Source organism: Pseudoliparis swirei, chromosome 24 (genome assembly GCF_029220125.1).
Source record: "Pseudoliparis swirei isolate HS2019 ecotype Mariana Trench chromosome 24, NWPU_hadal_v1, whole genome shotgun sequence".
Lineage (NCBI taxonomy): Eukaryota > Metazoa > Chordata > Actinopteri > Perciformes > Liparidae > Pseudoliparis > Pseudoliparis swirei.
The window spans coordinates 23,748,280-23,820,368 of NC_079411.1; the positions used below are offsets into that span (position 1 = coordinate 23,748,280).

The following is a 72,089-nucleotide window of genomic DNA, read 5'->3' on the forward strand; positions in this document are numbered from 1 at the left end:
TAAAGTGTCAGATATTATTCCCAGGAGTACATATAAGTGTATATGAGCTCCTGGGAATAATATGTATTGGACTCTTCATGGACTTAAAGATTCAACAGCACTGGTGGTAGTGGGGTGTAGTGGGATATCAATACGAACTGTTTGGTTTATGGGACTCACGGGGATATTACTCTGAGGCCGTTCATGGTAAGTGTGACATGTTCCCTTTAAGAGAAGTAGTGTAACCAGGGTAACGCAATGTCATTTAGGGGTTAAAGCTAATGTGATGTCTGTGACAGACCCAGTGTGGATTAAATGGCGAGAGTGGTGCGCAGTTAAAAAAGGGGACGCTTGGTAACTCTGTTAATCCCGGCGCTCCTTTTCTGCCTCTCAAGTGCCCGTTGATCCGGCATTAATGTCGGCCTGGTGGGACCTCTTCCTCTGTCCCGTGGGTTCACACGTCTCCTCACCATGGCTGAGAGAACCACTCTTTGGTCGCACCTGTTGTCGACCACATCCGTCGTGGTTGCACAGGCTTTCATTGCGTCGCCAGGTTTGGTGCCCTAGCTAGCGGACGTTTCCTGGACCGAGACCCCCAGATTACATTTGAGCTCTAGAAAGCAGTTGCAAAAAAGCTATAGGGCTGAAGCTGCACTGTACCACTGCCTGTAACCCACCGGCTCATGGGTTGTGTGGGCTACCATCACTCAATGAAGGCTGCTCTCCGGGCCAGGCTTCCGTTAGTCATGTTGGGGACATGGGACTCACGGGGATATTACTCTGATGTTGCACATGGTAAGCGTGACATGTTCCCTTTAAGAGACGTAGTGTAGCCATGGTAACACAGCATCATTTGAGGGTTAAAGGTCATATGGTGTCAGTGTTTTGGATTAGTGTGGATTAAATTCCAACAGTGTTGTGCAGTAAAAAAAAAGATGCTTGCTGACTTCGTTAATCCCGGCACTTATAATATATATATATATATATATATATATATATATATATTCACTATCAACTTTCAATTGTACAAAAGAATTCTGTGACAAAAGAACTAAATATAATTCTCCAGATCAAACCAATTCTTTCTGCCCCTCTGATGATGTAATCATTGTAGAAGGGAAATGTCCTCAGTATATAAACTGCAGACTTCAATCCAGTCCTTATTTGTGGTTTTCTCCGGGTGCTCCGGTTTCCTCCCACACTTCAAAAACATGCAATATAGTTATTTAGATTTTCATTTGACAGCTTTAGATTACATTTGACAGCTCACTTGGCATTCACTCATTGAAGTTGTTTTTTTAAACATTTGGAGTGGCAGTAGTAATAATTGACTTTGGTCCTTATTGACAATTTCTAAAAGTAAAAAATTAAATTAAAGGTTGAACAAACAAATTTATGCTGAAGCTTGAGTTTATTACACCACGCAGGTAGAGCTGCGATGTTGAAATCTTATTTTTGGAGATAGTGTGTTGTGTGCTCTCGCAGCATTTATGTGAGAAGAATCATTCAAGAAAAAAGAACACATTGAACATTTGAGAATTCAGCAATTTACTCTCTTTTTGTTCTTCCCCACTTGGATATATTGCACCTGTCCATCCTGGAGAGGGATCCTCCTCTGTTGCTCTCCTGAAGGTTTCAAGGTTTTTTTTGCTTTTTGGGAGTTGTTCCTGATCCGATGTGAGGTGTTGGGACAGGGATGTCATATGTGTACAGATCGTAAAGCCCTCTGAGGAAAATGTGTGATATTGGGCTATATAAAATAAACTGAATTGAAACTGAATAAGGCTGGTGCTAATTTTCTTATGGTCCACAAATCCTTGAGAAAAACACAACCAACAATGAACTGAGTATTGAACATATATCATTCCTCTGTGCCATAGAGCTCCATTATTGTTCAAGATCTATTTAAAAACACTGGTGCACTGACTGACATGTTCCTCCATTATGATGAACACAAGCACTCTGGGTTCAGTCCAACCATCCCCCATCAAATGCACTGCTTCCCCCCGTTTGAGTAACAGCAGCTACAATCTACAGTGCTCAGCTGCACCGTCTACTTTTAAAAGTCCTTTGTATCTCTCTGAAGTGGCAAAAGTGGAGAGAGAAAAATCACATTAAAAAAAACAAAGCAAAACATGAATTAGGATTTGCCATCTGTGATTGTGTGTGTTGATCCAGAAGAATAAAGTCCCACCAGGCACAGACCGGGTCTTTTCACATTGTTGGCAGGCGAACAGCCGGTGTTAGGTAATGTTTTGTTCTACCTCCAGAGCTTTTTGTCAGCGATGAGATAAAATATCATAAAGATGAGGAACAAGGCAGCAGTTATTATTCACAGATTTAACTTTAGGAGTTTAGCTAACGCAGCTTGCAGTGAATCTGTCATCTGTTAGAGCATATAGCTGTAGACGCTCTAAACAAATTATACTAAACTGTACCTTCTTGTCTTTGCTTGTGCATGAGCCATTTACATCTTTCTTTACACTTGTTATTCTTTAGCCACTTCTTTCCATTACATTACAATTAAGTTAGTTTCCGCTTTTACCCAAAGCGACTTACAATCATGTCACAGCTACAGGGAGCAATTCAGGGTTAAGTGTCTTACTCAAGGACACATCGACTAGGGCGGGGATTGAATGGCCGATCCCCTGATTAAAAGACGGACCCACAGTCGCCCCTCCACATTTGAGGAACCATACTGACAACAGAAGCAATTTAGGTCCCAGTGGAAGAGATTTGCCATTCCGGGTAGAGAATGTTATAAAACTGCTGCTTTTCTGGAGAATCGAGGTGCATCAAGTGGTCGGCTTTTACTCAGGGACACGATCGCCGTGGGTGTTTGGAGAATGTCCCATACAACATTACCAAAGCACTGCTTTTAATAATTGTTCCCTGGGGCCAACATAGCTAAAGATAGCTTGATTTCAAGCTAACATTCTGTAGCTCGGTAAATCAGAAAACCGTTAGCATAACGAGCACGTGACGTCAAGTGCTGGTGTCACGCAAATGACATATTTTCCCAACCGAAGTTTCACATTTTGCCGAAAAGGAGATGAGTTTGCGCCTAAGTTAGATTCCTGCTAAAATTGTGATGTATCTCCCCTGTGTGACCTCCCATCATCATATCACATGAAACACCTTGACAGTGAACAATACATCACCTCTTGGTGGCCCTGAGAGGAAAAGAGCCGCTGTGACGACCCCCGTCTCTGAGCCGGGTTGTAACACCTCCACCTCTGACTGCCTCTTCCTCATGGCTGTAAACAAACCCATCGCTGATCACAGAATTTCTGCTTTCCCGAAGAAGGAACTCTGCACCATCTGCTGCTGGACTGTGAGTGCAGGTGGGGGATTTCCCAGTAAATGCTCGTCAGTTGGCTGCAGACCTTCTGCGCATTGCCATGTCTTGGTGAAGAGGATTTGGCTGAGTTTTAACCTGCATGTGTATGGTCCTCTGCTGCGAGACTGGACACCATCTGCAGAGTGTCGACTGTGTGTGTGTGTGTGTGTGTGCAGTGATGAGACTATCAAGTTGAGATTTACGTTGGCAGAATTATGGTATTTGAATTCAATGTGTAAAGGTGCGTTCACACCAAAAGCGAAACTATTTTTTCGCGCGACCGAATCCCATGAAAAGTCAACGTACAGACGCTTGTGGCTGCGATAGACGCAATATTTTTCCGATCGGCGCGTTTGGGGCGACGCGATGTGGGCGAAGCGTTTTCAGCGGCGCAATTTCCGCCCCGAGTTGAAATATTTCAACTTTGAGGCGGTCATCTCGCAACTCGGGCCAATCGGCTCTTGAGTTCCGCTCGTAGCGCTGGGCGGAAGTCTTTCAGACGTAACAGTAACTTCATCGGTGAAAGTGACCGAGCTGAGTGAGCCTACGGGTGATGTCATGAACCCAAACACGAGGGCGTTAGTGTGTGGGACGTCCACAACAAGTATAAAGCAGAACTAGTGGTTAGTTATTCTGGTGGATGAAGGAAATGATAACGGTCTCTACGGAGACGAGACACAGAGATAAGCCCCGCCCCTCGCGCAGCGTCTCGACGCTCATGGCGAGAACACGGTGAATGGTCGAGCGAGTAAACTCACGCGTTTTGGGGGACGCGAAAAATAGTTTCGCTTTTGGTGTGAACGCACCTTAAGGCATTCATATCCTCACACTAGCAAAGATTCCGCAAATCAACTTTCAGTTTACAATAATGTCATAAGTCATGAAATAGCTAGGTGAAAGAAAGCCGTTTTGCTGGTGCATGCTTTGCAGTTACATTTCCAAGAGAAGAAGCACTGGCCAAACGTATCCCAATGAATCCTACCGTGTGGTCAAAAAAGTAAAGTGAGTTTTCGGGGAATGACCAGAGTCTCTGGTGAGTTGTGAACCTGTGAGTCCAGAGGATGAGGTGAACATACAATACTACACTACTACACCACACTACCACACATGGCTGGTGCACTAGTTGCTAACTAGCTTTTATTTCTTTACTTGTTTGTTTTTTTGGTCTGTATTTTCTGCACACGGCTTACATCTTTTTGAGAGTATTACACAACTTTGAGGTTATTGTATATGACGTTAGACAGAGGTATTTTCGACACTACGGATTAATGTATGTATAGCATTTCTATTATCTCTCAACAGCTCACAACATGTTGAAGGACATGTTTAATGTTGGGAGAGCTTCTTGATTCTTTGTGCAGGTAGATATTACTCCAATATATCTTTGCTATTTTAATGCCCTGGATATCAAATGTAGCTCCTTTTAACAAGAATGAGTATCATAGGCTATGATTAAAATATGTCAATATCCGTACTCACTTCTCCAATACGCAGAGTTCAGTGCTGCTTACAAACACATACACACACACACACACACACACACACACACCAACGGGTCACAGGTAGCCACTCTGACCCCGAGTACATCTTGCATTAAAAAGTGTCTCTCATCTAAATATATGATTAAACCTGAATACATTTAGACCTGGTATTAATATGTGTGTGTTAACCTTGAGGTCAGATTGAGATCTTATCCCTCTGGCCTCGGAGGCGGCATTAAGCGCAAGCAATGCCAAAAGAGGGACACATGCACGGACACGTCAGCCTCAAAACACTCGTTTAAGGTCAGAGAGCCTGCCAAAGCAACACGGCGTTACACTATATGGTAACTGTGACGACCCTCTCTGCCAACGGCTCGTGTCCCTACAGGTGGGCGTGGCCAAGGGTCATCAGAAGAGTGGAAACACCTGAGGTAATCAGCAGCATTGACAACACCTGGGCCTTGTGTACCAGCGCTGCATTTACAAAGCCCTCTGGTGTCAGAAGCTCTCTCTCGCTCTCCATCCTGAGATCCCGGTTGTTTTTAGGAGAGTATGGGGTTACCCGACACGATACGATATATATCACACACACTTCCCACGCATGCACTCACCTCCACCACTGAAACTACTGACTCCACAAGCCACTGCTTTTTCTACCTAAGTTAAGTTATGCTATTTAAGTTAAATAAAAACCCTTTCTGTTCACTACTACTCGTGTGACAGGGCCAGCCACAATCGCTAGCATTAGCATTAAAGTCGGAGGCTGATTGGTCGTTGTGTCGTGTAGTTAACAGCCCCTTAGACATTCTCCATCTTTATAGGTTTTGAGTGGAGTTAGGCACTTTACTTTGTTTATTAAAGGACTTTCTTTGGTTGATGAAAATAAAATGGAATAAAGCAAAGTGTATAATTCACACTGACCTGGTGTTCATGGTTTTCATGAGGAAAATTCCCATGCTTATTATCGCATCACACAGGTGACAGCTGGAAATGGCTTTTAATTAGCACCTGGTATAACTACACGACAGTGTTACTGATACTGAATATAATTAAAACACTGAGCCCACTGGCATGTTGACTTTTGCTTTAAATACATGTTGCTGAGAATATTGTTTTTTAATGCAAGACTTTTACATGGACACATTGCTACTTTTACTGAATTAAAATGTTTCCACCCCTACCATGATGTTATTGTGTGTTTCTAAATGCATTACATGTTTTATAATGTTTATAGGACCAGGTTATTCTGTGTTAACACGGATCACAGTCAGTCTGTCTCTTTCCATCTCCAGCCCTTTTTGTCCAGATAACAGCTCAAATTCATATGGATGACATGAACCTTGTAATTAACTCCGTAGCTCTGCAGCCTTCCACCAGGAGATTACCGTGATGATTCATGCATGAATCATGCATGAATTATGCAAACTAATGCACATATGAAATGAACAAGTTCATTGTGGATCTCTCACACACTTTAACAATTAAGGCGTACGTCAACCAGAGGAACATTATTAGAAGAAGGTGGAGGAAGGCAGGGAACAGAGGTCATCAGCAAACCCGCTGAGGCTCTGGATCAACCCTCACCCCATTTTACCAATGCGGATAATAGCCATATATAAAAAAAAATACGTCACATCGGTTGAGAGCAGAAACACAGCAGGTAATGGAGGCCACCCATTCTTAACCTCGGCTCCCCATTACGGATCCACTCAGCGGGCTTTTTCAGCAGCTCTGTGTACGAGAACCAACACGAAAACAGAACTTAAAGCGGATATGAGAGGACTAACGAATGTATGATGGCTGGTTGCTGATGGTCTGGGTCCATTATTTCTTCCATCATCTGATGGTGGGTGTTTGTATAACTGTCTCAGTAATGGTGGCTGTTTTTTTATTATTATTTTTGAGCCATTAAGGTACAGTCTGGCCAGGTGAGACGAAACCTCACTTTGTTTATCATCTGGGACTCTCATAGAATATTTGTTGCGTTTTATTTATATACTTTTTTTAATTCGGGTGACGAGTTTTATGAATCATGTTTTAACTGAAGGAGATATCATCACACTTGGATATATGCAGTGTCTTAGATCATATAGTGTGGCTCATCCCTTTCATCAGCTTGTATTTTTGTATACTTCCAGCACCTTTGTTAAGATGTAGCCGGGTGGAGCTGTGGTCTTCCAGCATTATGGTTCATGTTGTAGCCCATAATCCTACAAATGACAGACACTTCACATAATGGGACTTCAGATTAACAAAGTAAAGGTGCGTTCACACCAAAAGTAAAGGTGCGTCGCCCAAAACGCGCGAGTTTACTCGCTCGACCATTTGCCGTGTTGAAATATTTTAACTTTGAGGCGGTCATCTCGCAACTCGGGCCAATCAGCTCTTGAGTTCCGCTCTCGTAGCTGGAAGCGGAAGACTTTCAGACGTAACAGTAACTTCATCTGTGAAAGTGACCGAGCTGAGTGAGCCTACGGGTGATGTCATGAACCCAAACACGAGGGCGTCAGTGTGTGTGAAGTCCACAACTAATATAAAGCAGAACTAGTGGTTAGTTATTCTGGTGGATGAAGGAGATGATAACGGTCTTTACGGAGATAAGCCCCGCCCCTCGCGCAGCGTCTCGACGCTTATAGCTTGAACACGGTGAATGGTCGAGCGAGTAAACTCACGTGTTTTGAGCGACGCGAAAAATAGTTTCGCTTTTGGTGTGAACGCACCTTTACAAGTGGGTTGAGAAAATATATTTTCAAGGCCTTTATTTATCTTTTTTTTAATCCCAAAAACAAAACAAAACTACAGCTTTGGAGCATGTTCAGTGGACATTCATGATTTCTAAGAAATAAGTAATATATGCCAAACATTTCCTTTACGGTGTTCGTATAAGTGCATGATTCCTGACTTTAATTTTTAATGGGAAAGCAAAAATAAATATTTACTGTAAATCATCTTGAGACTGTAAATTATGTCAATTAGAATATACATTTACATATATGAAAAAGTTTTAGATTGCTGCTGTCTAACTTCACTTGGATTCACAGACCTGATGCTTTAATACCTCGTGACATTTTAAAAATCTTCAATTTCAACAGCTGCCATGTTTATTATCACCTAAATCTGTATTGGAATTATAGTTTTTGTATATAGGCTGTGCACTACCCCCAAAAAGTAGCCCATGAAATTAAGTTTAGTAATCTCACATTATTTTGGATCAAATACTATTATCAGGGAGGAAAAACAATCCTGTGTGGTACTTCTCGACAAAGCAATTATGAGTATCTTTCTAATCCTGGGTCGTATTAAAACAGAATCCTCCCACATGAACAAACAAGAACAATCGTGCGTCAACACACACTGTGAGTGCAAATATAAACAGAAACCCAGTGCAGCAGAAACACCAATGCAAACAGGAGTCCTACTGAAGGTTGTAATTTGCCATGCGGCTTGACATCATGAGTGATGGGTCCTGGTTGACGGATGCCGAGCCGGATATCTCGCCACCACTGTGTGATACCGCTGAGTAAAGGAGCATAAATCAACAGAAACTCTGCAGCGTGTGAACCGGCGACCAAACAGGTTAATGGCGAGCCAGAGAGAAAAGCGTTCGAGGACAACAACGTCCGTGCATCTGTTTGACGGGACAGTCAACGGTGATGGCCAACACCGAGTGGAGTCTCTCATTTCTTTGCTACTGTGTGCAGAGAATCTTTAGTGAAGGAAACCGTTCGAGAGAAGTGGATAATGTGTTTTTTTAAGTAACCTACACTTTGCAAATTGCAGTCCGCATTAGCATTTGAAACATTACCTGCTTCCCTAATGGCTCAACCTGCCCAACATGTTGCTGTTAACCTTTATAATGGTTAATCAAGAGGGAGTTTAGTTCAAATATGTTTGCGGCTAAGTAACCTTTAAAAATCTGAGCGAAAAGGAAAAAATTGACTGTGATTAGCATTTGACTTTAAACCCAGTGTGGACTTTAAACAAATGTATTTAACTACGCTTGAGAGGAAAGGCTGTGGATAAATATAATACTTAAGGGGCGATGTATTATCGTCAGCAGCGTAGTGGCTTTTCATTTGTGATGGTGGATGTTACAGAATCTCATATACAGTACATACATATAGATAGATAAAGTGCTGGCATAGCTTCCTGAGATGAAATATCAGTGTATTAGTTCCCGCTGGGATACAGACCTCAAAATGGGCATGGAATTAAACACCCTGTTATCATGTTTTGCCCACTACTGAATTTAATCGTAAGATTTGGTAAAAGCTGTTTTTAATCCCGTTGAACTTTTTGCTTAAAGTCACCATCTGTTAAAAGGCAACGGGCTGATATGACGTGTCCATCTGGTGAGATTTTCTTGGATAATTGTGGAAAAAGGGAACAACATGTTTTCTCCAGGGGACTGTCTGTTGTACCCTCTCTGCCAGTAGCTATAGGTAACGTGAATTAACTGTGACAGATATGGAAAAAAACGGAATGCAATGTTCACCTATGGCTTTCACACCTCTTTTCCACATCCGGTCATCATAGCCATGTACCAATACATCATGTACCCGTTTCATCATCTCCTTATGTAAGAGCTCTTATGACGCAAATTGAATGGCAACGTCCTTTCCTTCCCTTTTTTTATTACAGATTGCAGCAACTGCGTCTGTCATGTTTGTGTTTGGGTCTACGTTAGCGTGTCCATACAAATATACATGGCTATATGCTGTAGCCGCATGATGGAGTCTGATAAAAGTTTCTTATTGTCCATTAACTTCTGCTTTTTGTAATACCTTAAATAACAATTTACATTTCACAGCATGCAGGAAGACAGCGTTCAAGAGCAGTCTCTCTCAGTACTGTAATGGATCTTTTTCAAACGTAATTCACTCCTCATCCTTCAAAACTTCTCACAATATTGTAAATAATCAAACAATTAAGCTGTCATTAAATTGCCATCTATACTAGGCTATGCTAATATTGTAGCTGCCCCATCAACACTAAACAAATGACATAATATAAACATAAATATGGCAGCAACGTCATTATTTCTACCGTATAGAGTCCATGTTTTAATGCATTGAGCTCTGGGTGCCGCAACAACAACACAATTCCCTCCATTTCTGAATCAACAGCAGTGACAACAGGAGCAGAATTTAAAAGCTGTTCGGCTTTTGCGACCGACATGAATCCCAATAGATTCAAATCACAACAGTTTACTATGCTCCTTGTCTTCCAAACAAACAACGAAACATGTTGTGAAAGATGGAGAGAACATGAATGATAAAGGAAGAGAAAGTCAGAGGGGAGGAGATGGAGGCGCATGGAGAGGAGCGCCAGCCTCTCCCATCAGTGTCGAGAGGATAATTGGGGGCTGACCCTCCTACGTCCATCATCCTCTGCTGAATAGCGAGGTGTAACTAACACTATTCCAGAGCACCAGGAACGGCTGCATCACGTGCACATCCAAGCGTGAATGTACTCTGTATGTGAAACACACTCCCACACCCCCCCCCCCCACACACACACACATATTGTAACACCCTGTGTGCTTCCCGTGTGTCTTCCCAGTATCTCCTGATGGTTCATTCCTAACACTTGTGGTTTCCCCTCATATATATATATATATATATATATATATATATATATATATATATATACACTACCGTTCAAAAGTTTGGGGTCATCCAGACAATTTCGTGTCTTCCATGAAAACTCACTTTTATTTATCAAATGAATTGAAAATTGAATAGAAAATATAGTCAAGACATTGACAAGGTTAGAAATAATGATTCATATTTGAAGTATTAATTTTGTTCTTCAAACTTCAAGCTCAAAGAAAGGCCAGTTGTATAGCTTATATCACCAGCATAACTGTTTTCAGCTGTGCTAGAACAAGGGTTTCTAATCAGATATTAGTCTTCTAAGGCGATTAGCAAACACAATGTACCATTAGAACACTGGAGTGATAGTTGATGGAAATGGGCCTCTATACACCTATGGAGATATTTCATTAGAAACCAGACGTTTCCACCTAGAATAGTCATTTACCACATTAACAATGTATAGTGTGTATTTTTGACTCATGTTATCTTTATTGAAAAAACAGTGCTTTTCTTTGAAAAATAAAGACATTTCTAAGTGACCCCAAACTTTGGAATGGTAGTGTATATATATACACACACACCTCTGCTTCTCCTTGTCCCCGGGCAGATTGTCTTTGTATTACCCTCGTGTTCACATCCCCTTTAAGTCTTGAGTTCTCGAGTGTTCGTTTTTTTTCAGTCCCCGTTTTTTCTCCTTGTTTTGTAAACTCTGCACAGAGATTTTTGCTTTACCTCACCGTGACTCGTGTCTGCACCTCTGCGGCTGAGTCTCTGCCCCGCCGCACCGCGGTCGTGACACACACAGATTCCTCTCTGTATGAGTGCCACCCACTCATTGGAGTCGTCGATCACTAATGTGTGTAATTAGGGTTCTTCGGTCAGGCTGGATGAGCACTCAATAAGTACGCCGAGAAGTGATGAAAGAGGTGTTTGAGGTGTTTGCTTTGTGTGTGAGTGAATTAGTGGGTCCATGCATGCATTAACTGATGTTTTGTTTTCCTGGTACATGCTGCTCAGAGCAGAAAGTCAACCGGTCAGAACGAGGACAATATTGAGTTCCTCAAGGTTGATAAACAGTGACTATAGTTCATGTGGTAAAGTTTAATAATATCAAAGAATTACCCAAAGAGATGAAAATCCCAATTAATCCTGTGTGTTTAGGGAGAAACGACATATGTAGTGCTGTCGTCAGCTGCTTAAAATGAAAATGTTATGTTACATGAGATACTTTTAAGTTCCAAATAAAAGACTTGTGTTTGTGCCTTTTACCAACTGCGTAACTGAGACATGATATTATATTAGGGATTTTTTGTCGTATGTACATTTTGGCTGTTGCCATCAAACAGCAAGAAGTTCACTGTGCCCGACCGTAATTTTGCACCGATGTTCCACAATCATCGATATCACAAAGCAGCCAAACCATGACAGGTTTGCGCCTGTGCAATCACTGTTATTCCACACGCATAAACCCAAAGTTAAGCCTCAGTGTGTCCGACTCTAATGGAAGAAAAGGTACGTGCAGCACAAAAACGCACCAGATGACAGCATGCACTCATTTGCATTTCTGCAGATCTGATGAAGCATCAGTTATGGATGAGAAATCCAGTAATCACTGAAACCGGTTGGATGTAAAACCCTGCTGTACGAGGGCAGTGGGAGTCAACACATTCATACTCTGACAAACGTGCTGATACATACTGATTTTCAACAGTCTCTAATGTGCCTTATATATTGTATACAACAGTGTGTTCATTCAATCAGAGTAATTTGTACATGCTGGTTACCGTGTGTTTAATGTTACATTGCTATGCATTGTGGTTCATTCTCTTGGGAAAAGTCTGCAGAAATGCGGACTTACGGAAAGTGTTCTTAAAGGGCTAAAAATGTTTGCAAGAGAGCCCTCAAACACTCAATCTCCACCCTCACAGACGCACAGACTGTGAGGGTTCAGGGTCTGAGACCTAAAGGTGCGTTCACACCAAAAGCGAAGCGATTTTTCGCGTCGCCTAAAACGCGTGAGTTTACTCGCTCGACCATTCCCCGTGTTCTCGCCATAAGCGTCGAGACGCTCCGCGAGGGGCGGGGCTTATCTCCGTGTCTCGTCTCCGTAGAGACCGTTATCATCTCCTTCATCCACCAGAATAACTAACCACTAGTTCTGCTTTATATTTGTCGTGGACGTCCCACACACTAACGCCCTCGTGTTTGGGTTCATGACATCACCCGGAGGCTCACTCAGCTCGGTCACTTTCACCGATGAAGTTACTGTTACGTCTGGAAGACTTCCGCTTCCAGCGCTACGTGAGCGGAACTCAAGAGCTGATTGGCCCGAGTTGCGAGATGACCGCCTCGAAGTTGAAATATTTCAACTCGGGGCGAAAATTGCGCCGCTGAAAACGCGCCGCTGTAAACGCCCAAAACGCGCCGCCCGGGAAAATATCGCGTCTATCGCAGCCACACGCGTCTGTACGTTGACTCTTCATGGGATTCAGTCGCGCGAAAAATTTGTTTCGCTTTTGGTGTGGGATTGGGCCGTTGTCATTTTGAGCATATTAGCATGCTGACCTTAGCATTTAGCTCAAAGCAACACTGTGTCAACACAAGTATAAAATGTGTCCTCAGACCAGTAAAATGACAATTCAACGAGAACATGAATTTAAATCTTACCTGAACGCACAGGAACAGACAGTGGAGCATTTAATCAATAAAATAAATAATAAGAAAGAAGACAACATTATCTATAACTCTATGATTAAAATTACAAGGCCAATAAAAAGGTTTTTTTTTAAAGAATAGCAGAATAATAGTATTTGACAGAATGAGGAGCGTAGGAGAGCCAGTGGGGCTGAAAAGGTCACGGTGGAAGGCTATAGATGCTCTGGGCTAGAGGCAAGGTCAAGAAGCACACCTTTTCTTTGTACTGTTAAACTGCTGCTGCCCTTAAAGATGATGGACGAGAACATTAATAGATACTGCAGCTGCCCTTAAAGACGATGTACTTGAACATTAATGAGAATTACAAGGTCAAAACACGTTTTTTTGGCATTGTAATTTTCTACAGGTGAATTTAAACAGACGGTCGAAGGCCGTGTCATTTTTAATAGTGACATAATACATTATCATAACATTACACATTGAAATGTCACCCTCTTGCTCATATATATCTGCTGCGCAAAAAGATTGATTGCGAGTCAAAATAGCAAGAAAAGCTTCCGGACTTGAATAATGCAAACTGTGACGAGACGCATGAAACCATTATGGTATTTTTGGCACACTGGTTTTGACTGCCTTTTCTGGAATCCTAAAGAGTATAATAGTATGTGTACCAGAATGCAGAAGCAGTCATGGTTCTTACAAGAGAACATGTAAGCTTATCGGGTAAATTGTTGGATAATCAGTCCAACCGACTAAAATCTGGTATTTTCGGGGGGTTAAAATCTTCCTCTCTGTGATTGTCAACTCCTCCATGCAACGGACAGCTTAGTACAAATTCACTGTCAACAAAATCACTTTTGTACAATAAAAATATATGTTTTATTTGTTCATAAGCTGTTTGCTGTTGTTGAATTCTTGGTATTTTAAGCCGGTTCATGTGAGACTTTTAAGGCGAGAAGGTTTTGAAATTGCCTCGATTTTCAGCCGACTTTGCCATTTACTGGCAGTCAGGCATAAAATTAACAAATCTGTATCCAGCGTCTCCCACGTTAACACATAGGCTCAGTTAAATCTGGTCAAAAAGAAAAATAGAACTCACTTGAGCAATATAATTTCCTTATCACAACAGGGACTTCACACTCAGCCCGGTCTTCTTATGCGGGCCTACGCCAAAGTCCCAGCAGGCTCAGATAATTATTAGACCGATAATTGAACAGACTAGCAGGCTATTATTGCTGCTCATGCTTCCAGAGCAGTCCCACATTGTTTTAATCACACAGGCGTAAATGAATCACTTTTGACAGTTGGGTTAGGTAGACATCTCCAAAGACCTTGATGTTCATTCTTAGAGGATGACTCACAAATGCCGGAAAGAGAACGTATGAAGAATTTCTAATGGTGAAAACTGATTCTCCTATTCGAGATGTCCAGCCGTGGTCAGGCTCCCAGAAGAAGGAACGGTGGAGCAATTCAGCCACTTAAGAAGTTTTCAAATAGATTTTAAGGATAACTTTTCAATTTAAATCCCTTTACCTTTCTTACAAGTCTCATATTGACGTCTGGGTAACACTTTTCTTCAACCGCCCAAATTTAGCATTTCTATGCCGTACATAATTAGTGTTTATTAACGTCTTTGTTTTAATACATTAATACAATTTAAGTTCTCTTATGAAGCATCCCGCCTGGAGGGAGGGTTTTTAGTTGTTGACAATGACATTAAATAAACTATAAACTATAGCTTGTTTTAGTTTACAATGGCTTCACCCAACTATTTACTGTAAACTTTCAAATGAAATAACAAATTGGGTAAATACGCCAAAGTAGGGACAATGAGATAAGAGCAATGCTGCCGCCATCTGCTGGAGAAAATTAAGTACTGCAGTTTTCTCCAGGTGAATTTAAACAGACAGTCTGAGGCCGAGTCATTTTAAGAGGAGAAACTCTTATAAACAACATAGGATGAAATGTATAGCCTTTAAAAACATCTAGGTGAGACAATATGCACTCTGTGCTTGTATGCTTTTACTTTGAAGTCACAGAGATGGATTATAAAGTGGGGATCTGGATACAGAAGTTATTATTTAAAGATCTCCCTCACTTTGTTCATGTTGTGTACCTCTAACTTTCCCTCTCATGGTCCAGTTTCATTACTTTAAGCAGCATTAGGTTTTAAAAAATTAAAGGTCAATGGAAATAGGATGTCATTCAGGGGACAGACGATCTTCTAATGGCCTGAAGCCCGTAAAGGTTCAAATAACCTTGGATATAATCACCGATTTACAGAGAAAAGTTAATGTTTTTGAGAATCATTGCTGACTCTGATGAGCAAAAGTATTGAAATGCACCTCTGTTTCATTCTCATGCTTCAATATGTGGGGAAGTATTAATCTTTTTCATAAACAAATGACCCAGGTTTGTTACCTCTTTGAAAAGCATCACAACTTAAGCATCAGAGTATTTTTCTGCCTCCTCTCACATTGTGAGCGGGAATGTTCGCTTACTGTTCACATCAATCCTAACCTTTTATAACTTTTCCCATCTTTGTTTTAGATGTAAAGTGTTTATTTTTTCTCTTTTAGGTCAATACAAAAGCATCTCTATTGCACACGTATTCACTCTTTAAAGATCTCCAGCTGGGTTCAACTTGGTGGTGTAGTTGTTAGTGATGAACATCTCTGATTAATGTGCCATATGCATCAGTATGAAGAACATGTCTGGTTTGGATGAAACGTTTCTATTTCTATTCACATTTATTTTTGTACTGTTCTACGTCTGCTTTGTTTTTCCTGTTAATCCTGCTGTCTTATTCACTCATCCATTCAAGCACCCAACTCTAAATAAGTACAGTCTTATACAATGCTTTTATTGTATTGTATTGAAAAGGAGGACAGAGATAGAAAACATAGCAGGAATGCAGCTACAAAGAGTACATTGTTATTTATAGTCCCTATACTGTGTAGATCTAATCTTCACCCCCAAATTCTCGATTGACTCCTACTATCAAACTATGATTTCCTTTGACCTGCAATACCTGCAATTAATAGTATATTAAATGATGCTCACATACAGTTCTTTAATCATTTGAGTCCAATGTAGCTCCGCTTCATTAGTGACTATCTGAGTGAGATGCTCCAGATGTGTCCAGATGTTGACTCCTCTTCCTACTTGGCCAGAGACTGCAAGGCAGCGAAGAAGGGAACCGGGGTCTCGGTCTCCTCCAGTTTAGACGTGGCACAGAAGGAAGGCGGACTGTAGTCCATGGGGTTTGTGTTGCCCACGACCCAGTTGAAGGTGCTGAAATGTAAACAAAAGAGTCTCCTCATTGAGAATCTGCACTGACTGTCAACTTTGTGAAATACTGAGTCCGATCCAAAATAATGTCCAATCTAGCCCAGATTGAATTCTTCTGGATTGAACAGAGTTAGCATTTGCGAAGTGGTTGATGAAAATAATCTGGGAATTATTTTGTTGTTTTGGTCAGGAAGGGTTAAACATTGTTCTTAAAATATTTAAAATAATATTTCACCCAGTGAAAACATCATATACCTTCAGGGAAGATCTGGGAGATGTTTATACATAATACAGTGTCTAAATAATAACTATACATATGATTTTTAAAAAGTTTTATTTTTATTATTAGCTCCCCCGTCTTAATTAATTAGCTTTTGAGAGTCATGATAAAGACATGATTGTTTTTTTATTTGGTATTAGCACTCTGAGCTATACAGTATGTTGCTTTTTTTGTGTTATGCAATACACTTGAATCTGTATGTAAAGCACTTTCGTCAACAGTCTTCTGTCATATTGTATCACTATAACATTACATGGACCATTAAACGGGCAGTTTTAAATAATTGGATTTCTCCACACATGAAGCTAGTACAGGAGACATGTTACGGGTAAGTATAATTATGAGTAGCAGCATTATTCCTCTCAGGTTCTCACCTGAGCGTGGCCCATCCGGATGCTGGAGAGTAGGAAGACACAGTCAGAGGGATGCAGCCGATCTCAGTGAAAACCATAGTGTAGCGTCCTGATGACATGAAGCACAGGTCACATGTGAGGGTCTGACAATAAACAGCAAAAATGTTTTAGGAATACTCTCTTTGTTACTTGCACAACCTTTTTTACACAAAGAAAATATCCCATAACAGCGTTTAAACCATTGGGTGACAGATATATAAAACTTTTTTTTTTAAATTCTTACTTGGTTGATATTTTGCCATTTAAATAGTTCTGGTTGTATTTTCAGAAGTTCTGACTTAAAACGTCTCTTCGATGTTCATGTCATTTTTCTTATTTAGAGGCCAAGGTAATTAAATTTGTCACATTAATCAGCCCCACACCTTCAAAAGTATCTTTCAACATTTCCGCAACAACATCTCCTTTAAACACGTTTGAAAAAAGAAAGAATACATCCCATCCATCCATTATCAATACCGCTTATCCTCATTAGGGTCGTGGGGGCGCTGGAGCCGATCCCAGCTGACACAGGGCGAAGGCAGGGGACACCCTGGACAGGCCGCCAGTCCATCTCAGGGCTAGAATACAATTGTCGTTTAATGGGCAGCTATACCAGCAGGCTCTCTACTTCACACTAATGAAATCGATATGCTCCAATTGGATGTGGGCAAGGCGAGAAACATGTGCTCCTTTGAAAATGTTGCAGGGTTGATAGGTTCCGTTACTCAATTTTAATTCATTACACAACTCTGAAAAAACAGACACAAATAAAACCCAAACTAACTGCACAGCTAGACACCACAAAAGTAAAACAAAAAAGGCAAATAAGGTGAGCTGAAAGTAGAACAAAAAATACTTTAAATGAATAAACATTCAGACTAGATTGAGTAATGTTGCATCAAAGTTATGATCTTATTAGAGGGGGGTAAATACCAGAGCTTGGAGATAAATATTATTTTCTTCTTCGGAATTAAATTGTCTCTCCGTGCCAGGTGTTAACCAGCACACCCATTGCCCAGGAGGAAGAGGAGCCCATGAACACCTGACCCATCAGTTTGGCATCAGAGGGAACGTGCATGGGGATGAAGGTGGTATCCAGTGCTTTCTTCTTGCAAGATAATTGCAAAAAGATTGGTGAGACATATGTTCATTGATAAGATTAGGCAATGCATCACATGCTTGTTATCACGTTGAAGCACCAAGCTCAATATTATTGAGATATTATATACCCGATTCCCTTGTTAGATGTTGTACCTTGTAATTATGAATCTGAATGGGACATTAACAGTTGTACATCATCCGATTGTAAAATGATCCTTTCAGTCTTGTCTTGATTTATTTGTGTGCACGTTTTGTATCATCTCTTTTCATAGCTATCTGCAATACAGCCTCCATTGTTTTGTTGAACTAAGAAAGTATTATTAGGCTGGATTTGTTGAACAGTATTCATAAAGAGTTCGATCTGAAGTACACAAGTGTAATTATCTGACACTACATATTTTAAAATCCAGAGCCTCTGCCTACTGATTGAAATATGTCTGCAGATCAGCCCTGATCATGTGAAAGTTGTTAAGATGTAGTCACATAATAATTGAGTCATAGGCAGGTGCACTATCCTTATCTTCAGGGTCAGAAAGTCACTCGGGTACAATTGCCCTTCACCTCAGTCAAGGTTGTAGCAATGGCAACAATACTTCTGCTACAAGTGATAATGGAATTGATATTAAAAACACAAATTAAATGTAGACTACCTTAGATGATGCAGTTCTGGTTTGGGACACGTATGACAGATGACACATCATCACATTTGAATCATCATTCAAATGGGAATTGTAAAATTACAATTACAACCTTTTGTATTTATTTAGAGTAGACATACTGTTTGTGTAACCAGCTGTCATCGTTGTGCGTCTGGTCTCCAGGTCATTTTCATTCTGTTGGTTTGTGCTAACCATTACAATTTTAATGTTTAAAGATTTCCACTGTGTGCTCCTTGGTTTACAGTAATGACGGAGAGCTTTACGTCAGAGCTCAGTTAAAATCCATATTAGCTCAAAGGAAAAGGGTCTGTGAGATAAACTTGCATCACATGAACGTTCAGAGGTTAATCTTAATAATGGAAATAATTGACAGCGAACACAGATAATAATACTAATAATAAAATAATAATAAAATATGTACGCTCAGTCAGGTGCTTTGTCTTTATCTGACTAACAGCAGGTTATTACATCACATGTGCACAGAAACGTGCACAGATAGAGGTCTATGCCTTCTACTATTCATACACTCTGTCATTTTCATTGATTGTGTTGTTACTGTGTTTTAATTTGTGTGTAGTGATTCCTTCTGTAAACATGTCATCTATTGCACCTGTCCATCTTGGAGAGGGATCCTCCTCTGTTGCTCTCCTGAAGGTGTCTTCCCTTTTTTCCCAGTGAAGGGTTGATAGGGAGTTTTTCCTGCTCCGATGCGAGGTTCTGGGACAGGGATGTTTATATGTACAGATTTTAAAAGCACTCTGAGGCAAATTTGTGATTTGTGAGAATTGGCTATATAAATAAACTGAATTTAATTGAATAGAATAGACCCCTAGTGGTGCTCACACACCTGCCCTTTTGCCCTGGATGAGAAAAGTGACCCTTTTTCTTCATTAAGTATTTATGAATAAAAATTACTCTGTCATCAATTCCCCCCAAATGTGTGGCATTTATTTGAGTTCTGGTGAGAAGTTCACCCCAACATGCTCCGCAGCAATCACAAGCCCCCGCCGCGCCCCCCAGGTTAACTGTCTTGACATTTCAAACTGTCAGTGTGTCCAATATTTCATGCCCTGGTTGGTTAATGGCCAACTAATGACGCCCCCCCCCAGCTGCGCGTTGTTTAGCGCTAATTAGCATTTCACCTTCAACTCATTATTCACCGCACAGCTACTCAACAGACGCGTAACGCTGTGCTTGTTAAGATGATAACTCTCGCGATAACCGACGTGGACTGAGCTCCGTTGGTTTCCGTTCATTGAATTTAAGAAATAAAAGCATATATGCTTCTATTTCGTACACTGAACTGAAATACTTGGTGGATGAGGGATCCTTGATCTCTGCAGCACACCGCTCTGCACTTTAGCTAAAAACTACGGAGGAACAATTATTTATATATACTTTATCTTTGTTTCTCAACACTTGATTTGTTTTACAAATCAAATATGGAGGAAAAAAGTGATTTGCTCATCATGAAAACATTTTTAGGATCGTGTGTGCAGGAGAAATAAGACGCAAAACAAAAACAGGGTCAGAAAAAGACCAATAAAATGCCTCAAGGTTTACTGCATATTAAATTATCATGTTTTTATTCTTTGAATTCCCTTGACATCTCAACGTTGTCTCGGAGCAAGGAATACTTCAAATATTTCAGTGCAAAACAGCTAAAGCCAAGTTAATTAACATACAACGTCCACCGAACCCAAAATTTAAAAATAAGAAAATCATTCTTTTAAAAAGCATGTTAACACAGATAAATAAAGTCAATGAATTTTAAGAGAAGGACCCTAAGTTTAGGTTGTTTTGCAGCAAAGCATCAACTTACAGATGTCCACCTCATATACATCTATGAATATCAACATATTATCATATACTCTTGTTACAATCTACGTGAGGTCCATGTTAATCAACTGTTAATTGTTACATGAGGTGCATTTCGGCCCATTTTAAGTACTCAGGGTTTCTGCTTATTATCCAACAATAATTTAATGGCTACATGCTGTTTTTTTCCTTCTTTTAAATCACTGTTCAGTCTCAGATGCACCGTCATACACACCTTGTTGTCCACCATACGCAGGAACCTTGAGTACTGCGTGTTTCGGGCACACGCTGTTCTGCTGAGTAGTGTCAGTCAAATGAGGGCCCTCTTCTCCAGTCACTGTGTACTGGGAGAGGCGCTAACACTAACACTGGTTCGAAAAAGGCATCGTCTTCATCATCTCAAACATCGACAGTCTATCATCACTGCATTTCAAACACGTCATCCACTCAATGAAATCCTCTCATTCATACGACCTCTGTTCTCCATCTGTTCAGCATAGTCTCCCCGCAGTGCATCGAGCTCCCTCTCTATTCTGGGTGAATTTAAATAAATTATATTAAAATAAAACGTCTTTCTATCTCTTTTCGTCCGTCTACACACTTTTATCTCCTGGCAATATTTTTAAAAAACCTCTTAATTCCCGAACGCGTCTTATTCTTTCAACGCCTCCTAATCGGAGTCGATCCTCGTTCCGCACCGTTCATTCAACATGAACATACTTTGATGTGAACATGAACACACTCAACCTCCAGCTTCCCCTCCCTGACATCCAACACGAAGCTCATGTCCCTCTTTCCCACTAAAGACCTGTTGTATGTATCTCACTTTGCTTCTCAGGGTCTTCATATTATTTCAAGAAATCACAGCAAACAGTCATCCTAAACACACGGGCAAAATATACAAACTCATCTGAACATGCGCACACAAGAAATAAAAGGCCCATGTAATATGTACAATGACGATGTACCGACATTAGAGACACACGTAAAGACTCGGAGACACAGATAGGGTCTTTATGGCCATTTAAAAACTGAGAAACCAGGGAAACGGGACTGAATTGGACGTTTTAAGTGTCCCTGTTTTGTTGTGTCGTGTCGTTTACTGCGGGAGTCCCTGGTTCTGGCAGGTTTGGGAGTTGGCAGGCAAGGGTTCCGGTGGTGTGAAAGCGAGAAGAGAAACAGTTCTTTTTCAAGGCCGTACATATTCATTTGTGACGGCGGGGCTCAGAATGTGAACAGATGAGGCCGGCGCGAGAGCCGGGAGGAAGCCACTCGACGCAACGGAGGTTCAATGAGTCGGAGCGTGAATGATTTCCTGCAGAAAAACAGAAAGCGGCGTCTCAGAGAGGTTCAGAAGTCGCAGAAGCTGAGCGTGGCGTCCAAGTCTCTAGCCTCGACAGTTTATGGACCCGTAATTTGGCCCCCGTTCGTGTTTTCGACTCCCTCTAGTCCTCCGTGGCCCTCTGTCAGCAGTCGGAGGCTTCGGATGTGTTGGAGTCACTGGCGAGTTTCCTGCGTTGTCTCACTGATTTCTCCTCATCCTGCGGAGAGGGGAGAGTTGTTTTTGACCCGTTCAATATGGCTGAAATCTGAAGGGTCCTCTCGTGTCACTGTAAGAACCATACATTTTATTTTGATTGCAAATCATGTTTTTTTATTTATTTGTATGATCTGAAGAATTTTCTTTACCATATGAATGGATGTTATATTCATATTCGAAATAATGATTTTCTTTGGGAATTATTTATATTAATCTGATGAGGAGCAGCTGGTATAAGAAGAAGGGGCGGGACCCAGTCTCAGGTTTTATTTCTTTATCTATACCGGGACATCGGCACAGTCTTTGACTTCACGTTAGAACTCAAGTTAGACTTCGGTAAAAGTGAAAATAAAATCGACAAAGTGATGGAAATGGAGTCAACGTCGCCAGAGATATTATTAAAGCCTTTTAAAATGTGAGTCAAATATACCTCCCTGGATAAACTCATTGGAACAACTTCTCCATGAGAAAAATAGAAGCAGGAAATCTTGCTCCGCCAGCCGAGACCGAACGAATGTCCGACATTCGTCTCGTTGTACTGCCACTTGCTGACGGCAGTGGACGACTTGTAACGGGCTAAATGTCGTGTTTGTTATTCGAGGTCTGACTCAGACTCAGAATAAAGATTCATTTTTTCCTCGACGAAAAAAATAGAGAGTCCATTCTTGATCATAACTACACATTATCCCCCCCACTCTGAAGAAAACATCGACAATAGCTATTGGGCAAATTCCTATATTAAACATCTGTATCGGCCCAGAATTTCACAATCTCTGCGTCCCTAAAATGTTACAATAGCATTGAAGAGGAACGTGTTTTCATTATGGATCGGTCACGTCACGTTTTTGTGTGTACTTACACTTTGAAAGACTCCATTCTGGCCCCACTCTTCAGGGGAGTGGTCCTCAAGGTCCTCTTCTTCCTCTTCTTCTTCTCCTCCTCCTCCTCCTCCTCCTCCTCCCCCTCCTCCCCCTCCTCTCTCACCGTGTCCATCCCGTCTTCCTCGTACTCCGTCAGACAGTCGGACTCGTCCGCTGAATGGAAAGATTTACAGGATATATATTACGGAGAGAATTTATTGTGTGACAGTGTCACATGGTTTAGATAGGACCCATAAAATATCAAGGACATCTCCCACTGTGCAGACTGAGGGGGCAACTCTACATCTAGAGGAGGAGACTGCTCCAACAAGGACATTTAATATATTCACACCGCTATGAAAATAATATTTCTAGATAAAGATAACGACAAGTGATCGTTTACCTTCTGTAGCTACGGAGCTTTGGACCGGCTCTATCCTCGATACAATCTCTGCAAGGTCAGTGAAGTCAGCTCCTGGACACGTGCAGGACTACGGGACACAAAATCATTGTATACCGACATAAAAGACGTTGAACATTTATTTAATGAATCGTCAAGCACATTACATATCATTTTGCGGCGCGAGTGTCGTTCTTACGTCGGTTCTCTTGCTGTCGTTGTCGTCGGCCGAGCGGTGGTCCTTCAGCATGTTCTCAATGATGTCGCCTCGGGCCCAGCCAGTGAACAGCAGCTTGCCGTGCTGGTAGCCCACATCCTGAGGTAGTTAAAAACAGAAACACAAGGTACTCTGAGCAGAGGATGGTTTTCCACGATATGGCGCCGTACGTGATGGCGGCTGTGTTGCGAGCTCCCGGATTTTGTAGTAGTTTTTTGTTATTTATTCTTCTTATTGCGACTATTTTTGCACAAAACGTTAGCAGCCAGTTAACGTACGACAGATGCACACTTCTGGAGATTGGATCGGCAGTTGCTCGCCGCCTACCAGAGTTTTTCAACTTACTCGGGGTCCCGCCAGGAACAGTGAACTATCTCCGTCCATTTTAGGCGCGATCTCACGCAACCGCCGCCGAGGGAGGAGGAAGCTGGCGTGCGTGCTGGGGCTGAGCGTCGAGAGAATCCGACCCACTACCCACCATTTTACTGGCAAATGTACAGTCTTTGGACAATAAGCTGCGCGCCACAGGCTCGTATTCAATTCCACCGGAAACTAAGGACAACTGCATCATCTGCCTTACGGAGACATGGATGTCGGAGGAGGTTACCGACTCAGCCATCGAGCCGCAGGATTTTCCGCTGACAGAACAAAGACTCTCTCTGGTAAAGATCGTGGAGGGGGTATGTCTCATGATAAACAGATCTTGGTGCAACCAAAGTCATGTACATACTCTCAAGTCGTTCTGTTCCCCGGACCTGGAGTACCTAATGCTCATGTGTCACCATTCTGGCTACGTTTACAGCAGTCACCGTAACTGCTGTGTACATTCCGCCTCAAAGCAACGGACATAGCGCTGAAGGAACTCTACGGGCGATCAGCGAGCAGGAGGCTGCTTTCATTGTGGCGGGGACTTCAACAAAGCGAACCTGAAGAAAGTTCTCCTTCTACCAACACATAACAAGCAACACGCTGGGGAGCGATTTCACCACTGCTACACTCCCTTCCGGGATGGATACAAAGCCCTCCTCCGCCCACCGCTCGACCACCGCCCATCCAACTACTCCTGCCTACAGGCAGAGGCTTAAGCAGCAACCAATCGCTGTGAAGGAAGTGCAACGCTGGTCGGACCAATCGGAGTCTATGCTACAGGACTGTTTTGAACGTGCTGACTGGGATGTGTTCAGGGTCGCGTCGGACAACAACGCCAGTGACTCAGTCACCGGGTTCATCAAGAAATGCATAGATGACGTTGTTCCTACCAAGTCGGTTCGGATTTATCCCAACCAGAAACCGTGGATAAATGGCGATGTTCGCGCTGCACTCCGCGCCGTAAACCTCCGCTTGACTCGGGAATATGGCGGAATACAAAGAGCCCGCAACGACCTCCGTAAGACCATCGGCTCTGCCAAGCGGGAGTTCAGGAACAAGGTGGAGGAGAAGCTCAAGAGCCATGACGTGAGAGGTGTGTGGAAGGCTACAGACAATCACGGACTTCAGAGGGAAAACCAGCGGTGAAGAGAACTCCTCTACCTCCCTCCCAGGCGAGCTAAATACATTCTTTGCTCGGTTCGACGTGAACCGCAGCAGCAGCGCCGCCGAGGAGACCAGCCTGCTGATCATCTCAGAGGCTGGCGCCGACGTGGCGAGAGCCTTCCGGTGGACATCCGAAGGCGGCAGGTCCCGACCACATCCCGGGCGCGCCTCAGAGCATGTGCAGACCAGTTGGCAGGAGTCTTCAGACACCTTCAACCTCTCCCTGTCCCAGGCTGTTGTTCCTGAGAGCTTCAAGATGTCCACCATTGTGCCTGTCCCCAAACACCCCAAGGTAACCTGCCTGAATGACTGCCCTCACCTCGATTGTCAGTAAATGCTTCGAGAGGTTGGTCAAGGACTTCATTTGTTCCATGTTGCCTGCCACGCTGGACCCATGGCAATTTGCATATCGTCAAAACAGATCCACCGACGACGCACTTGCATGGCACTCACACCGCCCTTTCCCACCTGGAGGGGAGGAACTGTTGTGTGCGAATGCTGGTTGTGGACTACAGCTCAGCGTTCAACACTATTGTTCCCGCCAAGCTCGACACCAAGCTCAGAGGTCTAGGCCTGCACTCTACCATGTGCAGCTGGATACTGGACTTCCTGTCGGGCCAGCCAGGTGGTGAGGATGGGCGGTACCACCTCAGAGCCGCTGACCCTCAACACGGAGCCCCTCAGGGATGCGTGTTGAGCTCTCTCCTACTCCCTGTACACCCACGACACGCCCTGCCATGCACAGCTCCAACGTCATCATCAAGTTTGCTGACGACACAACAGTGTTGGGGCTGATCACCGGCTTACACGAGACAGCCTACAGGGAGGAGGTTGGATCACTGGTACAGTGGTGCCAGGAGAACAGCCTCGTCCTCAACGCCAAGAAGACCAAGGAGCTGATCGTGGACTACAGGAAGCGCCCATCTCCATAGACGGAGTTGCAGTAGAGAGGTCAGCAGCTTCAAGTTCCTTGCACATCTCCGAGGACCTCACATGGACCACGCACACCACTCACGTGGTGAAAAGGGCCCAACAACGCCTGTATTTCCTTAGGCGACTGAGGAAATTCAACATGGCCCCCGCATCCTCAGAACATTCTACACCAGTACCATCGAGAGTGTTCTGACAGGTTGCATCACCGGGAACTGCACCGCCCTGGATAGGGCACTACAGAGGGTGGTGCGGTCGGCACAGTACATCGTTGGAGGTGAGCTTCCTCCATCCTGGACATATACACCAAGTGCGTGGCCAGGGCCAAACGGATGATGAAAGACAATAACCACCCCGGCCACAAACTGTTCACCCTTCTACCGTCAGGCAGGCGATACCGCAGTATCAAGTGCCGCACAAACAGACTGAGGGACAGCTTCTTCAGTCAGGCCATCAGGCTGCTGAACAAGGACTGAGACCCTCATTAACACTACACACCAGAACATATTCTGTGAATATCTATGGCCATGGTGTATATTTTATTACATTGTTTATATATATATATATATATATAGTCTCAAAAAAAGTGTATATTTTATTACATTGTTTTATATATATATATTGCCATGATGTATATTCTATTACATTGTTTTATATATATATTGTTAATACTTTCTTCTTTTTTTTGTGTGGATATTGTATAGTTTATTCTCATTCTTATTCTTTTTTTAGTCTGCTACTGCTGTTGGGTGTTTTGCACATAAGAATTTCACGAACCGATTATACTTGTATAAAAGGGGATGTGACAATAAAAACTTGAAACAGTATGTTTTGGGGGTTTATCAGCCATGCATTTGACCATTTACAGTGCAAATCATCCACACTTTAAGAAGAAAGACATTTTCAAAGTGTATTGCTAATTGGCGACAATTGGTCAGTGGTTAGGAGGTCCGTCTTTCAATCAGGGGGTTGGCGGTTCAATCCCCGCCTTAAGGTGCGTTCACACCAAAAGCGAAACTATTTTTTCGCGGGACTGAATCCCATGAAAAGTCAACGTACAGACGCGTGTGGCTGCGATAGACGCGATATTTTTCCGGGCGGCGCGTTTGGGGCGACGCGATGTGGGCGACGCGATGTGGGCGACGCGTTTCCAGCGGCACAATTTTCGCTCCGAGTTGAAATATTTCAACTTTGAGGCGGTCATCTCGCAACTCGGGCCAATCAGCTCTTGAGTTCCGCTCTCGTAGCGCTGGAAGCGGAAGTCTTTCAGGCGTAACAGTAACTTCATCGGTGAAAGTGACCGAGCTGAGTGAGCCTACGGGTGATGTCATGAACCCAAACACGAGGGCGTTAGTGTGTGGGACGTCCACAACAAATATAAAGCAGAACGAGTGGTTAGTTATTCTGGTGGATGAAGGAGATGATAACGGTCTTTACGGAGACGAGACACGGAGATAAGCCCCGCCCCTCGCGGAGCGTCTCGACGCTCATGGCGAGAACACGGTGAACGGTGGAGCGAGTAAACTCACGCGTTTTGGGCGACGCGAAAAATAGTTTCTCCTTTGGTGTGAACGCACCTTTATTCGATGTGTCCTTGAGCAAGACCCTTAAGCCTGAATTGCTCCCTGTAGCTGTGTCTACGGTGTACGGATGTAACGTGATTGTAAGTCGCTTTGGGTAAAAGCTAAATGTATTGTAATGTAATGTAATGTATTGTAATATGCTGCTGGGCATAAACTAGTGCAGTGCCTGTTCGGAACGGGCCGAGTGCGCCCGGTAACCGCTCATCGTCTCCAGGTTAGTAGAGAGGAGGTAGGTTATAACGTTACTTTATCCAACAGCAAAAGTGAAGTCTCTGCTCGACTCAGGCCGCAGACCCACTGCTACACAGAGCCCTATTGCATTGGCGTGCATCTTTTTATACAGTAATATCTATATACAGTAATATCTATATACAGTACATCAGTCTTCAAAACAGATGCACATGGATTGATACACGAGGAGCAACATCCTCTTTGCGAAATGAAGCAATCGGGCTCACACTCGTCACCGTCAATACAACGGCGCCCTCACTTGCTTGATGTGAGGGCGCCGCAATCAACATGGAATGTTTGCTCATTTCAAATATCAGAAAATAAATAAAAACAACACCGTCTCTGAAGTAACTCACGTGGATCTCGTCAAACTTGCCGAAGTCCATGGTCTTGAAGCGGTCGATGGGCGGTCGGATGTACTCGCAGTAGGCGCTCTTCTTCACCACCTCTAACTGCCGCACACAAGACACGTAGGCCAACCGGGACTGGATCTCTGCCATGTCTGGCACCTGTGGCGGAGGATGACGTCAGGACCACAATTCACCACAGAAATGTTTTAATCCGACTCGGACTCAGCAGCAACCCCCATGTTTTTATTAAAAACTCTATACTCAAGATGCAGAGTCACCCATTTGTGCTGCCAACCCGGACTGTACCTTTACTTTCTCTGCCCAGGGATTGAGCCGTTTCCACAGCAACCACCAGCCAGACAGGCTGTCGCCATAGTTACAGAGGTCGGTCTCGTCTTGGCTACCCACGTCGATGGCGATGACCGTTCTGGCCCCCATGTTCCTCGCAATGTCCGCTGTTTGACGTGTAGCGCATGCACCAGCGTTCACACACGCGCACACAGACGTACCAACACAGCACGACAAAATCCAGCAGCAGAGATGGTGAGACAGTGGATTCGGTGTTATTAAGCTCGTCTCAGGATAACATCTTTAAACCGTCATTTCAGGAGCCACAATCTTCAAACAGACCAACACCACAAAAATATCAGTTTTATATAAAGTTGCCAGACACACATTTACGGCCAATTAGTGACTAAAAAACACGAGCATTCTTGACTGGCCAACGAGCGCAGGGACAGAGGTCGTGACCTTTCTCGTTGACTTGCTAGTGAGCATTCGTGTGGTGTTGAGTCTTTTCAAAGACAAAAAAAAGGCAGAAAACATCACAAGTCGACCAAACTAATCCAGAGTGCCAAGAAAGAAGCTGAGAGACCATCAGAAAATAAAGTTGCTTTTACAAGACAACCTGTTGTTGGCTCCATCGTTAGGCCCAGAAAGCACCACAGATCACAAACCTCAAAAATGAGACATAATCACATATTATTCTCCTTCCAATGGCTCAGACCAGAGCTTCATGACAAATGGCCGTGGTTCACCGGGACAGAGTGCATTCCTGATCATGACTACACAGACACAGACTCGGGGGAGTTTTCATCTGCGCACCATATTGAAAGCTTCATGTCTCAATGCCGTCTTATTTAAGTTAGCACAACAGGAAAGTGTACATTTGATCTGGTGCTTTCAGGTAATGAGGATGTATTCAACGACAGCTTCCCCCCTCTTTCTTAACAGACTGCACTAAATCTTCCTCTGGTTGAAATGGAAGCAAATACAGAAACATCTCAAATGACGCGTCAGTATGATTAATGTAGGGCTGGGTGAACTGTTGGAAATCAGTATCATTAAAATAAGAGGGATGTTTTCCCATACCAATGATTTAACAATAAGACAAATGAATGCATACATCTGACACAATATGTATCCGATGCATGTATAATCCCTTAGAAAACAATCCAAATGAAGCTTAAAGCAAAACAGTTCGGCTTTACATGAGGCTGAGCTCCTCATGTCAAACTAAAACTTCAATTCTTTTGTTTTAAACTACAATTTGACTGACGGAATAACACGATATGATCGTATTCCAATCGTGTGATTACGTTGAAAGGAACTTAACAATATTATTGAATTATTGCCCAGCTCTACAGTAAAGTGCTCATTGCGGGATGAAGGGAACGAGACTTTAACCTCAAAGCAGACTGGCGTCTTGTGCCATAAAGAAATAGCAAAATCAGTCTATAGTTTTACATTTGAGAAGTTTTGTTGTTGTTGTTAAGTGATAGATCCTGATTTGTAATCCTTTTTGACACCAGGCTGTGTGACGGACTAAGACCACATTCCCTTCTCCAATGTGGTAAGTGTTACCTCACCATTGAATACACTTGAGTGTCGATCAAGATCATTTTAAACGCTTACTTTTTCCCCATCTAGCAATACTGAATCTTTCAGGTTGTGATGAAGCTCACTCGGTTTGTATCGTTATATTTTTTTTCATTTGGTTGATTAAGATTGAATGATTTGTTTCTTAATTGATAGTTTGAACCGGCTCAATATCTAGACAGGGAAAACGTAGCACACTCCTCTAGAACCTCCTGACTTAATTATCATTAAGACAAGCCAATGTCGATATACTTACCCAGCCTATTAACAACCTGACTAGAACCCCTTATAATAATCATCCCCGTCTCTCACTCCACCTAACCCTCCTCTGGGGGACAGGAGTTTGGTGGACATCGAGTACTGTGTGCTGGGGAGGTGGAGGACGGGGGCTATGGGGGGGGGGGGGCTTCCACCTCTACTTGCCTGGCAGGTTGTTGATGTAGCCACCGTCCATTAGCAAGTTTCCATCTTTGGGGTCGCAGAGAGGCGGCAGGTACCCAGAGAGGGTCATGCTCGCCCGTACATAGCGCCACAGAGAGCCTGACACACCGGGGAGGGAAGTAGGGAGGAGGGGGATAACATCTCAATAATGTTCGCTACACATTTCAGGTTAGTTTCGACACAGAACGCAATCCCAACATGAGAGGGAGGTCGGACAAAGGAAGGTCGCCGATCCCTGCAAAGGCTGGGACTGTGGTTCTGCCCACCTCTGGACTCTGCTGTACACCACTGCAAACCTCGTTACCTTGCACAGAGACCCTGTGTGAATTGTGCGCTAGGTAAAAAAGTAAAATGGCATCCATCGCAGAGAGCCAAGGCCGTTTTGGATCTCCAAACAGTGTCACATCAGCGTTTCTCAGCATCAGCTCCTTTCCAAAACAAAATCCACAGATTCTGTGTGTATTCAAGTTGAAACCAATCATGATATTCTGGGGAGAGGAAGTCGAATTTTTTGTAATAGACCTACTTGAATCATCTAGACTAGAGAGAAGGAGCAGCGGCAGGTGTTGCGACTGTTCGGAGATCCCTCACCGCGAGCATGGCAGGGAAGCACCCAGCCTGCCCAGTCCTGCAGTTCAGCTCAGTGCCAGCAGGGGGCAGGAGCAGGACGGGTGCAGCATGGGTTGGAAGGATAAGGAGCACCACAGAGAAAAGCAAGAGGTACATCTGTACGTGGCGAATGTGTGAATGCTGAGGAGGAATTATTTGCCTGAAATAGGAGTTTGGGGATAATATCATCACCTACAGCTTTCCATTTGTTTGCTCTCGACTTATTGTAACTTAAGGGCTTTATTCCGTTTGTACAGGAGCTATGATAGACAACAGCAGGATCCAGAACACATATTCCTGTATAATAAAAAAATATATTTAAAAAAGTAATGCATGCTATAAAAAAATAAACATACATATATATATATACACACACTCATGAGAAATATATTGATTGCCTCACAGTGGTTTACACTGGCATGCACACAGAAGCAAGCAAAGCCAGGGCAGAGGACAGGTGCCGTGTAGGAGAGACTGAACACGTTTCCTGGAGGTGGAGGTGATTGAAATGAAACGGTAGCACTTTCGAAAAGGACCTCCTCACGGGGGGACGGGGAACAAGCCGAGGTTCAGTCCAAAAGGACCACCGACACGTACGATGCTCCACAACAACAGACAGATGTGATGTTGACATGGTGCAGCCATTCTCGATCCCCAGTAAGAGTCAACTTCAACACTACAGCTTTCCTTTACTCAAAACAAGCACTACTGTATGATCTCTGTTCCCAATCTCACAAGGATAATCCAGCTACATCAAAATACCTCGAGTTTGAGTCACATTGGCCAAGATGAGCGACCAGCAAGTTTGCAACTGCATTTTCGTTTAAAAAAAAAAATCAAAATAAGTAAGTACAGTGGTGCTTACAAGCCACCTCCAGAACTTTACATTTATAAAAGGGGAAGATAAAAGTTGAACAAATAAACATAGTGGGCCAGAAGAAGCCAGTCTACCATGCATCGCTCCATGACTCAAAGATGTCAAGACATGCGTGGGCAAAACCTCACATCGACTCCGAAAGTCAGCGCTTATAATCACAGGTGGCGCCAAGCTAACTTTGGAAAGTCTGCTATGTGTGAGAATTATAATAGCCAAATTAGAATTAATGATATGTACCAGTGAAGGATGATGCACTGGACAGAAGTGGAACTAGTGGATTTAGTCTTTCCTTCCAAACCATGGGCTCCATGGGTGGGGTTAGTTTTGAGGGAGAACTTGGGAAGGACAGGACAAGAGAGAGTAGGAGGGTCGCCGAGTGGTTCGACGTCGACATAGGGATGGAGGTGGAGGTTTTGGTGAGCGGGTGTTTCAAATCTGACCTGGGACATTGTTAACATAGCAACCATCCACAAGCAAGTGGCCATCCTTGGGGTCGCACAGGGGAGGTAAATAGGGGGTGTAGGAGGCGCTGGCTCTAACATATCGCCAGGCGCAACCTGTCGGGAAATGGAGATGGAGAAGGAGGAACACATCAAATATGGGCCAGACTCAACGTCACAGATGGAGAAATAGAGAGAGAGAGACATAGAGACTAGAGAGAGAGGGGAAGAAATGGAGAGAAAAAAATGAGAGGAGTGCAGGAGGCTGCTAGGAGCAGGACACAGAGGAAGGGGAATACAATCTCAACAAAATGATTCACTTCCGACTATGGTTTCCAACAGGCTGTAGTAAATTCTTCTCCGAGGCCAATTCAAAATAAAAGCACACTGTACGGCAAAATAAATTCAACTATTCTACGGCCGTTTATGGAAGTATAATAGACTTTGTTCAAAATGATGACAAGATACCAAAATGTCAACACGATAACATTCACTAAAAACAGCACAATGTAGGCTAAATTAAATTAATCTGATATAAATTACATAACATATGTAGGATAAAGGACACCGGAGGTATGTAACTTTACAACCTGAAAACAGGAATGCAAGTTTGTTTGACGTGTTCATTAATCATATTTAAAAAAAAGTGTTATTAGCGTTGTTAGATGACTGGTTGGACAAGCGAGGTAGGGGAAGAAGGCAGTAGAGAGAGACAGGGAGAGAGGGTGAGAGAGAAAAAGACCACTAGAAAGGCAAAAGGACGGAGAAAGAGAGAGAGAGAGTCTGTGATTTAAAGTAGTGCGTTTTGCCATTAAACAAAATCCTCGTAAATCTAGACTGAAGAGAAAAGTGCAAGTGAAACTGGACAATGTTTTAGAGGAAAGATCCCCGTCTCGTTGGTTGATCATCGGATAAAGTAATGCAAACTCATGACACTGTTCCTCACACCCACTAAAACGACTGAAGCCAACGTGACATATTAGCACCACGCTAGCGTCTATCGACACACAGAAGACAAACTACAGAAGCACAGAATGGCGATGAGTGAGAGAAGCAACGTGGGATGTCATTAAGAAGCAATGACAAAAAAAGCAGGGTGGCGTGTTCTGGATCCTACATGTCGACACGGAAACCGAAGTCAGCGACTACACGAGGTATTTTGTCGACGGCAGATCCCATGGATGGCCAGCGCTGTGATGTCTCTATATGCAGAAAGACCTGACGGAAGTGGTGTGTACATAGAAGGCATAATCTGGGAGTTTGAGACACAAATGTTACGGACGAAATATCTGCAGCTTTTAAGTCAGTGTATGAAACGGAAGAAGTTAAGAAGGGACGTTTAATAGACACAGAAAGGAATACAAAATGGAATTAAGAGTGAAAAGGGAGAAAACTTAGTGCCGTAAAAGAGAGAGAGGCAGGTGATAGGAACGGTAAGACAGAGGGAGGAAAAGGCTTTGCTCCAGCAGTTATTTCAAACACATGCAAACATAAGCACACGCCTCTCAAATCCAGTAATCAGCCGGAATTATAACAAGTCAAAATACGACCGTCACAATTAATCTAGCAATGGTTTTATTTGATGCATAAGGCTACAATTAGTTTGTTTGCATGTGATTGTGCTACATGGCATATCAATTGGCCCACTGGATTTTCAGGGTTGGTCAGAATAGTTAATCTACTTTAGCTACTGTTAGTGATGATGCTTGTATTAAGTCCAACATGTTTAATTATATACAGACACAAGCATAGAAACAGCTACACAATGTCTTTTGTACATATCTATTAATATCCCTGTCTGAGCCCTTAGTCGTGGCATAATCCAAACTGGCATGTTTATGGAGGTAACATTTTTAGACTAAAATGAAGCAATGCATTTGGCTTTGGTGGCTGCAATGTACGCAGGCTGGCCACTCTAACTTATGGGTGATTTTAACACCCCTAAACATACTCTTCCGTGCAATTCTTCCATAACATGATGTAAATGGCTGAAGTTATTTTCAAAATGCTCTCTTTGTGTTTTAGGATTAAAGTCATTACATTCTACTAGTTTTAACACAACTTTTGTTGTGAGGAACTTAAAACGATCTACTTCCAGTGAGACTTACAAGGTCCTCCAGCTGGTGTGGACGTTATTACACAAGCACATAGAGTCGTCGTAATTGATTTGGCGTTTGCTAAAAGTGGGATATTCAACAGCAGAGAATCCAGCATCTTTAATTTAGTTTGGAGTAGAGGCACCATAAACCACGAATCTGAGAGCATGCAGGTCTGTTACATTGTGTATTTCCCAAGTTGGGCAGACTAATACAATACTTCTAAGTATTATAAAAGATGCATTTTAAAAGCTACCAAGCCTAAAGTGACTTCCAATATATTCACTTCGGTAACAAAATGTATTACCTGTGCCATTTTACTATTGTCTGACTGATGTGAGCATTACTCGCTGTTCAATGCCAATCTCACACATAAGTTCTCAGAGAAGTATTTGAGTTGTGTTAAATCTTAACTTAAACATCTACGCATGCCCAACATCCGATATGCGTTTTTTTAAATGTATCTGTGTGCATTTGAATTCATGCAAGCTCATCTAGAGCTAGTACCGCCTTGAGCTTATCTAAAGTTTAAAAGAAAATAATAAATGAGCCAATCACAATAGTGATTTGATAAAGAGGGGTGGCAGCCCCTGCAGTCAGCTCTGCTGTCACTTACCATCCTGGTGAACACGCATGGCTGAGGCCGTGATGTCAGTGGTGACGTTGAAGTATGGCAGCCACAGGTCCTGTTGTGCACAGAGGGTATCCAAGTGTCATAAACTATATATATATACATACATACATATATAAATATATACATACGAATATATACATACATATATATATATTCATATATGAATATATATATGAATATTATATCCAGACTACTCGAAACAGGTGGTGGAGAGGAGGACACTGAAGAAATTATTGTCCATATTGGATAACCCGGACCACCCTCTCCATCACCTACTGCAGGACGGACAAGGCCAGGTTCAGGAGAACATTCCTGCCAACTGCTATTAGTCTGTACAATAAATCACCTCTGGCCAGATGCTCCTTAAATTGAACATCAATAAACCTTGCACCGCTTTCACACTTTATTTTTATTAACTGCCACGGGACATAACTCCTCTTGAAATGTTTTGTCCTGCAATCCCTCACCTCGATTTGCTTGTCCTGGAACACTTTGTAGATGCTGGTGTTGAAGGCAGAACCAGAAAACATGGAGGTGATGGGATAGGTCAGGTCCAGGACCGTTTTGAATACGGAGTTCATCGACTGTTCAACAACAAAATACAGAGAAATCAGACACAAGTCTATCACTAACCACTGTTAATAACTAGAAGGTGTTTGCCTCTCATCAGTTACTTGGCATTCCCCTTTAAACAGATGGAAAGACATTGAATTGAAGAATAATTAAACAACTGGGTAAATTAAACCTTTTGCATTTTAAGAGATACCATGGCAATAATGCATATAGATGTGTGCTGTACCTTGGACCACTCTCTGGCTCTCTGTTTGGTTCTCACGGCACTCCTCTCCTCAGCGTACAGCGCTCCAATGAATGAGCCGATAGACGTCCCACCTACTATGTCAATAGGAATCCCCGATTCCTCCATAGCTTTGATCACACCCACATGAGAGCAGCCTCTGCATGAGGAAAAAAAGGAAGTTCAACAAAAGTCAGGCACACTAAATGACTTCAAATGATATAAACTGCACATTGTAGCGAGTAGTGAAAAATGACTGGAGATGCTCCTTTGGTATAAAAGAGCACATTTTCATCATCCAAATCTAGTTTGATTGCACAAGTGTGTTCCATAATATTAATGTCAAGTATGTGGACAACACCAAGACATGTGAGGCCCAAGCTACTCTCCACATGTTTGTACAGATAGTTGTGGCTCAACCCTGCTCACCTGGCTCCGCCTCCTCCCAACACCAAGGCGATGCTGTTTCCGGTCAGGACTCGGGCCAGCCGAGAGAAATCACTGTGCCTGTCTGCTGTTTTCTCAAACACCTTCTCATATACGTCCCTCTGCACAAACAAAAGGAAATACGAATGAAAATACAGTAAAAGCAGAAACTTTTCTATGCACTTTTTTTTTTTTTTTTAAAGGGACGTTGATTTACGAGAGCATTAATTCACGATTGCACACTTAAGTTTACAGCTATAAAGGAATGGCTAATCAATTTCCCTCACCACTGGGTCCATCTTCTAGTTAGCATCGCATAACACAAGTATAATTTCATGAAAAATATGCTTCGTACTAGTTTACTAGGGCTGCGTCTTGAGAAGACCCTGCGGGGACACTTGAGGTGCAGATGACCGGAGCACCAGCTTCGCATGTTGAGCCACTCGACCGTCCTGGAGGGGCCCGGCCCGTCCTCTTTGTGCAGAAGGACCAGCTGCTTCAGCGCCCGAACCGCTGTGTTCTCCAGCATTTGCTCCAACTTAAGGGGAATTGAATAAGATGGTGACAAGAGTAAGAAAAGAGCCAAGAGGGAATGCATGCACTTTGAACAGTTTGTTACTTTTACTTTTATTAGACACACACATACCTCTCCCAGGGCAGGCTCCTGGTCGCCCAGGCCGACGATGAGGATGCAGTCAGCCTGGCGGATGCAGCGCTGAGTCCAGGGTGTCATGGTGTTGTCAGTCTGGTACAAGACAATTCGATTGATGTCCTCTTTCTGGGCCAGCCAGCCGGAGAGACGGTACTCATACACACTGATGAATACAGGAGAAGCACAGGGATGAGGTTATGGAATGGGTTTTAATTCCCCCCAAAAAGCAGATACCGAACAGGAAGCCTTATGGGAGAGAAAGAATTAGGACCGGTTGAAGCTGGAAAAGCTTGTGTGTTGATGCCAAATGAGACTCAGAACTGAGTTGTTGTTAGACTGACCTGTCCAAAGCAGAGGCGCCCAGTCGCTCTCTGATTATTTCGCTGGTCAATAGCAGAGTGGGGCCTGCAAGTTACAGACACAGGCAGACTACTGAGGCATTGCAACATGTATGAAGACATTAACCTGTAAAGAATGTACAACTTCCATGTGGATTCCAATCTGTACTGTAATGTAAACGGGAACTAAAATGAAATCCCAGATTCAAACAAACGGGGCTGTAGTGGACAAATGAAAAACTCTGCGGGTTTACCAATGGCATTGAGGGCATGGCTGAGCTCCAGGTTGAATGCGTTGATCGGCACCTCATCGCATATGGGCAGGACAGCCACAGTGGAGAGGTTGCTGGCAGGGTTGGTGACGTCAGCACTGGCAGTCATATTGGGCAGACCCAGGGCCGACCCTGGAAAACAGGACCAGTGTTTAGATGGTGGTATACTGTCCGTCAAATGGATCAGGTTGGACTCACAAAGACAGGAGGGAGGGAGCATATTTTAGAGGACATAAAATGCACCTTATCATCCTCTTACCTGAAAAGGGCCCTCGGCCGTGCTGCAGATTCCCCAGAATCTTCTGGCCTAACAGGTGGATCAACCTCGTCACCACCTGAGCAGACTTCAGGCATCAGTACCGTTTCAGCCGCACGCACAACCACAACCGGATCAAAGAGGAAGACACTGACCTGGGGATATCGTCTTTTGATGTTGTTGAGCGTTCCCTCTGGCAGTTTGACCAGCTCCGTGTCCCTCACAGCGTGGACGGTGGTGGCTCTTGGTTGTCTGGTCAAGGCCTCCACCTAAAGTATGACATATCATTATAGAAAGAAAGTAATACGTAGATCTGTAACACAAGCTTAATTCATAACAAATTATAAATCAACGAGCTTTTTTACACTTATTTTATTCTGTTTAAACCTAGTATTTCTAAATAGTTGCAGATAATGGTCAGGCTACACTAGAATGAGATTCCAGAGATGGTAGGATTGTTTCCAACTTGTGTGAGCTCAACATTTCCATAACTCAAGAGCATTGGTAAATTCACGGGTCAACATTATTTGTAAAAAGGTAGAAGCAATAATTTCTAAAACTCACAAAATAAAATATGACGACAGACATTGAAAGCTTCATTTTGAAACCTCAATAGCAGCTTAGGATTTCAAAAAAGACATTTGTAACAGCCTTTATAATAATATTAATAATAATAAATAATTGTTCGACATTTCAAATAACATGATTGTGTGTCATTTTAGTCAAAATAGTGGGAAAATATACAGTACATCTCAACTACTAATCTACTATATCAGACACATCTTATTAAAATTGTCCTGATGTGGTCAAAACTACTCATATTGCATGACAAGCAATTAAAAAATAAAACATTCCACTAATAGCCTTTTCGTTTTCAGCTTCATATTTCAATTTGATAGCTGAGGTTACTTTTACGGGCAGACTGAGTGGAAGACGTGTTCTCACCACTCCAATGAGGTCTCCTCTGCCGTATTCCCCGACTAGTTCTTTCTTGCCATTTGCCTTGCGGATGACTGAACGTAGACGACCATTCAGAACAATGTAAGTGCAGTCCGACTGGTCGTCCTGTCTGTGGACGTGAGATTACAGTAGCCGTGATGAATAAAGAGTACATTAATAGATTGAACAAATAAACACAGATGTGATACGAATTTTTAAAAAAAATGGTAATTGACCAAGTATAGGGAGCTAAAGATTAGTTTTACCGGTAGAGGGCTTTGCCGGCCTCCACGGCCATCCAGTCAATAGCGAAGTCCATCTGCCTGACGAAAGGCGACATGCGGATGGCCACCGTGTGAGCCGCACTCAGCACCACGCTGGGCTGCTCCCTCATGATCCTGCAGGGGGCAGCATAGAGCACAGGCATGAGCACGTCTATATTTGGTTTGTAAGCAGAGGATTTATAGCAACATTAGAATGGTTCAAGCTGCTTTGAAGTAGGCCTCAGTGCCTTGAATGTTAAAGGGGAGCGATTCAATTGTTTGCGATGCATTCACTTTCCTGTTGTCTGATGTATGGTTTTATCATTTGGTTTAAATGTTCCGTTTTGTATTTTTGTATTTATGTGAAACAGAGTCCACCTTGGGACTGGACATATTTAGAATTTTTTTGTGGATGAATAATCAAATCAGTCTGTATAGAAAGCTTCCGTTAAATTTAAAGGACTTTGTCTAAATGTCTAATTGCATTGTAGGACACAATGGGGCATTGTTGCTTCATTAATAAGATGGCACATATAATATTAGACTCAGTTGTATTCCTGCTAAAAGTGGACTGTAACATTTTTTTATTCATTCTCGTTTGTCTACATCCAAGGCGATGAACTCACTCGTAGAAATCAGACTTTGAGATCTTGAGGTAAGTACAGTCGCGGATGGCCTTGATGGTGAAGATGAGGGGCTCTCCAGTGAGCACAGCGAGCTGGCCCACCATCTCCCCCGGGTGAGTCACAAACAAGCAGACGGCTTCCTGCTTGTCAATCATCCGCTGGTAGACATGAAGACACCCAGACAGGACAAAGTGCAGACTCATGTCCTAAAAGAGTGAAAAAATGAGAAAGAGAAAAAACAGATAGAGGGGCGGAGAAAAATAACGTTGCTGTATTATCTGACATTCGTTAGTATATTTACTTAAAATACTTGCTGCTACTACAACTACTATAAAAGGCAAAGTGCAATAACTATACATTGAGTCAAAATGAAGTAAGACTTGAATCAGACTGTTTAGTCGAACAATATGTATATTAAAGAAAATATATGCAAATAAAGTCACAAAATATGAACACAGCTATAAAAATAGAGTGATACATTTAATGCCAATGCACCATCAACTTAAAATTGTCAAATAAAAGTTCCTTTTCTTTAGTTTTTTTTAAGGTAGTATTAAGCATGGCAATTACTTTTTTTGTGGTGTAAAACTAATCAGACAAATTACATTCAAGCCTTTCTATCTGTTTGACAGTTTCAAATTAAACCTGAAAACTTTAAACTCTCTTTTACACTTGACCCCTTTTTGTAGTAGCTACACCTTCGTAGGGCAGTGTGCAGCTAAGGGTAAACGGATCATTTTCAGAATTCATTGTGTCGTAAGTACCTGGTCTCCCTGTCTGGCTAAGACAGCTCCTGCTTTTGCATTGTGCAGAGTCACTCTCCCATTCAACAAGGATGCGTCCTGGATTTAAGAAGAAAGACAAAAGTAAAGAAAACCAGCAGAAACAAAAGTAGTGAGTGAAAGTGGAGGAACAGCTCATGTCTCAGCCAGTGTCTGCACCCAGTTCCTCTAGAGTGGCCCTGCTAACTGACCCCCTTTCCACATCATAATCTGTCACCAGATGCTTCTGGGTGATTTGAGACAATGTGTTCACTCATGCGGGGAATAAAGAATAGTGTAACGAGCCTACTATTATTTCTATATCCCTGAGAATTCGGTCGATAGTGATTGTGAGAGCGCTGCACTAACTGCATGATAAGATCCAGCTTTACTTGCTGTAGTTTTACTGCTTCAGCTGAAGAATGCTTTAAAAAAAACTACTGTGATGGGATGGAAACCCCACTTGACATATTTTAGATACATCAAGTATGGTACTTTATGCCTTAAAAATTGTCGATAATTTGATGGAATGTTAACAGTTCTGATTGTGTAAAATATCACATGAGAAATATTTGCCCTTTCTTTTCATAGTGTATGTGGCCTGTGATACCACTACATCAGAGCACATACACACTATCGGTAATCAAAGGAATTAAACAAACCTCAATCTTCATGAGTTTGAGGATCTCTTTCTTAGCTTCCTCAAACAAAGCAGCGTTGGATCGATTGGATACAGGTGTAAAAATATTGTCCACTCCCGACTCTTCTTCTGGGTACAGATAGATCCCCGAGGGAACCTCGTCTACGGTCACCTTCCTCTCCCGCTGGTCCTGGGATACAGACTGGACTCGTACAAGCACAAGGATATATGTTTGAGTATCAATCGAAATGGTAGAACATAGGAAATCTGCCCCTAAAAAACTATTAATTAACCATGAACTATTGTGATGAGATAATTAGCTAAGACTTTATATTAGTGTCGGATAATATCGTCTTTTGGATTCATTTACATGTTCAAAACTTATATAATCAGGGTTCATACACATTTTGACCAATGGATTTCCATGACCAAACATTTTGTGAAATCTCAGGTGTATAGATGAAAATGTGAGAAAATGTACTATTTAAAATATCAATGGAATTCCAAAGCATACAGTATAAACCGCGTAAATGAACTTATGAATATAACACATTTCCATGACTTTTGGGATTTTTTCCCAGGACTTTTCCAGGTTTTCCATGACTGTACGAACCCTGATAATGTTATGGAACAATACAAACGTTGGAATACAAAACAGCTGAGAGTATATCTTGAACAAAAAAATTAAAAATAAAAACAACGTGTTCTCTCTCAAGAAAGAAAACATTTTAGCAACCTCAGAAAGACTAGTTAAATATTTCCAGCACTTAAAAATGTACTGGACTACTTTGTTGTTATTCATGCCCTGTAGCAGACTTGTTGTCTTTGTTCTGAAAGACCACCGTAGCTTCTGGTGCGATCACCCAATTTTATGTCAGGAGATCACTCAAGTCAACCGTATCTCATTTGTGTCTCCAGTGTCCGCCGCGTACTGACCCGAGTAAACGTAGGAGGAGTGTTACCATCCTCTGCCGAGACAGATATCCGCCCCCTTTCGTATGCCATGTCAAAGTCCGATTGCAGATTTTTCTGCATACCTGCACAGACAAAAATAGATAGTCAGTCGTTAATCAGCATTCTACTTTTCCATTCACAGATTTCTATCGAAGCATAGTAGTTACAACGCATGCTATATAGCCAAAATGTCCCAGGTTAACCCTCTCTCTCTTTCCCCACCATTTTCTGCACTGTCCTCGGCAAATACGCATCACTCTTTAATTATCCCATCTCTCTATGGGTAGTGCGGCTCAACGTTTTAAAAACATGCAACAAAGTTGACTTTTCTGTTATTAATTTGGTATCAGACAGTTTGAATGGCCTTTTGGATGCAGAGGGGCAACACATTTGTTCAAAACAAATTAATCTCAAATTCTGCATCTTTAGCATGATGGACCTTTCTACCTACAGTATATTGTCATTAGAGAGACTGCAGTTTGACCTCAGTATGACTTCACTATCATGTTTCAAAATCTGTCTCTTCATGCCATAAATGTCTCTGTGTTCATGTAACACAATCTGTTCTATTCTTTTTATTAACTTTATTTATCTATATTGAAAACATTTTAAATGTTATTGTCATTTATTTACTATCACGTTTACTGTACTTAAGTGGTATAATTGAATTCCATTTGATTTATCTAGTTTTTAATTTCACCCTGTTCTATGACTATTAAAGTTATCATAGCTTTAAATTATATTTCATGACATTGTTATAATTTTATTAGTCAAAAATTGTAAAATTGCTTTTGTCTTTTTCAAAAGGGTCCAGACTTGTTTTGTCTCATTTCCAGCTTGTCAGTCATCTGTGAAGCACTTTGAAGTGCACTAACATGTATGAAAGATGCTATACAAATAAAGTTTGACTGATCGATTGAAGGAAAATTTGGGTTCAATTTAAAGAAGAATCTCTCTTTTTAAGCAGCTACAGCGAGGTTACACAGCCTTTGTTAATAAAAAAGCTAACTACAAGGGTTCATTAATTGAATAAAAGGGTTTCAATACAATTGGTTTGAAGATGTTCAAAGACCAGGAAAACATAGTGTATCGTAGAGAAGTAAAACATTGGAAGAGCTGGGATTGGGCGGATTTTAGAACACTTGTGCTGAACCCTTTTGTGATGCCGTGGTCGTCCAATTCAACCAACCCTTATTCCACTCTAACCCTTTTCCTTGGTCATACTTTATCAGAATAGCACATGGTACAGTAAAAACATATCCCGTTTATTGGTTAAACTAAAGAACATTTTGAAAACATTATCTCTCTGAATGGGAGAGACGTCCCTCACCAGCAATGTCCACAGGCATCGAGATGGTCCTGCAAAGAGTTGGTACTGTTGATCCATCCTTCCCTTGTTCCGCTCCTGTACATACACAGGAAACCACAAATTCATATTTATAATAAGAAGCCAAGGACAAAAGTAACACAAGAGGAAAATGGAGAATCGAGATATTTATACATTCAAGCTGGAATGGAATGCAATAAATTTATAATTAAGATTGATCGTCTCAACCTCACCGAGTAACTTTAGCGATATTTCACAGTTAGACATTTACAACTTTTATCATCCCATTAAAGTCTTTCTACTTTTATTCTACCCACCTGCAGCTTCTCCCTTCACGGCAGCTTCCCGATGCTCCTCAGTGACGGTCAGGCTGCTGAAGCGCTTACCATGCCGGATGGGACTGGTGCGAACTGGGTGGGGAGACGGAGGTGGCAGGCGCGAGGGCTGCATTTCCTGGAGGACAAGTGCAAACAAATATGATATGATGTGTGTGTGTATGTATGTCAGAGGGGGAGAGTGGAGACAGACACACAACATTCAGCAACTCAAATCGTAATAGAAACAGCATGTGTAATGAGCTAATGATGCAGAATTCCTGATAAATACCAAACCACATCACCAACAGATGTTTGCATGCATGGCTGTCTGGTGTGTGTGTGTGTGTGTGTGACTCACATGGCTAAAGAGCTCATTGGTGAGCCCCAGATAGTTGTGCAGGGCTAGGACTGTCACTCTTTGGAGGCGAACCATGATAATCTAAACAGAGAAGACAACAGGAAGCGAATAATTTCACATTATTGCAAACTGACCATCAAAAGAAGCGCTTCAGCTTTACGAGTGCATATATTTTTGACCAACAGTAGAGGGAAACGAAAGAGGAGGGAGAGAAACGCAAAAATAATAACGAAGGGGATTAGACATAACTCACTTGTACTACCCGCACCAGGGTCTCGGGGTACTTCTCAAATATAGCGAGGAAGGCCTCTACAGGTAAACGGAGGACAGTGGAAACCTCTGCAGCCCGTGCCGACACAGTTCTGTAAGGCTTCTGGTGGCCCTGGAGACAAATATCCAAAAGAATGCTTCAGAAAATGTTCACATTGCAAGACGCTCTGATACGAGAGGTTGCTTCTTCTCGTCGGTTCCCGTAGTCATGTTGTTTTTAGTCCATTTAAACCCTTCATTTACGATGGGCAGCCTTTGACTCCATCCAATTTAATACAGCTGGTTAATGTGGAAGATGTGAGGAGGGAGGACGTGGGTGGGGTCACACACACTGATAGCCAGGACTGTGTGTTATGAAGAAGCCTGTGTGACGCAACACACTCGTCAGTGGGGGTTTTGTGTGTGATGCAAGAAATGGGCGTGACCCACCGTGATGACATCCAGGATGCTGAGGAGGCTGTGGACACTGTCTCCGGGGTAAACCTCCTTCACCACACTTTCTTTGCCATCCTGGGAGATGGGAGGAAGACATACCAGGCAATCGAGTTTTGACATTTTGTTTTGTTTTAAAGAGAGCATTGTTTGCTAACAACCATAACCCCTGAGTTCCCTAATGAGATTATCTGAGACAAATGTTAATATATGTTAATGCCATGTTCACTCCCATGGTTAGGCCCTTAGATCTGCCTCCATGTACATTACGTTTTTGCACATTAGAAAATGTAATCTCCAAACACAAAAACTTCGATGACACAAATTAAAATTCACATGTAGTCATATACACACAAAAGCTTGCGTACCCCACCAGTAAGGCACAATTCTAGTTTTCCATCCTGAACCACGTAGATGCTGCTGTCAGGTTGGCCCGGCCTGAAGACGTACTCCCCTTGTAGGAACTGCACAAACACCATGTGTTTACACAGCTCCAGGAAGAGGGGCTTCTCAAAGTGACCTAGCACACTGCCGTAAAGAACAACAGAGAGGTTAGGAGGCGTGTGCACACACACACAAACAGGTGTGTACAGGTGTGAACACTCATCTGTAATCTGTATATATATTTTAAAAAGCAGGGCTTGTTTAAAATTACTGTTAGGCTGCAAGGAATGCTATTAACTGAGCTTTATGAGCACAGTTTGCACAACAGGACCCAACATCTCAAAGGCATCAGGCTCACGTCTCATCGGAGTCGGTTATCAATCATTCAATCAACGTCAGAAAATTGCGGCACATAATAACACAGATATGACAACGAAGACAAACCTACCGGACGTTTTTGAGCATGTAGAGCACCTCAGAGGGGAGGTGGGAGTTGGCCACATCAAACTCGGTGAGGTCAGCCTCCAGCACTGAGGGAGGGGGCTCCTTGGCCTGCAGGATGGGCACCTCCTTCTTAAAGCGCAGGATCCTTGACAGCAGAAAGGCAGTGGGAATAGACGGGTGAGTGTGTGAACCACTCGCAGAGAACTGGCCATGACAGGAGTAGAAGCTGCATTGTTGGTGAGCAGGAGCTTCCTGATGTACTTTTTGGCAATGTTCAGCATCTTCTGTTTCTTCTTCAGGCGCTGCCGAGAGGACGAGGATGTACCCACCAGGGAAGAGGTAGACTGCGAGACCTGTTGAAAAACACATTGGTTTCAAAAAGGTATTCCTGAGACAGCAGTAGACTAAACAACTAGAGCAATGGCATGCGACTCACGGGAGGTCAAAGCCAGCCCATGATAACGGCAACATATTTGTTCTGCCACACACTCACTTTGCGCATGATCTTTCGCCCATAGAACATGACTTTGTCCCTCTTGCGAAAGCGGTATTTGGGTGCCTCCTTAGCTTCAATGTCTAAAATATAAGAAATAAACAAATTAGAAATAGGAACAAGTTTGCTTTTTTTTCACGACTCATCATGGCGCGCTCTCAGTTATTAACTCTCAGAGAGTTATGGTTCAAAGCAATTACTGACTTCGAAGCTGGATCCTCCGCAAGGTGAAGAAGATGAGGATGGCAATGAGGATTATGGAGATGCCCGCACCAATCACCATCCCCACCATCTGAGGAGAGCAGAAGGAAAGGAGAGAAAGGTTGGAGGTGTGTACACGGTTAAAGTCTGCATAAATAATCATCAAATCAAAATGTAAACGGAAATTATATTTAATACTTCATTTAAATCTTAACGTGTTAAAAGTATCACTTCCTCATTTAATGTGCATGCTCTCTCTCTCTCGCTCTATTATTGAGCTACATTTTTTTCTCTGGCTCTTTCCATGGTGAAACATGATACAATTTCCTGTACTCACCATGCTCGTCTGTAGCTCCTCCTCCACAAAAGTCTTGATGGTATCAAACTCGTCCTAATGTAAGAGGACAAATAACTAATTGAAATAAACAACCAAAACTTAGACAGTTAGCGTGCTAGTTGATAAGTAGCATACCCAATGGCTGCTACCACCTGCAGCACATTCAGCCTGAAACACCGTGTGGGCCTGAAGGTCTCACTTCCATTGAAGTGTAATGGAATGTGTGAATAAGGGATTTGCCCTGGAGGCAGGAATGTCTGACTGACTACCAGCGTCTGGGAAACTGAAGAAGAAGGATGTGAACATCTTATCTGTCCTTCTTCACACATGTACCCGTCCATGTGTCTTCTCCTGTGTCTTACTTCTACTTGTCACTGTTAAAACCTCACAGTTTCCTCCCTCTGCACTGACGGAGGATTCCTGACGTGAAGCCGCTGGGTTCACAGGCTCCAAACTGGAACGTGGAGGACGTTTTTCCACGAATGTATCGAAACAAAACGGTAACTGCAGGGAGCACACGGGCTGACAACATGTCATGATGAACACTGAGCTGGACTTTGGCTGAGGGGAACAGAGCATGAAGGAAACTGAGAAGATAAGAGAGAAACCTGGAATGTGTTATTTATTCACATGTGCATTGCCTCTCAAACACAGAAGAACACTCAGAGAAAGCTGATGAGCTTTACCTTTTGGCTTGATTTTAATAGTATCTCTTCAGTTAAACACCAAATTAAGCGCTTCTTTACACATCAAAGCAAGACTATCAGTACAGGAAGAGGAAACCCTGTGGCCAAGATAAGCTTGTTTGTTATACCGTGTGTGTGCGCACGTGTGTGTGGGTGGGGGTGCGTCTGGCTGTTCAGCAAATGAGACGACATGTCGGTTAACAGTGGTTATTGATTAGTGCGGGAGGAGCTAATGGTTGTTTGGCAGTAAAAGGCCGAAGCTGGACACCAGCGGGGCTGGCAGATGGGTGATGTGCACACAGAAATATGCTTTAGCTGGAGGCTTCAAGAAGGCGCATTGGAGAATTTGGAAATAAAAGTGCTGTAAGTGTTCACGTGGGAGCAAATTTACAATCTAGCTCCAATAAATTGATGGGTGCAATAAACTGAAAGTCTGTTACTAGTAAGCTAACTGTCAGCAATACGGAAATGTTGCCAAAAAACGTTCATTTCTAAAAGTAAGCTGAACAGCCAAATGATTTGGGGGATGGCCACTTCAATGTGTGAATGAACCTGCAATTGAGGCCGTTCGAACTCTCAAGTTCGGCTCGGAGAGAAGTTCTGAGTTTACCAGCCACATTCACCTGGCTGAATCTTTGGAAACGGTCCTGTTGAAATGACACCAGTGAGGCGCTTTGCTGTGGCGAGCAGCGTAAATACCCCTCAACATCTACCCTTGTTCATTAGTTAATATAAGATGTGTCTGCAGTGTTGTGTGCTTGTGGGCTGCTATGCCTCATTTTCATGGGTTTTATCATCATGAAAATAAATCCAGAGAGCAAACCGACCTCCATGGTGACGGCTTCTTGGACCTCTTGTTCCGAGGTACTCTGTCCCATTGTGACCCTGTTTCTTCATAGGGATGGTCCATCAACGGCCACTGGAAACAAAGACAGACAAGCATATAAAACAGATCTCACACACACACACATCTCTTTTATGAAATATATGTTGACATATGGCAGAGTTGGAAAAGTACACGAGAATGGTCAAAAGTCTGCTGCAAAAATGGTCGATGCCACCTTACTTGTACGAACTCGACACCCACAAACATTCGTTCACTCTTCAGGACTCGGCTTACTTTGAGTTTCATTAAGGATGCTGCCCAACGGCTATTTAAGGCCTCTCTCATTTACTGAGAACTACAAAATCACCTCAGCAGCGAAGTTTGTTCTCTTATATAATTAAATGTGGTTTTGTACGCATGCACACAAACAAACACTAAATTGTTCCAATATATTGCAAACCAGTGGGGAATGCGTTTCACAAGAAAGAGAGTACAAAGCTGATTGCACTAAGCCTTGCTACGGGGCAGATGGTTTGAAAGTCCCTGTTATTCTTAACAATGATTATCATACTTAATCTCTCCTTAAAATCACTTTAACTGAGTCCTATAATCAGAGAGGGATCAAATTATTGTATCCTACTGTGTCTGTCATATAGACACACAGCAGGGCATCTAGATAAAACTATCCAGATGGTAACCCCATCTCCTCTTTCTATCCATCCATCCACATCCCGACGGGACGATCCTCTTACTGTCCCAATTGTTCTATTGGTGATTCAGTGCAAACATTTAAGTCAGAATAATGAAACAGGCCATAGTATTTCATTGTTTTGTTTTTTGTCAACTTGTATACTCAGGGTTCTTACACATTTTGACCAATGGATTTCCAGGACTTTAAACCAAATGTCCATGACCAAACTGAAATCTCAGTATAAACGTGAAGAATTGAGAAAATTGTGCGTAGAGAGCGTACGCCGTCTTATAATTTGAGCGTCTTTCTTTAAAAAACATATTAATTATTTCAAACTCGGCGTAAATAAACACGTGATTATAACACATTTCCATGACTTTTCCAAAACTTTTATGATTTAAGTTTTTTCCATGACTTTTCCAGGCCTGGAAATGACCATTTTAAAATTCCATGACTTTTCCAGGTTTTCCATGACCGTACGAACCCTGATACTTTTATTTGTGAGTGATTGCAGTCGTGATGAAGAGTTTTTTTTTACCAGCATACAGCCTATAATGGATTTGTGAGAAAAGCTGTATAGAAGAACATTTAGGTTGTTTTTTATTACCTAGAATGACGTTTCCTTCGAGGAACAAGCTTCTGTTGTGTGAATGAAGTGTACGTTTTTTTCTGCATTTGTTTTATACACTACAAAACCAATTTCTTTTCTCCAACCACTCATCTAAACAAATGTAACATTTGATAAACCCATCTTGCTCATATAACCACGCCCAGTGTAATCAGAAGGCTCTGATCACTGAACGACTACCATCATTGAAGTAATACTGTTCACATGCATTCGAATAACTGGCTTAGTCGGTCTGAAATCGAATTATCCGTTTCATGTAAACACCTTTGTTCGACTATGTGCGGTCCGACTACGATCCGATTAACACCCCTGGATAACTCGATCCGATCCGGTTGATAATTCGACTATCGCGGCATGTAACGGTGAATTGGATTAGGAACTGGACTTTGCGTCTTTGCGCATGCTTGAGATCCTGCCGCCCTCCTCCCCCCTCCCGCCCATGTCGTGACCCGGAAGTCGAAAGAGTCGAAAGAGACGATAATGTCACTATTAACATCATGCAAGAATAGTCGAGGGATGTCGCTTCGCCTTGCTCTCTGTTCGCCATCTTTCTCGAAATGTTGATGTTGTTGTTGTTGGTTGTTGTTGGTCGTGGTGAAGAGGTCAAGCAGAAATGGCTGTATCACCACGAGTTGTAATGAAAACAGTGCCGCCTATCGTATCGGATATGACATGCTTTCAAAGGCCAATGATTCGAATTACTCACTGCCATGTATATTGGGATAACAGCAGATCCCCCAAAAGATAGCAGAGTCCGACTAAAGCAAGATTCAAATTATACCATCATGTAAACGCACTGACTGATACAATAGTTCCCAAAGTTCATCCAGGTCAACTACATACCAGTTATCTGCCCACATCTGCCAGAATGGACAGATTCAGCTGACAAAGGCCTGTGTGCTGTAGCCGGGACAACAAGCTGCATTCACCGGCTACGGACAAATAAACAGCTATGCTAGTTGAGCTCGCCGAACTCCAACGATGTCCCACTCCTACTCTGACGACTCCAGCGGAAAGTGAGGCTGGCGTGAAAACACACTCCACGTTTGCTTACAGGCATACAAAATAGGCTACAGCCCGAGCATGGAGGATTCTATAGTCGAGCAAGTGTCTCATGGCTAATGGCCGAAACATCAAGACTATTAGAGAAAACACATTACCGTAGACATAGAGTAGAGTACAAATAGGCGTCTTGTTTTGTGTACCAAGTATTCACCTAAAGGGTGTTTGTTTATGATTGTCTTTAAACAATAGGCTTAAATAGTCAAACTAAGCACCCAACATTTTTTATAACAGGCCCACAGTTGTTTTATTTGACCAAAGTCCAATGATCCATGCTATTAAACAGTAAAACGATTAATTGACTAAATGCTTCAGGTCTAATCTCACATTTGTTATGAATAATGACTGTTTTGTGCTTATATCAAATAAAAGTTGAAGAACATATCTGCCAACGATACTAACAATGTCCAAATATTATCTGGCCTACATATGAAATAACAACACAGACTGGCCTCAGCTGCATCATTCGTGATGCATTTCCTGCTTAAATCTATAACATCAGTGGCTAAGAGAAGGTGGCTGAACTGCTGCATGGATGAAATCCAATCTGCGAAAGCTTGAGGATCCAGTGTCTCGTTATATGAAGTAACCATGCGAGTCACAAACGAACCACGAAACAGGACGCTGCTGCTGCAAGGGACACGTTGTTACGAGGCCATACACTTCCACGTGAGAATGGTCAGAGTGTGAAAGACGCATATAATCTTCCAGAGCGGGAAAATCACCAGCAGCCAAATGAGAGTAGATTTTGGCTGCTGTTTTATTTTTTGGCAGGGTAGCCAGGCATAATTTGATAATTGTATTCTCAAAATCAAAAACGAATTAGCTTGTGGACTTTGGGGATGTCACCGTTGTCACTAAAGTGATATGAAACATGTCTGACTCCGTCTCTTGTGCAGCAGCCTCAACACAACTATCGTCACTCCGGATAAGAATGTTCCAACTGCCACGGCGTATTGCTACACATGACACTTTGCATCACACATTCTCTTTGACTTGACACACCATTGAGTGAGGTAATAACACTCAGAAAAGCACCACCCGATTGGAGACAGTAGCCGACCTCCAGCCTCCGAGCGGTGCCGCCCTCCTTGCATGCCTATTCCCATTGTTCTCTATGAACAATGACGCTAGTGTTGAACCCACTGTCCAGGGGGCAGACCTGGGCCGACTAATAACACATCCTTGTCTGTTTTCACCTCACACAATAAACCCTCGAGGCCATGAGATTCACAATAACAATAACTCGCCTGTAAGATGCGTTTATGCACACATTAAGAAGATGCGTGGCAAATGTCCAACACAATGTGAAGAACACGTTTACTCTCCCCCTAATGGTTGTACAGTGGAAAACAACAACCTCAGAAACCCCTTGCCTTTGGTTGAACGTGCTGTTGACACTTACGCCGACTGCTTGAAACGCGTGCTGGTCCATCTCTCACCTTTGACCCTGGAAGTCCGTTTGTTTCACTTTACCTCTGGAGTAACATGTCTTAAAAAAATAATAGGAAATAAACATAAACGTGGCTGCAAAGTACTGACCAAGGTGAACTCAGAGGTTGACGTCAGATCATATTTCCCTCCAGCCAAAATAGTTTTGCATAATTTGCACCCACAGAGGTGTTGCCTTACTTGACCTCTCGTAAATCCCCTGGTGGGATTGTTCAGTTGAGCTGTAAACACATCGTGAAGGCGGGGAACCGCGTAACATAGAAACAAAAAGCGGAGTGATCCTTTCACTACACCCCGAGCTCGTCGGAAATGGAGCGGAAGCACACATGTAGGGATTGTTTTGACGCAGTGCTGTACCAGTTAGCTAAGCTAGCTAACGGACAAGCTAGCCAACAGGCACAGCAAGTCTATAGAATAGTGTGGCTCAATGACGTCAGACATCCAGTAAGGCCTTACTGTTTATGTCAGCGCGAGGGTAAACGAGCCATTGTCACCAGGTGAGACAAAAACGCTCATAGTGGTGTTCGCGGCGTCGGAAATATCAGAATGAAACATATTTGCTCCACTTAGGACAGCGGGCACCTGGCTGAATGACGTCACCTTAACGTTTAGTCCCCGGGGCTAACGTTGTCGCTGGACAACGGGCACGTTAGCTAGCATCCGATGCTACTCATGGCAGTAAACCGTGGTCATATGGAGGTAACACAACTACCAGCCGCCGTTATTGCTGAAGCGGATATTATGTTTGCTGCGTTTTGTTGTTTTCCTTTTTGACCTCCGACTTGGCTGCCTCGTTACTGGCCCCTTTTTCCACTGATACTCTTTACCGACCATCGCAAAATGAGACGTGTCAGTAAATGACACAACCGTGAGCTGAAACCTATCAAACTGGAAGCATGTCACCTAATAACAGGTAGGGTATTAAAGAAGGCATTCACCTGAGCTGATGTTCTCCCGTCAATCGTCACCGACTGTCAAATTCCCATATAACGGAAATAATTTGATGAAGCCCCTCCTATTTTACTTACACCAGAATTCTGGCCAATCAGCAACTGAGACGCTGTCAAATGGACCAATCATAATGCAGGACTGGAAAGAGGCTAGATCCCTCCAACATATGTAAATAAATAGTTCCCGTCCAATGATTGAGGGACACAACTAGCAGATTCATGATTGGACAGCTTCGGATTGATTGACAAACTACAACGGCATGTTACATTTCGACATGGACCCAATTCAATATTAGATGTCCAATACAATGTAAATGTAGCATTATTATTTTTTACAACTGCACCATTCTTAGTGACCAGACCTGTGTTAAACTGCATACTCAAAAATTCTGCTAATTGAATCAGGAAACGTCTCACACATCAATGAGATTGTTTAATGCCCCCAAATGCAAACAGATATATTTGATCATACAGGGGTTAGAGAAACCATTTATAGTGAATGTCAAAAAGTATAGCTTTTTTTAAACAACAAGTTTAGAGTATCAAAGTAAAACTATTGCAACATTGCCCCCTTGTGGGCCCTCCCTGCAATATGACATGGTGTATTTGATCTATATTTCAAAACAACTCGGATGAACATTTGAAAACAAAATGTATCAAATAATGAAACCATGACAAGATTTCTCTATACAATACATAAACTTTATTGTGAGGTGAGTTTCAGGTAAAGGGATTACAGATCCGCAATGGGCTTGTGGGGCCAGTATGGGTGCTTGACCTTGTCCAACTTGGTCTCAGGGAAGGTGTGGTTGAGATCCTCGATGGTCATCTCGTCGAAGGGAATCATGTTCTTGAAGTTATCCAGCTGAGAAAATGTGAAAGAACAGGTTATAACTACAGTTTTCCCAAAGTCGTCCGTGAGGTATTTTTCTACGAGAACACTGCCTCACCTTTTGCTCATACTGAGCAATGCGGGCCATAGATCCTTCAATGTAGGTTGATGCATTTTTGTTCTGTTTGGGAAAAGTAAAACTTTTACATATGACCATACAAAAAGACAACATCACAACATATCTCAGTTAACATTTTCTATTTTTACATCTCTTTTCCAAAATTCCATCTTTGTGCTTTCATGAAAAATGTCCGTTTTAGTGTTGAATGACTATCATATTTAATTACTATTGTCAATCTATTTGTGCATATAAATATACAACGATACATAAAAGTTGAAATTCAGGCAGCACATGGATTGGTGTCATCACTTACAGCTTCAGCCTCCTGTACATTGATGGTGCTCGTCTGTGTGTCGATAGGCTCAGGGATCTTCTGGGCTAGGAACTGTGTGCAGAAGGAAGATTTTTCATTTACCACTAACACAAACCAACAAATGATGAACAAACAACAAATTGAAATTCATACAACCACCAACTAAACAGATTATTTGTTTGCACAGGTAAGAAGATTTAAACTATAATATAATATTCACCATTCAATTAAAGCTCACCTTCTTTTCAAACTCATCAACCATCCCGGCTTTAGCCACTGTGCTCCTGTAGTGGCTCCAGTCAATGGTTACAGCAGCCTCTGGCAGTGAGGCCAGTCTGGTATAAACAGAGAAGACAGAGTTAAACAGTTGTATGAAGCTTAAGTTAGAAAACAAAAAAGGACAAAGAATAAAACCTGTACAAAGTCAAGAGATACAAGAATGAGAAAATGTGTCAGAAACGTAATGGCTAGACAGATGGAGCGAGACAAATACTGTAGTAAGAGGACAGTTCTTCCAGGAGACCAATCAAGAACACAATGTATTTTACTGATAACGAGGACATAAGTGGCACAACAACAAAAAAGACAGGTGTTTTAACTTTGCAGCTTTTATGTCTTCCCTTCAAACATCTCATTAAGTGCATCAACACTTCTGTAGGTTAAACATTTGATCAGTTTGACCAAACTATTTACAAGTTTTGAAGCAAACTGACCAGAACCAAATTCTAGATTCAGCCCCGATGTGTAAATACTAGGGCTGCGAAACGATTAAAATTTTTAATCAGGTTAATCACAGGTTTCTGTGGATTAATCATGATTAATCACATATATACATTTACAGGGCTCTCAAGACAGGCAAGAGCTCCGAGAAGAGTTGTTGACGAGCCCTGCATTTATAATAACTTGCTCACCAGGGGGGGGGGGGATGCAAGTGATTTTTTTCCGTCCCAATGTGCGCGCACACGCCAGCATCCGAGCTCTGGGGCACGCGAGACGGAGATGTGTTAACGCGACACGTAGAGACAGAATTAAATTAATGCGTTATTTTTCACAGCACTAGTAAATACAAAAAAGGAGAAACTGCCCACTGTAAATAAATAGTTGCCTGTGTGCACATGATCTTTTATGCATTTACATGTGATCTCTTTTTCCAGCACCCTGCAAAGCTTCTCAGCCAGGTGGACACTTATGATATGCAGCACTGTATGTGCCACAAAACAGCAGAACCCTTTCGAAAATTGTTGGAGGATAATGTTCTGCTGATCAGCAAGAAAACACATCTATTAATATTGAATTGCACTGTTTGTTGTGTTCTTTTACAATATACTAACCAACATTTTACTTCAGCACTATCAGACAAGTTGTATGTAAGCATGATTTCTACAGTCTGTTGGTGTGACTAACTTTGCAGAGATGGCATCACTGCGAGTCTTCAGAGCGTTGAACATGCCCCTCTGGTTGGGTGGGATACGCTCAGCAAACGACAGCCAGTCGATGGACTTCATTGCTACACGGCGGCCTGCCATCCTGCTTGTCTGAAAAGGTAGAAGGAAAACTTGTTCAGTCCAACCAACAAAAACATCAAAATAATTCAGAGAACGTGTGGCTAGAAAACAAAAGTGTGTACATACACATATTTTCCAATGATATATTCACTCAGTTTCCCATTTATGGAGGTGAAGCTAGCTCATAGTAAGTTGAGCAAAACATCTCTGCAATACATACTGCCTTTGTTAAGGTTCAGTTTGTTGTAGTAATTATTTTTTTCGATGTTGTCTTTGCTAATGAATTGCATCTTTATCATTTTGTGCTCCATTTACATCAGTGGGGAAAAAAAACAATAGAAAAACGTCATCTTAAATGTTAGATAATGCATAAAAGCACATATACAGCTTCCAAACTTAACATGAAGTTGAATCAGACCTCTAAATCAGTTTCAACACAAACTTAACAGCTTACATTATTAGTTTCAGCTCGGTGGGAAATGTCACCTTGATTATTAGGTGAAGCCGAATCTGGAAAAACACGTCCACTTCTAATTGAATCGCAATAAGATGCTACGTCACGATGCAGTTACACAAGTGGCAACTGTTATCTTCTGGATAGAGGTCTGACGATGAACCCCTTTTCCGTTTGTGTTGAACCTCGCAGACAAGAGGCACCAACGCAGGAGACGTCAACGTCCTCAGTGTAAAGCAGGCCCGAGGAGCTAACCTTACGAGTGAAGAATAAGCGACAGCGGGTCCTAAATGGTTCCGCGTATGTGTAAGAACTCGTATGAACGAGAAGGTGGAAACACATTTTTGACAAGAGACAGCCAATGACACCGGGGCGATGACATGTTGTTCAATTCAAGACACGCTAACGGCAGCTAGCTCCGTTAGCTGGCTAGCCAAGGTCAGTGAAGTCTTTCAGTGACGTCAGGTTTCTCACAAAAACGCCGCTTGAACGTCGCATTTACAGCTGAATCTCGTGCACAAGGACACACGGACGAGCTGCAAAGAGAGTCATTGAAACAGATCGTCGTTAGATGCTCTGTCTTCCCCCGCTAACGTACTCACCTCGCTGAACAAAGTGTAGTCTGTCAGTGACGGTGGACCAGCGGAAGTGTGTTTTCTTCTTCAGCAGCGGCAGCGGTGGCGGTGAATCTGTCCGCTACCGCCCCCTGCTGGACGGGCAGAGGACATACAGCGAGTAATACTGCCGTGTTCATCAATAGCTCCAACTGGTTAAATGTACATTTTCACCTCAGTGCTTTAAAGGGAAAACATTCAAATATAGCCCACATTAAACTGTAAGTCGTGTTCATGTGGTTTTATTTAGCCTTGAAAGGGAAACAATATATTTGTGTTGGAAAAGTGTAACAAGAATGAAAGAGCATCAACATGAATTTTGAATGTTCTTTAAACATTGTTTAATTAAAGCATAATAACTAACAGCTCACCCACTTGTACGCTTAATATTGTAATTAGCTACATTAAGTTACCCGAACAGCAGGTTAATTAGAAACGTTTAACATCAGCTGCGCCGTTTAAAAATATATATTTACTAGCTTTTTAACATTTATATATGTGTGTGTGGGGGGGGGAGGAAAGAAAGAAAGAAAGAAATATATTATATCAAGCTCATATAATCACATTGTTTTATTAAAGCATAATAACTAACAGTGCACCCACTTGCACGCTAAATAGTGTAATTAGCTATAACAGCAGGTTAATTATAGAAACGTTTAACATCAGCTGCGCCATTTAAAAACAATTAGGCTTTTGAACATTGCTTTTGAACATTTATATACATATATATATATATGAGGGGGGAGAGAGAAGGAAAGAAATAAAAAAACATTATATCAAGCTCATACTCTTTTTTTGTATTTATTTTTATTTTGCAATGAAAGGATGGTAACAATAAAGCTTGAATGCAGATGAATATTAAATATCGGCCCCTTGAAGTGTTTTATATAATTTTATGAATTATATATATATATATATATATATATTTATATTGGACAGGATATAGGCTTGTGTCAAAATGCAAATATCTTCGAAAGCAGCTATTAGATTAAAACGTCATTTATTTTACAAATGTGTCATTGAAAAGTGCCAATGAAGACATACACTTGTGTTAAGATATTACAAATAGTTAGGCTTTTTAAAAAATCTACCAGAAAATGTATTTCCAAAAGGTTCGATTATGGTCAATGTAGATTATGCAATATTGAACAAAATGTTCTGCAAATCAAAACAAACAATTATTGGTCCATTTTTGTAAGAGATACAATTAACAATTATGTGCAAACAATGTTTTTTTGTTTTTTTGGAAGCAACAGTGATTGAGGTTTGAAATGCCTGCATAACAATTATCTCTAACTCTGTGCTACCTGGGTGGATATAAACTATTCTAAATATTCAGACTCTACGATAATAAAAATAAAAAAGGTTGTACAACGAGTCAGCCAATTCGAGGTCTTGTATAATGTTTATTTACTAAAATCAGTTTTTACAAGTAACTGAACATTTGGATAGAGTGATGTACACAGTACAGATACAAAGATATTCAATAAATACCACATTTCCCGCAGCTCTTCGAGCGAGGCTGCAGGCTTTTATGAACACTACACATTTTATTTACATTTACAGCAAAATTCCTCAAAAGAAAAGCTATTATCACTCCCATAAAGGCCACGGTTTGAGAGTTAAAAAAAATCTAATACACGTGTTTTTCTAAAATATATGTTTTGCTCCATACAAAATTTAGAAATTTAGCGATGTTGTAAGGAAATACCAACATTCAAACAGCAGTTTTTACCAGAAACAGTCGATGCTTAATGAGGAGAAATACTTCAAGTGATACACTGGTCTTAAGGCACTGACATCATTTAAGTACTTTTCTGTTGCTTTCAAACCTCCGCTTCAGCAGATCCTCGCCTTCATGTCTGGATACACTTTGAATGTCCACTTTCACAAATTGCGGAGCCCCGTGGAAGCACTGGAGTGAGATATTTAAGGCATGTTGTTTAAAAAACCTGACATTTAATCTTGTAGTATATCATTTAGGCCCGTGGATCCACTACCTGCAGGACTGTCTTACAATGAGGAGAGCAAGGGAACTCGCTCAGTCCGATTACGCACACAATTACGCATCAATATGTGTCGCTAAATTAATTGTTTGTTTTGTTATTCTGGAGGTCAGAAAAAAATTCTCTACACTCCGAATTATAAAACGGTGTCCGATGTGAAGGAAACGCATCGTCCTCGTTTCTAAGTGTTTTGCCACCATGGAAGAAGACATTCTTCTTTCTTTTTAAAACCACACACACGCACACAGACACACAGCACTACTAAGACAAATAGTACATCCCATAAGTGACGGGTCCGCTGAACAGTCCTGGGACCGGCAGACTGGGCCTCGGGAAGGCGTTTGACGGGCCCCAAGCCGGAGAGCCCATGTGCGCTCCGAGGGGGAGCGGCAGCGCGAAGGCGGGCAGCATGGGCTTGGAGGCCAGTTTATACTTTTCCAGCTCGGCCTCCTGCAGTCTCTTGGCTTTGGCCCTCCTGTTCTGGAACCATATTTTGACCTGAGTCTCCGTCAGGTTGAGCGAGTTGGAGAACTCGGCTCTCTCGGCGATGGAGAGGTACTGCTTCTGGCGGAACTTGCGCTCCAGCGCCAGCAGCTGGGAGGTAGTGAAGGGCGTGCGAGGTTTCCTGTTGTTTTTGTGTTTCCTTAAAGTACACTGACTTGGACTTGAGCTCCCTGTTAGAGAACAACAATTTACAACTGGAAGATTAAAATCGACGCTTAATTGCAATGTCAGCATGTCAATATAGTCAAGTAAAAAGATATATTAATAAACACGTGTGTATTACATAATGAACATTGTGTATCAATACGGGTCACAAACTGATCACATCCAGTCGTGCACATGTTCATCGTAAAGTTGAATCCCGCTGTCACCCTTTAATATTATATTGTATATATAATCTGTAAATGAATATACAATATATTCAGAATTATATAAGAATATAAAACGTTTGACAAAGAACCAGCAGTGTGCTCCACACGCTCAGCGGTACAACACATTGACATACTGTTTCTGCAGTTTGTAGGAAACAAACAGAAAAAGTATAATGCAAGGTAAGCAGTTTGTAGAGGTGCAGGATCAATATCAATAAGATGGTCTATACAAAGTAATTATTATACATTATGGTATCTGCTGCCGTACTATTTTTTTCTTTACAGCCCTGAATATCAACATTAGAACATGACTACACATTTTAAGAAAGTATACTTGAGTTTGCAAAACTCTCAGAACAGCAGAGGGACGGACTTACGAGGCGGGGTGGAAAAGGAGGACGTCTGGTACCAAGTGCTCTGATCTTTCTCACTAAACTGCGGGCTGTCCTCGCTGGAACTACTGGAAACACCCTGCGAGCTCTCCGCGGAAACCTTGCTCTCTGCGTAAAGAGTCCTTGGAGAGAACGGCACGCCTTGCTGCCCCGCCGCAGGTTTCGGCGGCGCCGCCGCGAGATCTGCGACGGAATAAGAAGTCCGACAAGTGGTGGTCTTCTTGGAAATCAGCGACTCGACGCTAAACGGGAGGCTGATCCGCTGCATTTTGTATCCTTTCTCCGTGGTCATGTCTTTCGGCTGCAGATCCTCGCCCTCGGTATCCATTTCTTCTTTCTGATGAAGCTGTTTGGCGTCCTGGGACGGCGACCCCTGCACGGGATTCATTCTGACACAAGGAGCTTGGGGGCCATGCACCTCCGTGTGGCCCGTTAGGAGGAATGGAGTCTCCGAGGTGTACAGTATCCAATATGCGTCTCCGCGCTGTCAGCGGTGCCCAGTAGCCTTTACGCGCTGCACGGGGTCGTCTATAAAAGGACAAGGGCTGTCTCCCCTCCCCGCTCCCACCAATCAGCACGTCGCGGAGGACCCGTGACGTCTGCGAGTGCGGCTCTGATTGGCCCGCTGCCCTCCAAGGGGGAGATCAAGAGGACTTTGAAAGGAAGGAGAAGTTAATCATACAGACCCCATGCGGCGTGGAGCTATTGATGGCCCTCACAAAGTAGCTTAGACCAATTTTAGCGCAATTAACCAGTGGGGAGGATCTCTCTTGACCATTTACATCCATTAGCCGGCCAATACATCGGAACGTTTCTTTGAATTATTCTGCTACTGTAAAGCTGAGCAGGAACTAAAGAGTCACATGTCAATATCAAAGTGATACTTTTATCAAAGGAGAAAAACACACAAAGAGAGGACAACAAAAAACGGTCAAATGTATTCAATGAACTGATTAAAATATAATAGGCACACATAATTACAGTTGTAGGCAATAAAAACATACTGCGTCAGTGTATATTATAATATATATATGCTAATCAAATGACTGCGGGGGAAAAACGAGTAAAACAATGCAGCTGAGAATCAAATAAGAAAGCATGCGTGGCCAGGGTTGATTTGGAATGACTGTTGGTCACACAGCATTATAGCAATTTAAGGCCTGTCATGAGCTCTTCTCGCTTCACAATGGCCTCAGTTGAGAAGCAACAGGCGTTTTCTTTCTCCAGGTCATACTATTTAATAAGCCAGACAAGTTGTGTTTCGCCAGGCGCCAGGCTCGGCAGGATCAAAAAGGAAGATACCTCGGGGAGAAAAGGCAACGGTTAACTCCACTTAACCAATTGTCCTCCAAATATTTCATAGTCCGCTGCATGGAGCTGGGAGGAAGCAGGGCGCAGGCAGTTAACTGTTTCCCGTCTATAGTCGCACACTGAGGCGGTGGGATTGAATTCATATGGATATGTTTTTATTAAAATGATGACGGTACAAAACTTCCATTGCCATTGAGTTCATCGCGACACCATCGTGGGCTTTGCGTCAGGTGAAAAAGTCATTTTTGTTAAGTCATTAAAAAAATGTATTTAACTAAATTAATTGCTTGTGAATTTTTATTTTTTTTAAATGCAGGGGAAAAGATGTCAGAAGTATTGTGCTTATCATTTGCAGAATAAAAAACTTTATATAGTGGCTAATCACTTGATTTTAAGTCTTCAGCTTCCTTGTTGCTGATTAAGTTGAAGTATCAATATACAGTGTAAAATGTGTCTTTTTACAAAAGAATCCTGCATTCAAAATGTCACTGCGTAAAAAATGCAAAAGTTAATCCGCAAAATGAATACCTATAGTATTATAAGCAACATTACACATTATGTAGCCATGACATTATTTTTCCCAGTTACATAGATAGGTTTCTCATATTTTTACTGTTTGTTGATGTTGAGTTTATTCTAGATACGTTATATATTTGGCGATTAAAGCTGCAATTCAATTACATTAAATTAAATTCAGTTTATTTTATATAGCCCAATGTCACAAATTACACATTTGCCTTAAAGGGCTTTACAATCTGTACACATACGACATCCCTGTCCCGCAGGACTTCACATCGGATCAGGAAAGACTCCCAAGAAATAGAAAACAACTTTCACGGGGAAAAAAGGAAATAAACCTTCAGGAGAGCAACAGAGGAGGATCCCTCTCCAGGATGGACAGAAGCAATATAGATGTCATGTGTACAGAAGGAATCATTACAGAGTAACAACACATTCAATGAATATGACAGATGAATAGTTCATAGTATAGGCGTGGACCACGATCCAGACCTCCACAATCCATCAGGCAGATGGAGTTAGAGAGGAGGAGTGGGCGGGGCATCAGCAGGGCCATGGCATCAGACCCAGCCAGTTCCAATGGACTCTATGAGACGTGAAGTTATAAGGACTCCGGGGAGGAAGCAGAGTTAGTAATGTGCAATAGAGAGATGAAAATGCATCCATAGATAGAGAAGAGGAGATAGGTGCTCAGTGTATCCTAAAACATCCCCCAGCAGCCTATAAGACGAAAGCGGCATATCAAGGGGCTGGACCAGGTGAACCTATAAGAATATAAAGAGGAAAGTCTTCAGTCTACTCTTACATGAGACGACTGTGTCTGCCTCCCGGACTGAAGGTAGAAGCTGGTTCCATAAAAGAGGAGCTTGATAACTGAAGGCTCTGGCTCCTATCCTACTTTTTAAGACTCTATGAACCAGTGGCGTCCCTAGGCTAAAAAACCCGGGGCTAAAGCCCCGAATGTTTTTTCATTAGCCCCGAATGTTTTCAACCAAAAAAAAAAAAAGATTTGGTACACAAGTGGTTAACACCTCCAGGTCGCACGTGACGTCATTCACCAAAAACAGCGGAGTCAGACTGGCAGCAGGCGCACGTAACAGCAAGCTGCTGTCTGAGAGTGTTTCTATGTCTACAAATTTCGCTGCTTCACTCTTCTGGGCTAAGCCCAGCGCCGATCAAAGATAACGCGCATCGCTCTGCCGTGATACGCGCCGACACATCCGCGCCCACAGGTGAGCACACTCTCACTCGAAAAACTCACTAGCCAAGTAAAATAACTTCAGTATTGTCAGAGTATAACATCAAGAAGTTGCAGGTCATCCATGTTTTTATGTCTTTAAGACATGCTTGAAGTTTAGTGAGCTGGTTGGTCTCCTCTGGTTTGATCAATAGATATATTTGAGTATCATCTGCATAACAATGAAAGTTTATGGAGTGTCTCCTGATAATATTGCCCAAAGGAAGCATGTATAAGGTAATTAAAATTGGTCCAAGCACAGAACCTTGTGGAACTCCGTGACTAATGGTGGTGGTCACCGAGGCTTCATCGTTTACAAATACAAACTGAGATCGATCTGATAAATAGGATCTAAACCAACTTAGTGCGGTGCCTGAAATGCCAATCGACTGCTCCAGTCTCTGTAAGGATGTGATGGTCAATGGTGTCGAATGCAGCACTAAGGTCTAACAAGACCAGTACAGAGAGGAGTCATGTATCTGCTGCCATTAGGAGGTAATTTGTAATTTTCACCAGTGCTGTCTCGATGCTGTGGTGTTTTCTAAATCCTGACTGAAACTCATCAAATAAACTATTATGACATAGAAAGTCACACAACTGATTTGCGACCACTTTCTCAAGGATCTTATCCTATCCAAATGTACACCAGGGCATACAGCGGTTTCCAAGGCCACTCTTAATGACAAATTGGGACTGGTTGAGGGCAAGAGATTATAAATCTTGCGTCTAATAATTAGAATCTTTTCATTGAAGAAGTTCATGAAGTCATTACTACTGAGGTCTATAGGAATACTCGGCTCCACAGAGATGTGACTCTCTGTCAGCCTGGCTACAGTGCTAAACCTGGGGTTGTTCTTATTTTTCTCTATATTACTGATGAGTAATAGGATGCTCTGGCATTACAGAGGGAACTTCTTATATGTTTAAGACTATCTCGCCAAACTAAGCAGGATTCTTCCAGATTAGTAGAAATCAATCATATTTATAGGCTTATCATATGTTTTGTAAATAAAGTCTTATTACGTAAAAAAAAGCAAGATGCATGTTGGCCTAAATGATATATCTGCTTGTGTAGTGAAGTAGATTAATATAAATTGTTGTACTCCATTTAGATTGTTATCCCATAATATGTCCCTTCCCCTATATCCCTCCCAAGTAGCTCGTTGCTTTTCCAACGGGAACTTTAAACTCTTCTAAACAGCCTTTAAATTCTTCCTTTCCAACATGCACACTGCGGCCTCCCGGACATCATCGGCACAACCCGACACAAGAGCGCGCCGCACTCATCACCACAGATAAATAAATATATACTATTGAGAAGTGATTAAGAGAGGAGATGGATTGAACCGTGCCATGTTGTTAATCCGAGAACTTCTCTTTCCCCCGTAATTCACTTCACCAAATTACCTCCAACAATGCATACTTAACTTATTAGAAACCACAGGCATGTCGGTTGTGTTCGGCGAGCCTATCACGCAGCATATGACTGTCATGCAACAGAAATTAGTGAAATTAGATGTTGTTTCTCAACAAATGATTCCAAAAAAAAGTAGACTGCATTCTTCATTGAGATCACTAACGGCCGGCCTCGTGCGAGCCCTCGGGGGCAAAGAGATGTTTACCCCTCATCAAGTAAGAGGGGCAACCTTGGTTTGATGATTCAACTTGAGTAAATCCTGATGTTGAGTGCACTCCTTATATCTGACAAAGCCGGCCCTCTGTCTCCTCACACACCGGGGCCTCTTGTCACCCAGCTGGTTTGGGTTTAAATCCCATCGACCGTGTACCCTTCCCTCGGTCTCATCTCGGTGGTGTTTTGCAAGAAAGGGGATGAGAGTCGGCCCTGTGGAGCACGCAGACTCACACAGAGATTCATCCAATACAGGTACGTCCAGAGATACACGAGAAGTACGGTTACCGCTCCTCCCCTGGTGTTGAGGGCAGTGTATTTAGCTCCGGGCCCCCTTCTCATCTACCCCAAAAAAGACATTTCTGTAACAGCATGCAGGCGAGTGAACTGTGTCAAAAGACGTTAGTGAGTTTGAAAGCAGATCCATCCGTCAAGGTCGAAGCACTTTCTCCCCCTCACCAGAAATAAGAACTTCTTCTCGTGTACGTGCGTGGGACACTTTCAATACTTCGATTCTTCGATGAAGCCACTTTTTGGCGGTTTGGTAAAGAAGCGACGTGAGGAAATAAAATCTCCTAATCTAAGCGGACCCAGCCGAGGCCGTATACTCTTCAGGTGGGATGAACGCGGACTTCGTGGGAGTCCAGGCGAGCTGGTGTCTGTCCTCCATCAACAATGTGTGAATTCCCTGCTGTCGCGAGGCCCTCCGACAAACAAACCCATCATTTAGAGGAGCGAGCGAGCTGCGGAACCCAATCCCTGTGAGATGTGTCGCCGGTTTGCACAAAGACTTTTAGCTATACAGGCCTCGACGAGATGGACACTTTGCCGACTTGACGGCGCAGACTTGACGGGGGGACGAGTGAGTGTGCATCGTCCCGACGCGCCACTCCCACCTTTCTGCCAGGAAGGATCGAGGTGGTTATTTCTGCGTGAAAGCAAGAGGTAACTGTTTATCTTTCCGTGAGTTGTTTTAATTTCCTGCCTCTGTCAACACCTCGACTCGTGTGCCTTCCTCACATAAGGCGGGCAGCGCAGCACTCTCCATTTAACAGCAGTTTAAATAGCAGTTCTTGCGGCTGCTCGACGCATGTGGAAAAATATCTTGACCTTTTCATTTGACTTAACAAGTTCATCTAATCCACATCAGACCCGCTTCAATCCGGCACTTAAACGCTGGTTTGACGTTTTCAGCCAAAGCCACTTCCTCTTGTGGCGTCGCAGCGCCCTGTCTTTGAATGCAACGCAATGAGGGAACTAGTCGCGCCAGAAGCTGCCTTCATCACGACTTTGTTTCGTGGACTGTAAAAAGGGAATCTAGGGATGGAGTGTCCTGCGGTGTTATAGCTGCTGTTTTTAAACTCAAACTTAAACACAACAGGGCTTATTTCTTTCGACTGCAGGGGTTTTCATTTGCATTTTGAGCTCAGGCTGAAATTAATGTTTGCTCATATACTGATGGCAACATTAAAAAAGCACACGATTTGCCTCTCCTGAAAAAATGGTGTATTTTTTGGAGAGGGTTCCTCATGAACTCTATATTGCCAATAGAGGAAAAACCACAAGAGGTGACAATGCAATCGGTAATTTTGTCAGGCTTGCCGTCTGCCATAGAAATCCGCATTCTTGAGGAAAATCTAGAGACAATGCGAGTGGGCGAGTTAGGTTGATGACTGGGGATGAAGGAACTTTGTGTGGCTACTCTGTGGTCTCATTCACAAACCCAAGAATGTCGCCACAATCTCATACGCTCTGAGCAGCCAAAGCTGTGATGCAGGAATTTTGAGGCGAAAAAAATACAAAACAAGGCAGCAGCATCACTTTTCTTTTTTACTACTGGCTTCAACTCACAGTGAGGCCGAAGCCGGCAACTGTTGTTTAAAGTACAGCAATTTGGTTTATACAATAAGAAATATTTTGCCCCTCATAAGACTGTACTTGTTGTTATTTAAACAGGGTGAGGAGAAAATAGGACATTTGTCGCAACCGATTTTCTTCTTTTTGCGAAATGTCCTCACTAAATACAATATTTTAATCCCTCTCTGTAATTAAATGCAGGTACATTCACAGTTCTTGGCAGATATATTACATCGATATAGTTTGCGGATGTGTCAAGAAGAAGAAAACAATAATAATCACACCAATAATGACAGAAAGAATGTACAAGGTAAAATGTGTGACACTTAATTGTGGAAATATAATTATTTCCAATTATCAGACAGTTCATATCAGTGCTGCATAATATTTAATCCTGAAAAACTCACTAAATAATTTGGTTACAGTGAAATCCTAACCTTTCTGATATTTTTTTAAGGGTAAAATAGATGTTACTCCATATTTGTTGCTTTTGACTCTGAGAACACATGTAGGTATACATTTAAATTTGCTCCGACCATAACTTCCTTTACTTTAGTTTTCAATGACAAAAAAAGTTTGCCACTTGTTTCAGCGCTTAATTCAGAATCTAACTCGCCATAGAAATCTTTTGTAAGTCGACAAAAGCCAAAAGTCAAAGTGGTTGAATGCAGTGCAGATCCAAATTGGCAATGCCTGTCTGATAGTAATAATGTTATTGCAGTCACCAAAGGTCAGAACAAATGTGTGTGTTTGAATATCCTGAGATTACAATTTCAAAGTCCTCCCCATGAGAAGTCGAACAATGGAGAGGGTGGGAAGTTTAAAAAGCGGGGTCTCTTTCAAATAAACAAGCATGGGTTGATCCTGAATAGGGCCGCTACCGAGCAGCCGGATTGGTTCTCAGAACATTGAGAGGAGCGACTGTGCAGGCTCTCCTCCTCCTCCTCTTTCTCCTCCTCATCCCCAGCTCCCAAACCAACAGATGTAGTAAACACAAACAACCTGATAGGGCTCGACAACTATAATTTAGCACTTTGCTCCATTTCTTTATCCCACCTTTTATCTCCTCTGTGCTCCCCCCCACTTTGTTCCCCCCGTTGAACCGAGCGTGGACGGGAAAGTAGATGGGGGGTAAGAGCCCCCCCCCCCCTTTTCTGTGCTATTGCTTAATGAGCCTGAAAATACAATTGCACTGTTCTGGTTGTGAAGGTAGCCTGCAGGCTGTAGTGTAAATTAGCGGCGCGAGGAAGCCCAGAGGGCTGAGTCTTGCTGAGCGGCCAGAATAGAGGGATGCGGTGAGAGGGGGAAATCCTGTTAGGGCAGTGCGTGCGGAAGAACCACGGTGCGTTTGAGACCCGACTGGAGGCGAGCGGGCCACTTGTTGCAGCGGGCCGACCTCCAAGACTCGCCGCGTAAGATCCATGGAAGCTGCGCCACAGCCATGCGTACTGGCATGCCATTATGTGAGATGCCAGTTGTTTGTCACATTTCAAAGCCATAATTCCAGTTTGTTCCACACAATGGCTCTTTTGAGTCGCTGCTACAATCATCATTCAATTCAATTTTCTATTCTTCTGTAATTCCACGGCGAGAGTCGAGAGCCGAGAGTCTCCCACACTGCATATGTCCTCTCGTGAGCTCGGCGTGCTCTTTTGACCGCTCCGCTAGGCATCTGCTGCCCATAGCCGGCCCATATCTGCATTCTAATGCACATATCCTGCTGGGATGTTAACTTTAGGCCCTCAGTAATTGATGGCTTCCACACTTCAGCCGCGTCCCCGTCTCCCCCCCCCCCTTTTTTTCCCCCTCTCCCTGCCGATTGTTGGTATATCTCTGTGGTTTGGGGGTCTTTCAGTCAACCATTGTTCTTTTATGGAGGAATTATAATAGACTAAAGGAGAAGGAGAAAAGAGAAAGAGAGAAGGGAGAGTGGAGGGGGGTGGTGGGTGGAGAGAAGGAGGGGGGGGGGGAGAAAAAGAGAGTCGCTGCTGATATTTAGTGAACTCCGAAGGGGGAGTTTTTTCATTCTCATTCTGCAAGTTTGGCACATGCCTTCTGTTACTAAGTGGCAGTGCATTGAAAGAGTGCCTTGCATTTCCCATTCTGCGGCTCTGCTAGGTGCCTAGACTTACAACCCTGGCAGCTGTTGGGCCTTCTATGCCGCTATAGACTCCTCTCCACAGGTGAGCTCCCCTACCAAACTCACAGTCTCCACTTCACTCAATAGGGCCTTTTTCAAGTCTTCTATCAGAGGGGGGGGGGGGGGGGTGACTTTATGTGTGCCACTCACAGGAGCAAACATTCATGGTTCTCAAGATGGCAATTCATGTTATTTATCGTGTCACACATGCAGCTTAAATCAGCACGGGGATGATTTATATCTGGTTTCAGAAACATCTTCTCAAGCTCAGTGCGATGCAGGAAGTACACATGCCTTTTTTAAAGTTTGTATATACAGTTTACATCATCCACAAACAAACAAACAAACACAAGCATCATAGAACAAACAGTGTTTCTGTCTGTGGCAAAGAGATTGCACATTCTCCAGGGGGCGTGTCTTACGTAATTAACTCTAAACAAAAGCGTTGAAAATATTATACAGCAGCACATTTGAATAATAATAGTTAAAAAGAAAAATGATATGTCATTTCCCAAAAGTGTTCAGCGATATAACGTTGTATACAAAGTTCATGGGACATCAAGTGGCCAGTGGTAGGGTCTGTGTTACAACATGGCCACGATAACATAATAAGTTAACAGCCATCGGCTGGATTGGCAGACCGCTCTAAATGTTGTTGTTGTTTTGCTTCGGTCCAGTTTCAGCACCTTTATTCTTTTGAATCCAGTGGCAGAATATTCTGTTGTTTATTTTCTTCTTCTTCTCTTTTTTTTCCTTCTCTGTGATGCGAGCTGTTACATATTACTCCTGAGGTGTGGTGCCTCTTCCCTCAAAGGCCTCCACTGTTTCCCCCAAACCGCTGCCAAGCTGGGCTATCTTTTCATTTGGTTACTTAAGTGTAATTGCTCCCCTTTGAAGCCTCAGAGAGGCAAATCATTTGCTTTGGCCCCGGGGCAGTAATGGTCACCGAGCCAGCGACCCCCTCCCGGTCCGAGAGCGTCGGAGAGACCGCGAGAGGCCAGCTCCCATACGGAGAAGAAATAATACGGCCAGGGCCGCTCAATTTCACCTCCCTTTTCATCCCATTCTTTGAAAACTTTTTATTAACAACAGCTTTCTCTCTCATACCGGGGCGCCAGGAGAGGGGAGGAGAGGAGGCCGAGAGGTGGGGAGGAGGAGGAGGAGGAGGAGGGGGTGGCGGGTGGGGGGGTAGGTGGTGGCATGAGAGGATATCGGCAGCGGGGGAGGAGGGCGAGGGTGGGGGGGGGCGGCTGTCCCCCTGTAGATGTCTGCCGGATTCTCACACACTCACATGCACACGCATACACACACACACACACACACACACACACAGATCTGCGCACACACACACATCATCAATAGTGACAGGTCAAGGAGGCATTGAGAAAACAGCCTCCCCCTTCCCTCTCCCCCACGGTTCACACTGCTAAACAGGGACTCATGTTTCATATGCCACAGGCCTCAGCGCTCACGCACACACACACACACACACACACACACACTGGGATTCCTCATCCATGGCAGTTTATCAGTGGGATTCTAAGTGTGTTTTCTAATACAAATATGTAACTGTGTATTAGACCTGTATCTTTATACCTGCTTCACGTGTTCAACATCTGAGAATGGATTTGTCTTGACTTCAGAATGACTTCCCTCAACCTATGACAGCCCGCGGAAATATACAGCAACGTAGCTCACAAAGAACCGATTTAATGCCGAAAATTACTCCCCCACTTACTGTAATTGTCACAATTCTGAGCACATTGACATTGTAATCTCATAATAAGGTAATGGGGGCTGAAACTGTGTACAGGAGGGCGATTAGAAGGGTGTAGCAGAAAAGAGGGGTTAAAATGTCAGGGGACAACATTTATGTCCAGACAATTGCGTATTGTAGGTTGTATCAATGAAACCAGGCAAACTTATAGCTGATATGTGTTTTCTTTTCTTTTTTTATCTCTATGAAATGCGTTTTTTATGACAAAAATAACATATTTCACAGAGAGCAACTCGCCAGGCTTCAGATACTGTATTCAGATGCCATATATAGCGTCAGCGAGAAACGGTGAAGCCTTCTTTAAGAAAGAAAAAAAAACGGATTACTTCTAAATACCATGAGTTATCTTCAAGACACGGTGGAGCCAAATCAATGTGGACAGCCGTCCATAAAAAGCCAACCTGGTTATGAACGCTGCGTTTTACTTGTATCATTTTGACTTTGAGGTTTTTTAAGAGAGAAGCATTCCCTGCAGTCAGGCCAGATGGTAACAATTCTTAGACATATTACGAGCTGCTCTCTGCCAAATAGCATACCTTTGGGCTATGTTTTCAGTGGGCTATAAAAGCCAATAATGTAATTTTGATCTATTTTATCAGATATCACCCCGGCCTCGGCTACATTTATATAAGACACAGTTTAAAACAGGACGAGAATTCTCTCTGTTTTTCTTTTCACTCTATAAGTGCCTGAATTTCAATATCTGACCCGCTGCGTGGCTTTGCTTGTTTGACTTCTGCGTCGGAGCCAAAACAGTGAGGTTAGCCTCCATGTCGTCAGGCATATGGCCCTGGGTGTATGTAAAAGTACACGTTACTATAGCTGCGTGGTTGTCCACAAAATGACTGATGCAGGCCAGCGCCGAGAGAAGAGGGGATCCTTTGTGTAAACACTTAAAAAGCCCGACCTTGACATCCTTTAATGCAACGATGACACAGTAGCAAACTATCCCAGCGCTGCGCCCCACTCCCCAGCGGTCTGCCTTCAGCTCCATGACTCACCGCTGACCTTGCATTAGCTTTCCTGCACTCCTCCAGACCCGTTTAGGGAAATCTTATGGGACTGTCGCAGATTTAAGCATTTCACATGAGATGGTTGTAACTTTAAACACACCTGAAATCTAGCGTGAGCTCGCACAAACCCACACACTCAACAGAGCCCATGGGATTACGTCCCGTCTGCGGATATTTCTCCCCCCGTAACGGCTACGAAATGTGATCGCCTCGGAGAACAACCACAACAAGGTGGGACGATCGAAGACATTAGCTCAGGTTTTCCATTGTGAAGCCTGTTGTTTTTCTTCTCGTCCGATCACATGCACAACTGGAGGCCTGCTGTGTGGAATTACTCGCGCTAATGGCGCGACACACTTTTGTTGCAGGAAATCGGACAGCCGCGCTGTAAATGCTAAAGCGGTGATTAAAAAACCCAAATTGCATCATGATGTTGGGCAATGTGGCAGATAGGGGGAGAGGGAAAAGGGCTCCGAATGAAGCGAACAGGATTATTGACC

The 72,089-nt window shown here is 42.7% G+C and overlaps 4 protein-coding genes across 6 annotated transcripts; all 4 read right to left on the reverse strand.

Annotated features, from left to right (window-relative positions):
- Positions 1-16,213: 16,213 nt before the first annotated feature.
- LOC130190274 (ependymin-like) lies at positions 16,214-18,129 on the reverse strand (the record flags this gene model as incomplete). The annotated part of the gene is given in 3 exon segments (XM_056409595.1): positions 16,214-16,346; positions 16,998-17,085; positions 17,949-18,129. Coding segments are annotated over 3 exon segments (402 nt in total), but the record flags the coding sequence as incomplete, so codon positions are not given.
- A 2,169-nt stretch (positions 18,130-20,298) lies between these two features.
- On the reverse strand, positions 20,299-48,902 carry pnpla6 (patatin-like phospholipase domain containing 6). The gene is given in 36 exon segments (XM_056408724.1): positions 20,299-22,134; positions 22,993-23,067; positions 23,070-23,167; positions 23,397-23,484; positions 23,593-23,709; positions 28,244-28,396; positions 28,544-28,692; positions 30,539-30,655; positions 35,195-35,264; positions 35,680-35,796; positions 36,012-36,168; positions 36,438-36,556; positions 36,790-36,972; positions 37,081-37,249; positions 37,428-37,491; positions 37,679-37,828; positions 37,956-38,031; positions 38,108-38,221; positions 38,898-39,021; positions 39,158-39,289; positions 39,781-39,986; positions 40,545-40,622; positions 41,204-41,383; positions 42,118-42,218; positions 43,466-43,540; positions 43,780-43,915; positions 44,138-44,218; positions 44,391-44,519; positions 44,837-44,917; positions 45,208-45,367; positions 45,672-45,812; positions 45,929-46,020; positions 46,161-46,243; positions 46,365-46,452; positions 46,699-46,752; positions 48,212-48,902. Coding segments are annotated over 36 exon segments (4,083 nt in total). The 5' UTR covers positions 48,263-48,902; the 3' UTR covers positions 20,299-22,059.
- Positions 48,903-53,673: 4,771 nt separating this feature from the next.
- On the reverse strand, positions 53,674-56,898 carry atp5pd (ATP synthase peripheral stalk subunit d). Of its 3 annotated transcripts, none has more exons than XM_056409219.1 (6): positions 56,821-56,898; positions 55,664-55,794; positions 54,498-54,594; positions 54,260-54,331; positions 53,944-54,006; positions 53,674-53,858 (listed from the first exon to the last, which is right to left on the reverse strand). In XM_056409219.1, the coding sequence occupies exons 2-6, from the start codon at positions 55,783-55,785 to the stop codon at positions 53,727-53,729; spliced, it is 486 nt and encodes a 161-aa protein (XP_056265194.1). In that variant the 5' UTR covers positions 55,786-55,794; positions 56,821-56,898; the 3' UTR covers positions 53,674-53,726. The 3 variants fall into 3 exon arrangements, with proteins under 3 accessions (XP_056265194.1, XP_056265197.1, XP_056265196.1); XM_056409222.1 differs by lacking the exon at positions 56,821-56,898 and adding an exon at positions 56,251-56,787; XM_056409221.1 differs by lacking the exon at positions 56,821-56,898 and adding an exon at positions 56,219-56,787.
- Positions 56,899-58,218: 1,320 nt separating this feature from the next.
- Positions 58,219-60,493, reverse strand: LOC130190337 (homeobox protein MSH-C-like). The gene is made up of 2 exons (XM_056409690.1): positions 60,091-60,493; positions 58,219-59,512 (listed from the first exon to the last, which is right to left on the reverse strand). Exons 1-2 carry the CDS (start codon positions 60,491-60,493, stop codon positions 59,100-59,102), a joined length of 816 nt encoding a protein of 271 aa, XP_056265665.1. The 3' UTR covers positions 58,219-59,099.
- Between the last annotated feature and the right edge of the window lie 11,596 nt (positions 60,494-72,089).

Bases quoted from the DNA above. Each gene is read 5' to 3' on its own strand.
- atp5pd (XM_056409219.1), bottom strand. From the start codon at position 55,785: ATGGCAGGCCGCCGTGTAGCAATGAAGTCCATCGACTGGCTGTCGTTT. The intron at 54,007-54,259 runs GTAAGTGATGAC...TTTCCCAAACAG, and splicing joins ATGTACAGGAGGCTGAAGCT to AACAAAAATGCATCAACCTA. The intron at 53,859-53,943 runs GTGAGGCAGTGT...ACATTTTCTCAG, and splicing joins TTGCTCAGTATGAGCAAAAG to CTGGATAACTTCAAGAACAT.
- LOC130190337 (XM_056409690.1), bottom strand. From the start codon at position 60,493: ATGAATCCCGTGCAGGGGTCGCCGTCCCAGGACGCCAAACAGCTTCAT. The intron at 59,513-60,090 runs GTAAGTCCGTCC...GTTCTCTAACAG, and splicing joins CTCCTTTTCCACCCCGCCTC to GGAGCTCAAGTCCAAGTCAG.